The 72,089-nt window shown below is 36.1% G+C and overlaps 2 protein-coding genes across 6 annotated transcripts in view; one reads left to right on the forward strand and one right to left on the reverse strand.

The window, feature by feature from the left end:
• Pask (PAS kinase) overlaps window positions 1–11,164 on the reverse strand; it is a 61,490-nt gene extending 50,326 nt beyond the window's left edge. For 2 of the 5 annotated variants that reach the window (XM_067101407.1, XM_067101406.1), the window contains exon 1: window positions 11,018–11,164. In XM_067101407.1, coding sequence (XP_066957508.1) covers window positions 11,018–11,031 — 14 coding nt within the window. In that variant the 5' untranslated portion in view covers window positions 11,032–11,164. Of the gene's footprint in view, window positions 634–11,017 lie in introns of those variants that run through there. The other 3 variants (XM_067101408.1, XM_067101410.1, XM_067101409.1) reach the window with 3 other exon arrangements.
• A 6,009-nt stretch (window positions 11,165–17,173) lies between these two features.
• On the forward strand, window positions 17,174–55,430 carry LOC136837124 (solute carrier family 25 member 32). Its single transcript, XM_067101734.1, has 8 exons — window positions 17,174–17,473; window positions 24,341–24,494; window positions 33,501–33,638; window positions 33,789–33,909; window positions 34,089–34,202; window positions 35,701–35,846; window positions 47,662–47,888; window positions 52,922–55,430. Exons 1-7 carry the CDS (start codon window positions 17,341–17,343, stop codon window positions 47,822–47,824), a joined length of 969 nt encoding a protein of 322 aa, XP_066957835.1. The 5' UTR covers window positions 17,174–17,340; the 3' UTR covers window positions 47,825–47,888; window positions 52,922–55,430.
• The last annotated feature ends 16,659 nt before the right edge of the window (window positions 55,431–72,089 follow it).

Here is a 72,089-nt window from a genome sequence, read left to right on the forward strand (position 1 = left end):
TTTTTTAAGATGATTAAAATTTCCGTAGAGAAAAAATAAAGCTAAAACGCACATCGAAATGCTTTATCAAAACGTCAGTGTTATCTCGCGTGATCTGCATCGATGACCATCTTACATCTAATTTTCCCTGTAACTGTGAAGATCAACTGTACCCTTCCACAAACGAGACAGCAACAGGAATAGCGAGAGATGGGACAAATCTCAACTTACCAAGACGTCTGTGATTTGTCCGTCCACCGGGAGAGACAGAAGCACTGTTAATGAGTCATTTAACTTGAGTAATCTGATTCGGTTATTTCCCCTCGTCGATAACGGCCTAAGCCGAATCAGCGAGAGATCACGTTTAATGGAAGTCCAGTTCCCTTTTTTTTCCCCTCCTCCGGTCGGGAAAACGTGAATACACAGCCCCGGTCACGGTAAGCCAGACAACCGTGGACACGATTAAGACAATGAGCGTCTGGCAGAGCTTTGTTTCAAAGCACAGCAATATGATACACCGCGAGGAAAGGAGATATTATCGTGAAAACCTACGGGCCAGACCCGCCCTAACTCGGCGCGCTCTCTCGCACACACACTGTCTGGAGCAGACACATAGGCGCCCCCGAGGCAACGGTTGCTAACTGGTCATTTCCCGAGATAAACCGCTGCTTTTGCATCAGACTAAAGATCTGAATCGCATCCTGTAGCGACTACAGACTTGCGTAAGGGTCACTTTCGACATTAAATCTCATGCTGCTCGAAATTAAATTGGGTCTTACAAATTCCCGACGTGGCAACGCTCAAAACGGACGGGACATGCCTGCAGTTCGATAACTTTGGAACAGCTGACTTCTTGCTGCCTGTGCTAACCATCAGAAGCTGGTGATAAATAAACACCATAATAAGCAACTAAAATGGACTCTAGGAAAGCAAGTACACGCATACACGCGAAAAGAGGACAATTAATAACGATATACGGTACAAAATAAATGCTGAAATGACCCTCTTAGAGATCTTTTACTTTGGCATATATGAATAAATAAAATGAGAACTGTGCCTGACCGTGGCTTTGTACAAGAAGCCAAAACCAGTGTCAAGATACTGAAAAAAAAGATAGTGGAGTATTCGATAAATGTAACGAGTTGTATAAAATCATGAATTCCACAACACTAACAATTCTCATAATAAAAACCTCTAGGTTTCTATTGATAATTTAATAAGTTTTACCGCTACTTGACTTTGCCGTTAAATAATGAGAGAGAAATTTCTACGATATTGAAAATTCATTTTAATAAGGGCAAGGCCCAAAAGGACGTGCGTCCATGCCCGAAAATGGAAAATGGGGAAGTTTTGACCATAAACACGACAGACCCACCTCTTTAACGAAGCAGGATTATACGAATGGGGGGAAAAATCCAAAGCTCAATAGTAGAGGGAAAGAACTAATCACAAAATCATACAATCAGACTTGCTATTATCAATGGAAACGTTGGAGTAGGTGGCCTGACAGGTGTTACGAAGCAGTTTGAGAAGAGTGCTTTCTTCAGCTTCACAAATGGGACCAAAACAATACCCATGAGAGAGAGAGAGAGAGAGAGAGAGAGAGAGAGAGAGAGAGAGAGAGAGAGAGAATCATAGCCAAGATACGAGCAAATAACTGACGTGGATTCAGTCCTCGTAAGGAGGGACAGCATAATAATATCCCTAACTGATATGAGATAAGGATTAAGTCTACAAAGTCGTTCGATAGGAATGTAATAAAAACAGCAGCGAAAGATCTTGCACTTCGTCGTTTAACTTTCCTCGCGACCATACACAGTACTCCGTTTAAATTTATATCATCAGGTTACATACCTTCAAATGTGATTAATCATCATAGATAGCAGGATTAAAACACTGAAAATCAAGATTTCAATCTAAATATTATAACAAATGAATGATGGAAATTCAAAGATAAATGCGAATAAATATAGTGATATGTAGAAGCCTGTCAGCGAGAACGTTCGTCTAGGAGAAATTCATTGCACTACAGAACTAACAGTAGATATAAATAATTCAAAAGGAAATAGCAATTTCCATGAAGGCTAATCATGCACTCATATCGAACAAGTCAAGAAAGGTTACTATAAAAAATTACAGAATGCCCATAGGCCTATCTAAAGCCGAGAGAAAAACAATTGGAAAGTACAATCAATACGATACCGTTGTAAACAACTCCTCCAGGAACAAATAATAATGATTCAAGTTAACAAAGAACGGCTGAAATTAGACCTAAGGCCTAGGCTGGGACCATGACGTCATTCAGAGCTGAATGGGAAATTGAGAGTAACAAGGTTTGAAAGGCGTAACAGGAGGAAAACTTCGCGGTTGTACTATGAAGCAACTATGGAAAGTAAGATGGAACAAAGAAAATATGAACGAAGGTTCAATAAAAGGAACTGAAAATAAAGTAATGCCTACAGTAAACTGCGAGAGGTGAACTGACGGCACTAACACCCTACGGGCAAGATGATGGTGCGAAATGCGTTTAGTTCAAAATAAAGCAAAATGTTAATGAAAAAGCTGAGGCAAGTTTCGTGAAAGTTATCATAAACTGATGACACACAGGTTGAATAGGTTCAACAACCAAAGATGTGAACCGCATATGAAAAAAAATAAAAGGGAAATACATTTACAAGAGACTCCCGGGTATTTTTCTTGTACTTATAATCATTATAAAAACGGTATTACATGTCATTTGGAAATAACCCCTAATATTAACAATGATTTTAAGTCCGTTATCAGTCATATACAGTATAACAAGCAGGTTGGCCTTGATACAATATAAAAAAGGTGCAAAAATACTAAATGATGAAATTAGAGTAATTTAACCTGAGACGATTTTTTACAAAATGCACAATACCCACTGCGCACAACTAGGCCTATACCAGTAAACAACGATTCACACCAGAGGGTGCTGGATTAAGCGAGTTATCTTTGCGAACTTTGTAACGATAAATGCGTAAATAAAATCCTTACCCATGATACTGAGTCAAACCGTTTTCAAGGCGTAGATTGCAACGATGAGGCCAAGTAGGTCAACGGAGTAATAATGTGAAAAAAAAAGAATGAAAATAATGAATAACAAAGAAACTGGTAAACGACCTGGCGTGTATAAACAACTGCGATATCATAAATGATAATACGATACAATACCTGTATATCGATAACGCTATTCAAAAAGACGAATTTATTACTCTGGATTACGGATAATGAACAGTATGACGCAAACGGCAGTCGAGTTACAAAGGGTATCATGAAAACACGTTCACCAAAAAAAAAAAAAAAAAAGGAAAAAATGTAACCCACTAGAGCAAGAATCCTGTTTGAACGAGATAAATATGACGTAGTACGCGGAGAGAGACATTCTTGGGGCATATGTGATGAGATAGAGAGAGCAGAGGATGTTCAATAGAAGCTAGTTTTAAATAAACATCCGCTCTCTCTCTCTCTCTCTCTCTCTCTCTCTCTCTCTCTCTCTCTCTCTCTCTCCAGCGAGCAAGCAATTTATCATTTGTAATAAAATTTAAATGTTTTAAACTATATTGACGCTTTTTTTCCTATTTTGGTCTAAGATGCCAAGTTACCTTTATTTCTCTCACGTGTGTATATATATATATATATATATATATATATATATATATATATATATATATATATATATATACATATGTATATATATAATTATATATATATACACAATATATATACATACATACAAATACATATACACATAATTATTTACGCGACAGAAATAGTTAACTTGGCATCTTAGACCAAAATAGGAAAAGGCATTATGGTTAAAGCATTAATATCGTTTAAAATCGGTTTGAATTTTATTACAAAAATATTATAAAAATATATATATATATATATATATATATATATATATATATATATATATATATATATATGCACTTCGGGAACTGATCATCTACTTTCATTCACTTATGCGAACCAACAATTATTCAGTTATACTGCATATGCTGAAAGTAATTGCAGTTCTAAACACTGAGTTTCTTTTTTTCTTTGCCTTATAATTTGCTTTTTAAACTGGGACAAATTTTGTTTTTTCCTTATAATTTTCTTTTTATACTGGGACAAATGTTTATATCTTTGCCTTATAATTTTCTTTTCATACGGTACAAATCAAAATTGCCCAGAAAGGGTATACGCCTATGCTAATATCCTGCCAGCATGCTGTAACAAAAAACATGAATCCTTCCTGTCTTTTACCTCACGAGCTGCTCTGTGAGCAAAAACCTGTGTTGGCATAAAAGGTCAACTTAATCTAAAACAACAACCTTTGTAAATTACTGTGAGCTGAAGATAGGAAAAGGCAAAACCTACTGGAAACATTTTTGTAAATTAAACAAATCTTTAAACAGTCGATTTATTATTTGATCCAACATGAAAGGAAAATCATAAATAGAAAAAAACAAATAAAGTCTGGACAATTAAAACAGCAGCTACTTCAGGAAAGAGGCAGAATGGAAAGATGGTGTGTGTGTGTGTGAGTAAATGGAAGAATATTGTATAAGAAAACAACTAGGTATTTAATGGCGGAGAGGTACAGGGGAAAACGATGATAAGTGTGGCAAGCAGTGACTGACTGCCACAAATGTAATATCTTCATAAATATTACACAGTACTGTAGACATATATAAGCATTGCTAAGGGGAACTTAGGAATATTAAGTGCTTGCATTGCTTAGAGTCTTCAGGTCAAGAATTTATCAGTATTTGTTAAAGAGCCCTCAGCATAGGTACATGTACCACCTGATGTTGTGGAAGTACTGTAGTAATACTTTGACTTAGCAATTAGAGAGTGAACGAACAGTGGTGATTGTTTCTTTGTATTTCTTATGGAAACTCTCTCTCTCTCTCTCTCTCTATATGTATATATATATATATATATATATATATATATATATATATATATATATATATAGAGAGAGAGAGAGAGAGAGAGAGAGAGAGAGAGAGAGAGAGATACACAAGGGAAAAGTCACAGGTACTGGTCTCAATACCGAGTAGGGGTGACCAGTCACAATAGTGAGGGTTCACAAGCACATTCCTGCACCTCTACATCAAACTCTCTCCCAGACCCCATTCTCACAAACATAAATGGTGTCTACCACCCCTTTCTGTTGGTTAGTGAGGCTTCATACAAACAAGACAGAATTCTGCCTTGAATAACTTGAAACACTGTTAGGGCATTCAAATCCACAAACTTGTTGGGAGACATAAAGGTACAGGAGTTACCTGAGAGGGAATAAGCAGTTTTACATTAAAAAAACCGTACATACAGGTACTCATATCAGTTTGGAGCAATGCTTTATGCTCCATACAAATGTTGCCTAAAGATTGCATGAAGCCCTACGGGACTTCTTCCAACTATCTGGAAACTTGGAAGGAAAGGTAGGTGTAATAAGAAGAGATGATCGAAGCCCATCGAAGTTTCTTTACCTTATTCCTACTGCACCTCTCACTTACATCCCAAACCCCAGAGAACAAAGGCAGGAGCTTTCTTTTACTTGTGTAGATTTTCGGTTCCCTCCACTCCCATTCTACTTCTCCACCTTTTAAACATTTCAAAAGAGCACCTGTAGTGCATGATACAAGAGCCACTACAAGGGTATCTCCCACAGGAACAGTGTCATCAGCAAGGAGGTCAATCATAGTATACACTCTGGCAAGATCATCATCTACCAAGCCCTCTGCCAATGCTAAGTGCTCAAACACGGCAGAGAAGGGTGGATCCCAGGCTAAGTAACATAGTCTTCACATACTCCATGGACTCTGATGAGAACCCTGGAGTTGCCAGCATTGGCGAAGCAGGGGTGGATGACACAGATGCACAATTAAAAGACCACAAAGTAGGAGGTCACTAGACAAGAATGCATTCCACCATGAGCGGTGTTTGTTGAGACTCCTCCATCACAAGCATTCACCCTCATGTGGACCAGGAAGCCTGGGGAGAAATGACCAAATGGAAGCAGAGGTCCTCTGTACAAAAGTGCAAAAAGACAGAGCAGTAAAGAGAGGCAAGTTACATCCCTCTGATGCAGGTAAACGCTTTCTGGCCTTTAATTCAGTCCCATACTTAACCACTGTGTAGGAGACCAACCTGCAACTCCTCTCAATGAAGATCTTTATTGCATGCATGGCTGAGTAAAAAGAGCAGGAAGAATGAGGATCAACAGACAGATAACACAGAGCATCCACAGCTTTTTTTGCAGTGTACAGAAAATCACTCTTACCAGTTTCAGAACAGCCATACATCAGTCAGAAGAGCATCCAAGTCCGAATGAAAGGAAGCAATCAAGCATCCAAGTCCGGAAAAATCAAGCATCCAAGTTCGGAAAAAAAGAAGCAATCATTCAGGAGGAAAATACTTTGGAAAAACCTTCAAATAGCTGGAAGTTAGAGTTCCATCACAACAGAGACGTCTGCACTTGAGAGGGTATACAGGCAGGTTCCCAGCTACTTATCTACCTGCCACCATCCAATTACCTTGTCAACAAGCTTCACCAGTATAAAAGATGAAGGTATGTATTCCATCAAAGAAAAAGTGTTCCATGTCCTATCTGGCCGGGAGGTTAACACAACATAACCCTTAAAATAAAAGGAAAAAAGTGGTGTGGAATTTACAGGGATGCCCCCAACCTTGGGAAACATGTCTTATGTAAATGTCTCAACATATTTTCTTACAACCAGAGGAGGTTGAATCTATTTCAACTAATATGTGTAGCCTACTGTATTAGCAAATGTATATACTCTGTAATCACAGTTCAGTGATGAAATTACGCAAGTCTGATTATAATATTTCAAAATTTGTGTTTCCATTCATTATGCTGCAATCCCATGTCTTACTGAGCACCAGAAAGGGAGGAAAAGTGGTAATCTGAAAACACATGTAGACGGGAGAACAGGTAAAATGCATATATTTTGATTAGGCTAAAAGACAAGGAATTATGAACTGTCTGGAAAACACAGTAATGGAAAGAGCTATACTGTAAATGCACTGTTTTCACCAGTAAGTTCCAACATGAGATGTGTGAACAACAAACTAAAAGATATTGTTGAGAAAACAGCCCAATTAGAAAACCGTGATTGTGTGTGGGGGGGGGGGTGTTCTCCCGCTGCCTGGACCTCTGTTGCCAAAACCTTTGCTTAACCGAGGTGGCAGCACAAATTGTCTGAACCATTTTGTAAATTAGACTTAAAAAAAAAAAAAAAAAAAAAAAAAGTGGCTTGTAAAATTTGCAAACCCCTTCTAAACTAATATAAATTACTTGCCCATACATTTCCATGAGGAAATACAGCACTCACCATCATACAACCACTGACATCATGAAATCTGATGCAGGTGAAAAATCAACATAACATGGAATCATCAGTTTCTGTATTACTGTATACCAATAACATTAAATAAATCTATCAGTCACATCCACGGGCTCTATATATTACTTAAACTGAGCCAACAGAGATCTCTTCATTTCTCAATTTCATCGCATTTTCAGTTACATTTACTCCTGTAAAGACTGAATGCAAATCATTAAGTATATGAACTACAGCATAAACCATCACAAAGGAAGTGTGGTTTGTGGCAAACTTACTTTTAATGCATATGCATGGGTTCAAATCCCAATGGAAAGGTTAGCTATCTCATATGCTTCCCTCTTCTGATTCAGTGTTTAGAGGAACAAGTGTATCTTAAGGCAAGAGAACAGTTAAAAAGTTAGAGAGGTCGAAACTGACTTAATGTGAGAAGTTATTACAGATATTATTATTACAATATTTCCTATTCTGATTGAATGTTTAGAGGCACAAGCACATCCAAAGGTGAGAGAAAATCAGGTTATGAGGATTTTTGTTGGTTTAAAATGAACAAAAAATATTATCATCATCAATATTAATGGCCAAACTGCAACCCTAGCTGGAAAAACAAAATGTTACAAGCCCAAAGACTCCAACAGGGAAAACAGACCAGAATGACAAAAGAACAAAAACCAAACAAACAAAGACAATGAAATCAAACTCAATACTGTACAGTAAAAGACATTTGCATGCAGTTTGAACTTCTCAAGTTCCAACAGTTCACCCACTGTGTATGCCTAGGAAGATCATTCCATAATCTGGAAACAAGAAGAGGTAAACTTCCAGAATTCTGTGTGGTACTGAACCTCACAAATGAAAAGGAGAGACTGTTTTATAATTAACTATACTGTACATCAAGTACAAGAAGGATAGTATGTTCTTGGAAAAATTATGAATCATGCACAATGAGCTACTCTAATGATGGTACCAGAAGCTGATACAGTGCTAAGATCCAGAATAAAAATTTAATTGAGCAAGTTTCTGTACAACAATTTATGATGCAAGTCAGCTGCTGAAGACCAATCAGTGGAACAATATTCAAAACATAGCAGAAAAAACTAAAAATATTTCCGCATGACTGACAAGTATCCAAAAATCTTAAAAGAATTTCTCGGTATACAGTATTAATTTTTGCTCAGATCAAGAAGGTAGTACAAAAAATAGTCACCTAAATTTTAAGTGAGTTGCATCTAGTTACAAACAAACCGTGAAAGAAAAGATCTGGGTGTGGAGATTCTGTTGTAAACCTACTAACAATCGTACTTTCTGGCATTTGTCAGGATTCAACTTCATTCCCCCAAAATTTGTACCATACACTGAGTTCATTCAAATATGCAAGAAAACAGTTGTTGCAATTGATGACAGTTGAAAAACAATACAGCAATATGTCAATAACTGTGGACAACTTGTGAAAATTATACAGTGACAAAAAATTCTGGTCTAAAAAAGTATATTCTAATACCAAGTCAGTAGGCTTAATAAGTCATTTACAACATCTCTGACTATTTGGCATGTGGTATCCCACACTGCAAACTTAAGAAAATTTGGATCAATAGCAAAATGGCCAAAAATAAAAATTATTTGTGTACATCATGTAGAATATAAATTCATTAACAGAGTACATCCTAACCTAAAATAACTAGGGAGCATCATCCTCTAGACCCTCCAACTCGACCCATCCCTGAGCACAGTAAATCATACAACATTTCTTCTTCGTTAACCCATTACACCATTACATCCAATGTAGAGAGGGAACCCCACTACAAACGCATAACTCAAGGGTAAGGTTAAGGTAGGTCTCAGCACTCTAACTTAAGATTAGATTAGGAAGATTAGATTATTATATGCAATACATTCTTGCTTCTTCACTCTTTTTCATTCATTCCCTAACCCAAAAATGCTGGTTCCCACTGGGGGTCACCAACATCATTACATTAGATAAAGAGTGCTTAGGTTAACCAGGTATTTATGATAGAGCACAATTAACTTGAACCTAACATCAAAACCATCAAGTTCAAATCAAAACTAGGCAAACAGAAAAATCATATTTCACTGTTTCAAGAATAAAAAGTTCAACTAAAATATTTACCATTTCTCTCATAAAGGCTGTACTTATATTTTGCAGACCTAGTATTTAGCCTATATCATGTTACCATCACCATTTTTGGCAATGGAATGTATCTGATAGATTTTCCTAGGGTATTTAATACATTTTTTTTCAATGCATAAGTGTTTAGATATTAACAATAGCCTTCTTAATTTGTTTAGAATGTAAGGAAATTTTCATGACAGCTCTTTTTCTCGTCTGTACCAATTGCTGTTCCCATCCATACTGTTTGCTGCAACTCATAACTTAAAACTTAAATTCTTCCTTTTTTTTGGCTTAATGCACAAAATGCTTGTTCATGTTATGTAGTGGCAACATGGCAGTTGCATTTCATTTAAATATGCAGTTACTCTTTAGTCAAGGTTATGAATAGTTGTTACTTGGTTATTTCTTCATCTCCAAACCTAAGAAACCAGCCTAAGGGCCACAGTCTAGCCTCACCATTGTCATGGAGTGAGTTCCCTTAATAGATTTCAACAACAACTGTAATTCTAAAACTGGTGAAATACAGTTTTAGAATTAAACTTGTAAAACTGAAGACTACTAGAAAACCTATCTGGTTCAGTAACTATCAGTTGACGTGCAAAATGGGCACCGTGTTTAGTACCAGCCCCTTGGGGATGAACGTAAAAGCATAAAAACAAAAGACTAGCCTATAAATATCATAACCACACACAAAAGGCATAAATATAAAAACACGCAAAAGGCGGTAGCCTAAATAGGCTATTATGGTCACTGACTGGCGGGAGCCGGGGAGTGGTAGTAGCTTCAGATTTACCATAATATCTTTGAGAATCAAATTTATTTTATATTAGGCTAATTTCCCTCAACTGCATGGTGGACCCATTGTGGGCTGGGCTAACCTACCATGTCTAACAAAGTGGGGAATCATTATGAGAAGCCACATCTTAAGGCATGGACTGATTAACGAAATTTAGGCCATTTTTTCCCATCCAAAAACCCCAGTTTCTTATGGGGGGGGTCACATTACCGTCAGAGATTGGAGTAGCCTTGGGAGGGAAAGTGGAGTTTGTGAGGGTCAACCAAGCATCAGTTCGTCAAAATCACATTAACAAATATCAGAAAACCATATTTAACCAGATTTTGAACGAAAGACATGTGCAAATATTACAGCAATTTCAAAAATGAAGTAACGTTGTCCAAGTCAGGCTGGAAATGTCTGCTAAACTGGCCTACCTAAGCGCTTTGCTTCGAAATCCCTAAAAGCACAAATAAGTACCGTAAAAATCATCAATGAACGGCTACGGCAAGGACAAAGAAACTTAGAGTAAGCCATGTAAATACTGTTTTGCATACAACATTTAAAATATCGTATTTAACAGATGCAAAATCTGCCAGGCATAACGTGATGGCAGGTATCACACAGGTGCAAAATAACTCGGTACTCTTCCTGCCAATTAAAGGATCTATTCCTTAATATTTGGTGAAGATCCTTCGTGCAATTCAATCTACGTTAAACTGAACAGGATATACAGATCCAAATACTCACGGTATGCGTAACATCGTCCCCTTTGTTAGAAATCGGTTTTAAATTACTGCAGTTTTCGCACTTCGTCTTCTGACCACTGTTGCCAAAATACCAAGAATTGTGTTGTTTCTCCTCACGAGTTTTCCTCTCCACTGCGCCGTCTCAGTTCGGATTTTGGGCTTCATAATGGGGTTTTCCATATATACTTGGGGGGATTTTAACCGTTTAGAGTTTTTTGTGTATCGTTCGTAAATCAATTATCGTTTTTTTTCTAATGCCTGGTCTTGTTCCAGTCAAAATAACAAGATTGTGGTACTGTTTTAGATTAGAATTCACACCAAATGTGCCAGTCTCTATTTCCACGCATATCGAGCAAAAAATATGAATTTAACGATTGAGTTTTTTCTTATTTCATTTTACGTCATTCATTTTCGTTCTATAGTCTAGATGCACAATGAGCGAATAGTCAGTTCACGTAGATAAAATGTTTAGAACATAAGGCTCGAAGTCGAACGTAGATGCAGTAATCATCATCATCATCATTCAGGTAGATTTGTGGGATTTCCTCCTATCGATTATCAAAAATGGTAGTATTTTCTCTTTCCTTCGATGTAACTTTTCAGTGAACTGAACAATTCATTCTTGGAAATATACAATATTTAAATAATCATTTCCCTTCATTCATAACTCTCTTCATCGCTACAATGCGTTATGCTGCAATTTCCGTGCAATCACATGGGTGAAAATTAACATTATCGTCTACCCGTATACCGTATTTAATATAAAAATGAAAACGTATTTTCAGTTCTCAAATACATATATGCATATGAGCCAATCACCCATCAGATGAAACGATCATTGAGTTAATCGTCAGTGGACAAATAATATCAAACCTAACGAGACGTGACATTACTGATTAACAATTTTGCTACAATCCATAGCTATTGACATTGTGCGCAGTATTTCGTCTTATCACATCTAGACAAAGTGTTCCACATTCTTGCATCATACAAGAATTACTGGGACTTGATACAGATGTCGACATAATTTCATGAATCACCGGTGCAGACTTTCGCCCCATCACGAATTCTACTTTAAAATTTAACGTTTTCAATGTCATGTTTTTTTTTTTTTTTAATGGACAGTTTTGTCCAAAGGAAAAACAGGACACTTACGTCTTAAAACCTGTGGTTTTCTTAATGAAAATTGAAAACTTAACTCTTCATACAACATAACTGGTCTAGAGATAGAACAAAATAGTCTATATTTTCTGTAGAATATAAACATTTCAAAATCTTTATGTATGCCTATATGTCAAGCTTAGTGTCTTATTGTCAAGCTTAGTTTCTTACTGTATATCCAGGTATTAACTTATCTTTATTTTAATAAAATCATTGGTATACCCGTGTACCCAAGGGAATGGTAAAAAGAAAAAGTTTCAATGATTATATCAGCGTAGCAATACAGAAGGAAAGGATGGCCACATCCACGAATGCATGTGTGTTGAGTCTGAAATAACATGCATGCATTTCAAAGAGAGCAATAGCACATTTGTACTGAAACATGAATAGGACAGTATCCCTCAGTAAATCGCGAATAAACGTGGAAAATGAAAAATAATAGATTTCTTTTTAGCAAATTATCCCTATACAAATGGCTGCATTGGAAGGTAATAATGTAGGACAGGAATTTTCTAAGCTGACATTTAACATCCTTTCAAAATACAGTACACCAAGCTTTACTGTCCTCATCGTCAGAATGAGAGCAGCACTGCAGCCCTACATCTCGGCCCAAAATCTCAACTCGGGCAGTTCCTTTATATCAGGTTTCTGCTTGATCTTCTGACAAACCTGACCATTCCGGTTTGCAGCGGGTTTGCTGCTCATTTGAGGAAGCTATAAGAAGCTTATCCTGGGCGTGGGGCAAGATGGTCAAGTATTTTTGCCTCTGTCCAGGGAATAAATTAAGGTTACCGCCTTACCCTAACGGATCTGGGGAGCCTGTTTTCTTCGCGGACATGGCAGGGGTTCGTCTTGTCGAAAACGTTCTACGATTTGGTTCCAGCCTCATGAAACAGTTTACATTCACTTTTCATTATTGATTTTTAAATAATTTATCCTCATTATTATTATTATTGCTGTTGAGAGACAAATGAATAGCAAGAGGAAGGCTAGAAAATAGAGATACCGGGAGAGGGCTTATTAAAACAGCGACGCCAAATAGGGATTAAGCTAAGAAGACGAAGAAGAAAAATATTAATAGGGACTATAGGTAATAAAATTCGAAGAACATTCACAGTCATATTGTCAACTGGATATTATGAACGTTCAAGATATTTTCAAAGGACATAATAGGTTGTTTACTAACTTTTCTCCGCTGTTATATCTTTGCATACGACTAATGTCATCCTACCGGGTATGCCAGTATATTATGCAACTTTCGCTTCACCTAAATAGCTTGTGGACGGTGGGCGTTTACATGGAAAAACTTCGGACTAAACATTACTTGGTTCAAAACTGATTGCCTGCCATTCGCATGCGCATGCGCTGCGATAAACAAAGCCCAGTCCTTTCCTCCTCGTTTAAATCCTGCTCTTGTCCAAACAAGCCATTTTCCTTTGGGAATATGGAAATCCGTTCTTAAACTGGCCTTGTAAATATGGGGTCTTGGTTTTAACCGTGGCCACCGAGAAAGCGTGGCTTCACGTTTTCATATTATGATTTATGACTCACTGTGCACGTGTATTTTTTTTATCTTTTATTAGAGTGCACGTGTATTAGAGATCGCTCGTGATGTATTTTTTCTTTTGTATGACTCTGGACTTTCATATAAAATTCAAAATGTGTAAAGCACTTAGATAATCGTGAAAACTGTTAGACCTACAATATTTAGGTTAGACTTTCCTGCTATCTTTTCTATATAAACGTGTTTTGTTAAGTCCTGCATATACACTTTTCTTATTACTTTTCTATTTGCTAATTATTAATATTAAATCATTGCAATTAAATCTATTCAGGTGTGGGAATTTGCTTTCTAATGTAGGAATTAAGTGGTGTTTTATAAAGAACATTTATATAGGTAGTCTAAATGTGTCACAGGTCTTCTCACATTTTTTTTCCTCGGCAGATGCAATAAATCCGCCTTCTTCCTCCAATTGCAGTAGAATTCGTTTTGCATGGCTGACTGCACGACCACAAAACTGAGAGCCCACAATGATTGTATTTCTCCTGTATATTCTTCTGAGTATAGTAGAATACACGGATCTTTCCTAGATAGTGACAACCACTGGTTTTAACCTGATATGCAACCACCTTTGCGGCGTGCTTAGTACAAGCTCGTTGGGGATGGCAGTAAAAATCTATACAAAAGACTGTATCAATATCATAAAGATAATAACCACCAAGAAATATTAATCCTAGATAACGACTCCCGAACTTTGCGGGGGGTCACTATCAAGGAAAGATGCGAATATACAAAGCACAAGGTAAATCAAGCAATAAATGCGCCGACGTTTCTTCGGCGCACCCGAGTTTTCTGTACAGCCACTACAGCGCATAATCAAGGTCACCGAAAACAGATCTATATTTCGTTGGACTCGGTATAATGCTGTATGAGCCGCGGCCCATGAAACTTTAGCCACGGGCCAGTGGTGGCCTATTGTATACCGTTGCCAGAAGCACGATTATGGTTAAATTTAACGTTAAATAAGGTAAAAACTACCGAGACTAGAGGGCTGCAATTTGGTATGTTTGATGACTGGAGGGCGAATGATCGACATACCATTTTGCAGCCCTCTAGCCTCAGTAGCTTTTAAGATCTGAGGGCGGACAGAAAAATGCAAACAGAATAAAGTGCGGACGGACAGACAAAGCCGGTACATTAGTTTTCTTTTACAGAAAACTAAAATGGGAAAACTCTTCCGTGGCTTAAACAGCTCAGCCGTCCCAATAATTACTTAAATTGAAATGAAAATTAGCAGTTGTTCGTCACAACGTATGCCACGTCTCCAGGAATCTCCAGATGTAGGAATTTTCTTCCTAATGTTGAAATTCAATGATATTTTTAAAAAGGAAATTCACATTTTTCTTCTTGAACAGGTGCAATAAAGCGGTCATTGACCTTCTGTCGTGGTCCCAAAAATAGTGGCGGGGAAAAAAGTCACAAAAGAAAGTCACAATTTGGCTAGGAAAAAACTCACAGGAAAAAGTCTCATTAATTTATGGTGGCCGGTAAATAAAAAGTCACAGGAAAAAGTTACAATTTTGGCTAGGAAAAAAAAGTCAGGTAATCAAACAAAAATATTCAAGCCACTCACAATTTATTTAAGTACCATAAACAATAAAATTAATAAAACAGAAAAATATTTTAAATCAGTTATGTGGCAATGCATCAGCATTAAAACATTGAATATAAATGTAATTCCACGATATTATGTAAGCCGTTTTCAGTCTGTACTGTACAGTCAGTAAATGACTGACTTAAATATTTTGTTTTGATTACCCAACTGTTTTAGATATTGAACAAATAGCGATTTCTTCACATACATGCAATTGCAAAATAATCACTTTTTTCTGTGACTTTTCCCTAGACAAAATTGGGATTTTTTCTGACTTTTTTCCTAAACAAAATTGCGACTTTTTCTATTACTTGTGGTTAACAACAAAAAGCCATAAATATAATGGAATGACGCTTGTTGACGTGTCGAATGTGCGTATATGTAGTGGAGATAAGAAGAATTGCGCTGTAGCTGGTGCGTTTACGTGATAGGAAGACCGACTTACCTAAGAACGCCTTTATTTCCCTTTGAATCCATCAACCCGATGTTGAAAATGTTCATTGTATCCGTAATATTTTCATATATCAGCACTGTAAAAACATGCTTATATGATATGAAAAAACTACATTGAGATCCTACTAATAAACAATATAACAGCTTGCTAAAATCTTTATTGGGACCCAACTACGAATTCAAGCAATGAAGTCGCACAATAAGAATTAAAAAAGACAGACCTATAGACGCCTTGCCATATTTTTTCATGGTAAACTGAATACTATTGAAATTTCTACTTTACATTATTTTTATTATATTGCTAACTATCGTGAATAGCGTAAAACGTTTGAAAAGGAATGTTTTTAGTAATTCGTCTCTCATGAAGTAATTACAGCATGTTGTAATAAACTACAATACAAGCGAGTGTACAAAATAATGAGCTCATCATGTCACTGTTTAAGCGCTCAGACAAAATGAATTTCAGTATAATTAATTTCATGTAACGTCTTGATTATATATCTTCACATCTATAATAATTCCACAGAATGATTGTAGCAGAAACCTAGTCCTCTGAATATAAGGTGTCTGCTTTATACACAAATTCAGATATTAAATCGAAAGTTATGAAACGTAACTCATGCAGCTATATGTTTTCATTATGAGGAATTTAAAAAAGCAGTGGAGGATTCGTTTATTTTTTGTAGTAAATTTTCACGTGACAGGTATGCTGGCCAAAAAGACGACGTTAAAAAATGTGTTTCATAACGAAGGTGACCTGAGCGGCTTACCTAAACGTCTTATTCTATTGATCAGCCCAAGTAAAAGACCACATTGCAGATATTTAAGAATAAATGAAAGTCATGCGTATTTGAAACAAAGTATGGCATAGAATAAAAGTGGTCGTTCTGACTGACCAAAGGAGGGCCAATAGGTGGCCCCCCAAAAATAAACTAGCAGGATGACGAAATATACTGCATTGTTATGGAAGCTAATAGTGTCTGCTAAGATAAAATTTATATCTTTAGGGAACTGAGCAGTACCATATATTTATAAAATCGTTTTATCTAATCCTTGAGCCTTTCGTTTTTGGCACATTGTTCAGGTATATTTCAACATTTTATAAAGCGTGATTAAGGTCTAAATTCGTTTTGAAACTGACATTCATCAAGAGAGAAGATCTGGCTACACTGCACGAGTATTTGTTTTGAAGTGGGACGATGGTTCTTTTAGAATTTGACAATAGAAATGTAAAATACGAAATATATCTACTTAATATCTACAAAGTTTAGTCATAAAATGAAAATATGTAATTTTATAGTATTTATTTTATAATTGTTGTCCTGTCTATCTCATTTCCATGACAATTTCTATTGCATCATCAAATAGGGAAGCAGGAAATGAGAGCCAGCAGTCGATTTCCAAGACTCATAGTAAGTAGAGGTAATGTCTCCTTGTCGCGTGGTTGTCCGTGTCGCTCAAATGTTCTCATGAAAAACGATGAGATATTGTGCCAAAAGTGTCTCTAGTGCTTTTTCTTGATAGCAAGGACCCTATATTTTCGACTGACCTCGCCATGAGTCGTTCGAAGAACTTCAGGAACCCCTTTGCGGGCGTGAGATACGAACATCTCGTTGCTGGGGTCTCTGGCGGAGTCGCGTCCACTCTCATTCTCCATCCTCTCGATCTCCTGAAGATTAGGTTCGCTGGTGAGTACCCTTTATTATTATTATTATTATTATTATTATTATTATTATTATTATTATTATTATTATTATTATTATTCAGACCACTGTTTCTTGAGAACTTTACAGAAATCGATGTTTGGTGTGCATCCAGGGTCTTAGACCCTTTGCTTTCGAGATTAGCTTAGCCTTGGCTTAGTCTGGGTTTACCATAGGCTGGGTGACCTTTCCATAGGTTATAATTTCAACCATATTTTCTAGAACAGGTTCTAAGGTTGTAATTTCTGGAGCAGATTGTAGTTCATTTATTTCGTTTGAGGAAAAATCTGGAAGGGGTGCAGGATACCCCTGAGCTCTTATTATATTTTTACTGAGTTTAGGCCTGGGCCATTACACTCGTCCCCCTTTGGAGGTGAAATTAATGTTTTCCCCCCATCCACGTATCAGTCATGTCACATATGGATATGTTAGATTTCATATGAAATACGACATATGTATAGGCCCAGGAAAAATTGTTGTAGAATATCAAGACCTACTTATTAAGAGCATGAAATGATATTATAGTCAGGGATTAGACGAGTGTAATGGTGAAAGTTCACCGAATATTTTCTTTGACATGACTGTAGGCTAGTTAGCCAGTATATACCCTACTTACTGTTCATTCTAAACCTGGTGAAAGGTGGTTTGTTTGATAGTTATGCTTAATGTGAATTTGGGTAGACTTGATAGTCCAGAATGGTTGCTGGCACTGCCTTCTGCTCTGCAAAATGTCCCCTTGATGGCTGGTCTTAGGCTGGCAGACCCCTGGCCAGGTCAGTGCAATGCCCTTTAGGATAGGATAGGTTACATTAAGGAAAGGTTAGGTTAGTTTGCATCCCTGTTGAAATATGTCCTTGATCTGCTATTCAGGCAGCTGCGATGTATGGAAGAAATGTGGGCAATTTTTATGCACTCTTACTTTTTGATGTGTGCGATATTCATTTCCATTGGAAATGCTTGATCAATCCGTTACCCCCCCCCTTACTTGAAGAGTGGTGCAGTTGGAAAATTTCCTTCTTACAAAACTGAAACAGCCCCATTTGTAATTGTATTGTAGTTTATAGTTTTAGGTATATATACAGACCAAAACCTTTAGACATTCTCCCCACCCCTTCCACTCACATTTAGTACAAGCAGTCCCTGATGCTGAAGGAGGAAGTACTTGATAATGGCAGTTGAGTTGGAGTTCCCCAATCTGTTACCTACCCCAATTAACTGCCATGTTACCAAATTTTAATGACCAATTCCACCTCTCACTGAGGATTAAACCTACATAAAAGACTGGTTTGTACACTTATAAAACATACAAATGACTTGAAGTAAAAAGCTGTGACCTTGCCATCTCAGTTTAAACTTGAACCTGATAATGTTTTGTAACATTAGCCTATTTCAAGGAGTCACATGATGCTGTTGTTTTTGCTGGAGTGATTTTAAATATCTGCATAACCATTGCTTTCAGGCTGAGGGCTGTGCAAACATTTGCGACGTTTGTGCATTCTGAGTGAAACCATTCATTGCACGTATCACACTACACTGCCTATTGTTGCCTACCAACTTCCCTTCTACACTGAACACATTTATTGGAATCTGGTTTGGCCTGCCACGGCTATCAACTCCACCTACATTGTCCTGGTTAGAAATGAAAGTCAGTGCTGCAATACTTGCATTATTTGTTGAACCCTAGAGACATACCACCTTTTACTTAATACAAGCAACACGAAGGGAGAAATAGTTGGCACACGTCCTCTCGCTTCAGCACTCTGTTACTGGTCCTCTTCCTGCTATTCAGGGGACATGAAGAATGAACTATTTTATCTGCTGTTACTGGTCCCTTCCTGCTATTCAAGGGACATGAAGAATGAACTATTTTATCTGAAGCATATACTTGAAACTGGCGTAAATTGCCTCCTGTATGAGATAACCACAGACCAAAAGGAAAGTAAGAAAACATCTTGGATTCTGCAAATCAAAGAGTAACTGAAAGCGTTAAACATGCACTTGAGTAAAATTGAATCAGTTAAGGGTAAGCAGTTGAAAGTAATGGTAAATGATTGGGACAAAAAAAAAAAGCATGGCCTAGAGAAATGAATGACAAGACAACCTTGAAAATCTATTGAAAATTTAAGGAAAACAGGAGAAGAAACCTGTTATGATAACACAAAAACCAATGCTGATCAGTAGGGCTGTGAAGAAAGAACTGAAAACAGAACATTTCTTACTTTGCTGTCCAGTTTATAGTGACAGATATAGACAGATATGTGCAGCAGCCTTTCAAGAAAGTAAAGAGGAATTGATAGCTAACATCCTTCTGTTTGCAGATTCTGTTGAAAATGAAAAGGAATTTATAAAAGATATAAGGTATTACAGAGAAAATAAAACTTGAATAAACACAAGCAGAAGAGGAATAGAATGAGCAAGGGGGCCATTTTAAAGGAAAACCCTGTCTCCTACTACAAGTACTGTGGTACAGCCATTGTGCCTTGGTTTACAAAATGTTTGGTGGTTTCTCTTGATTGAGGATAATCCTTGAGAGGTTTTTAATATTTAATATTTTTAATATTAAGCCAATTTACATATTTTATTCTTCAGATTGTATGCATTATTCTGCATATTTTTTCTCACTGTCATTTTGTTGGAACTTTGGTGGGCAAGTTCATGGCCTTGTCATGTGTTCTATTAGAATGTATGTTCATTGTGATGTACAGATGTACACTGTATTTGCAGAAAGGTAAAGTTAAGAAAGTTGGTGCATAAGTTTTCCTTATATTAGTATCTTTTGTAATTTTCAAATTACAAAGGCTGTATAAAACTTGGCATGTGAAGGTAAATGTACCCTGTAGCATAATATGGATAAGAAATGGTTTTAGGAATTCAGGATGTACAGTACTTGTATGTGGGGTAATTCAGGATGTACAATACTTATATATGTTGGGGGGATTAAAAGAGCAGCAAGTAACTTATTGCTGAGTTATGAATGAGGACAAAAATAGACAGTTGGAATGTGTCCAAAAAGACACGTGAGCAAGGGAAAGCTGTAATACAGAGGGTGCTTTACAGTCTAAACCTAAGACTATTTATTACAAAGTTGCTACCCAGGTTAGGGCATTGGAGACTTTACGTTGTCCTTCTTGCTGTAGCTGGTCAGGTTTTAGGTTTTTGGTTTGCATGGTTGAAGGCCATATGAGCTGTTGCTGTCAGTGTCTGTCGTGTAACGTCTTACTTTGATCTAGAGAGTCAAGGATATGTGTTCTGTTGCCAAGAGCTGACACTTGTTATCTGTTTCTATTTAAATTTTTTCTTTATCATGAGAACATCAAAACCAAACTCAGCAGAGATTATTTTTTTCAAGATCTTCACTTGCACATTAATGTTCAGACATGGTTCCTGTAGTCTGTTATTCCCTTTCATGAAGTTGGCATGCAAAAAACTTTTACTCTAGAATGTATAACCAAATATCAGAATTTTGGAAAAATGTTCCCTGTGGTTGGCCCTAGTTTTCACTAAATGGTCTTTTTAGTCAGAGTGATTTGTATGTTTAATGAGTTTGCTTTATAGGAATGGTAACCTATTGTCTTTTCTGTTTTAAAAGCCACTGGTAAGAACTGCAAAAGATAGATGATAAGTAAGTATCACCCAGTCAGGAAGGAAACTAGATTCAAGAGAGGTTGACAAGTTTTCTCACCTTTTTTTTTTTTTTCTTTGTAGTGTCCAAAACAGAGTACCTGTCAATTGTGGCAGTTTGCAAAACATTTCAGAGCATTAATTGGATTTGTATACATTTTTGTGAAGTTTGTTATTGGTTTAGCATGAAAGAGCTTTGTTTTCATAAAAGACCATAAAACTATTTTACAGTACTTGGAAATGTCTTGCAGAAAAGGTTGTTGGCCTATTGGCAATAGTTTTTCCTCACCCTGTAAAACTGGGTTCTCTCCAATAGGTTACAGTATTTTCGTTCAGGTTACTACCCTAATGAGCTGCCAAGTATTTGCACAGTTTTAATGGTATAGGTTGGGGTTTTGTTCACTCAAGCTTTTTTGTTCTTGTGACAAAATAAGAAAAGTCCTTAAACATTCTTGGACCCTCTGAATTAAATGCCTTTCTTTCCGTCTATGGCCAGGCCTTGAGAGTTTGTATCTTGCATCTGTTTTTCTGGATGAAACAGTTGCCTTTTAAATTGGTCTACTGTTTATCTTATGTTCACCTCTTTTCCTAGTTTTCTTACTTTACAGCCCCATCAGCCTCATTTAAAAGGTAGTGTATGACTGAAATCTCATGCGACTCTTGTTAATAGGTTTTGATTACATTGGCTCTGTTTATAAGAATACCTCTTTTGCTATCTTGTATAGTATGTGACTAGGTTGACCGTAAGCAGGTTGCAATTGATGCAAATAGGGGTACTTTTTCTAAAAAACGTTTTATATAGGAGTGGGTGGGTTGTAATGTTTCTCACAACCCCAGCAAACACACTCGCCATATTTCACCTTATTCCTGAATTTCATGTGTATAAATATATATTGGGTCATTTGTATTTATTTTCTTTATATAAGTATGGTAGATTTGTGATTTTCTTCACATGCTTAGTTCATTGCACAATGAAATTGTGGCTTATTTTGTTTGTCCAATTTTTCTCTTTGGTTCATGTTTATTTGTTGGGCAGAGGGTGGTCTGTACCATGCTGAGTGTATGGCAGTGTTTTATTATACTAAGTGTTACTCTTAATGTAAGACTCAGTATTGTCTACGCTTACTGGTCAGTATCAAGGCTAACCTGTAACTTGTTCGTGCCATCAGTGCACTATGCCCCTAGAGGGGCAGTGCCATCAGTACACCTCACGTGGTGCACTGTCGGCATTACTCTAGGTTCTTTGCAGCTCCTTTAAGCCCCTAGCTGCCGCCCCTTTCATTGCTTTCCTCTGTTCCCCCCATATGGGGGCAGTGCCGTCATTGCACCTCACGTGGTGCGCTGTAGGCATTGCCTAAGGTTCTTTGCAGTGTCTCCTCAGTCCCTAGCTGCAAAGCCTTTTGTTCCTTTTACTGTACCTCCTTTCATATTCTGTTCTCTCTTTTCCATCTTACATGCCACCCTCTCCTAATAATTGATTCATGGTGAAACTTTGAGGTTTTCCTCCAGTTACACCTTTAAAACCTCCTTTACTCTGTTTCCCCTTCAGCGCTGAATGACCTCATAGGCCCTAGGGCTTGGCCTTTTGCCTAAATTTGGGTTCAGTTCCATTCTGTGCACCTCCTTTCACATTCTCTTTCATCCAGCTTACTTTCCACCCTCTCCTAACAATTGTTTCTTAGTGCAAGTGTGAGGTTTTCTTCTTGTTATGCCTTTAAATACTTTTTACTCTGTTTCCCTTTCAGTGCTGAATGACCTCACATGGCCCACCGTGTGGCTTTTGGCCTAAATTTTAAATTCCTTTCCACTTCAGTCCTCTTCTCTCCTTTGGTGGTCACCGAAATCGCGCTTGAACCACTGGTGTTCTTGCATGCCTTTCCCCAAAACTTAGTGTTGATTAATGTTAGTGTTTGTAAACACACTTGTAGAACCACAAGGTTATATATAGTTGAAGAGTATCAAAGTTATACTGTATAAAGGTTGGAGTATGGGCTAGTGTACTGGTCTGAAGACTTAGGGAACAGTGTAGGAATTTTGATGAATTGTGAGCTTGTAGGGAGTGGATGGAACGTAACATCTGTTGTGAATAAAGACACTAACACATTTTTCTTAATTTTGTCTTTATTTGTAATAAGCTAGAAAGTCCATTTTAAGGAAGTTCCACAAAGAATGCCAATATGGAGAGGGAAAGGAAGGTGGACAATGTTTGCATAATGACAGACGTGGAGAAATGAGTCAAAATGATTAAGGCTCTGAGAAATTAGTAGAAATATTTAATGTGGTATGACATTAACTACAATTATTATTTTAGTTTTTTGTTTTTAAATGTTGGAGCATCAACGTCCATAACACTACCTGATTTTTCAAAACATACAGCAAGGTCTTTGACTGGACAGAGTGATACCATGGAATGTAATTCAGATTGAGTCCTGGTGCTTCATGAAACTTTCAGAACTAAAGATGAACTACCTTAACCCTGTGCAAAATTGAGGGGTCTCTTATCAAACTCACCTAGATTAGGTCCTTAAACAGGACTATGTCTAGTGTGCAATTTTTTGTTTTGATAACAATAATTTTGCATTGTCTGTTCAACAATAATTTTTGCGTTGTCGGTTTCCATTTCTAGGGTTTTTTTGTACAGATCATTTTTATGTCCATGAGGCAGGTAGCCAAACACTGATAATATGTGCATCAGTCACAGATAGATAAGGAAATGGGGAAGCGTTTAGGCCTAACCGGGAGGGAAGCAATATACAGTTTATTGTATTCATGTCTAGTTTTTCATGTTAATATGTACAGTATCTGGATGCCCATTGTGTACAGTAATGTACTGTGTATAACTCATCCCTTTAGTCACCTGGTTGCAGTGTCTTCAAAATGCTCAGTCCTTACTTGAGAGAAGTAATTATGTATAGTGTTTATATTTGTATAGTATTTGTATTTCTATTTTTTCTAACATGCAAACCTGAAGTTCTTTACATAGGGATCCAGCTGGATCCTTGTGTCAAGAACTTCAGGTTTGCATGTTAGAAAAAATACAAATTTCTTTTAAAATTTTGCGCTGTTATCTAGGCACTCATTATAAAAGTTAAAGTTCCTTTAAGAAAAATAGATACTGTAATCGTATTTAACATACTGTATTTATTATGACTGATATTAGTTTTCATGTGAATTCCTGAATCTCTTTTCCAGATATTTGTTTTCATGTGAATTCCTGAATCTCTCTTTCAGTCAGTGATGGTTCAGCATCTTCCAAGCCCCATTATACTGGGTTAACTCAAGCCATCGCACAGATTTTCCGCCACGAGGGCATCCGAGGACTCTACAGAGGGGTTACTCCCAACGTGTGGGGCGCTGGATCAGCCTGGGGCCTGTATTTTTTATTGTAAGTAAATAAAAGATTTTCTCTCTCTCTCTCTCTCTCTCTCTCTCTCTCTCTCTCTCTCTCTCTCTCTCTCTCTCTCTCTCTCTCTCTCTCTCTCCGTAGGTCAGTGAAGTCAATAATGTATTGATTTCTCTTGCTGCGTGTCGTTGGAGTTTAATGGCAAGGACATAATAATGAAAGTATATTGAAGAATATGGATTAGTAGGAGGACATGACGTAGTAGATGACATAAAGGTCTTGTAGCCTAGTTATATTAAATGCCTCAAATTAGGCAGTTGACTGAACAGTAATGAACAATTGCTTTTATCTAAGAAAGGAAGCAGACTAATAAACAATTAAAACATTATTGAACTAAATGGTTAGTCATTTAGAAATGGCATTTAAGGGAGCTCAATATTTTCAGAAAACATCAACAGGGGCATGGTACTAAGGATGTTCATTTTTATTGATGTCATGCAGGTTATCCTATTAACATTAAGTATGTGCATAGCCATAACCTTGTACTTGTTCTCGTGTACCCTAAGCCTTCTCTTGCAAGCACTTTCAGCTCTTTCACCAGTTTCTGCAGTTACCCTAAACTTTCTCTTGCAAGCACTTCCGGCCCTTTCACTAGTTTCTGCAGTTACCCTGAACTTTCTCTTGTAAGCACTTTCAGTAGTTTCTGCAGTTATCATTAAATTTTTCTTGCAAGCACTTTCAGCTCTTTCATTATTTTCCACTGTTCCATTTCACTGCTTCCAGCCAGTTCTGAACTACTGTGTATACAAACATGAACCGTTTCTTAATATTCACAATTCGTTTGTTTATCTCACAGCTTTGCATCTATGCTTATTTCTTCTCAATGAATCCTTGCATCTATGTCTAAAGTATTTTCTCTGAATTCTTGTATCTGTGTCTTTCTTTCCTTGAATTCTTGCACCATAAGATATTAGGGTATTAAGCAGCCTTGGATACAAAACACTTCCTTGTCTCAGGTGTACCTGTTGCCCCATACTATTAAATTTTTTTTTTTAGATAAAATTTATTATGGGTCTCATCTTTCTAGACATGTAATGCATTTTATTAATCATGCTTTGTAAATCTTGTGGTGTTTTGTTGATTAAAACAGGAACTTTATATTCTAAGTGTCAACTTTCTACTGTTAAACTAAATCGTTTCAATCTCCAGACTTTTCCCATCTCCCAAGACAAATGATACATTTTATTAATCAAGCCTTGTAAATGCTGTAGTGATTAGAACTGCATCACCTGAATATTCTCAGTCAACTTTCAGTCGTTGAGCTAAATCATCTTTCCCGTCTTTTTTTTTATTACAAAATCTTTCGAGAAGTGCCAAGAGAATAGGTGACAACGTTTCCCCTGTAGCACAGAACAGCTTAAATGAGATTCACTTACCAAGGTCCCACGAACATTAATTTTCCACCCACGTCGTTCTTGGACAATTTCCGCCAGTTTTACCTTTTTAACGGGAATGGCAGTTGCTAGGATCCTTTCATAATTATAGTCTGGAGACACCGTCAAATGCCTTTTTTGTAACTACCAGAAGGGGATTTTTAAATTCTGTATAGGCTACACTGCTGCTAAATCTATCCAAACACAAATACGTGATCTGTGCAACTCCTTGCCTCTGAAGCCAGGTGATTCACCTCCAGGCCTTGTATCAATATATCACTTAAGTTTATAGAGCATGAGCATACCGAACATTTTTGTAACAACAACCGGCCGGTGAAATCAATAACGGAGTAACACCAGGTTGTGATGGAAGAATCACTGCAGAGGTGGTTTTAGCTGAAAATGAAATAATATCACATATATTCAGTGCAGACTATTTTGCTAAAGATGAATGAAGTAACAAAGCTGATGATTGGGAATTAGAAGTCATAATTGATGTGTCAAAGTAACAGTTGTGTCGCTATGGGGGCCGGGTCCACCCGTCAGATGCTTCCCCCCCCATCGAAATTCCTGTGTAGCTAAAATTTAACCCTTACGGTATTTGATACATTTACACTTTTATATAGTAAGAGTCAAAAATTAATTGAAAATTGAGCTCTATAATTACAAATACGGGGTCACTAATTATTAATACTATTATTTTCCTTCATTCACATGGATATATATATTCGAGAATAGTTTATTTTATTAATTACAGAATTGGTACATTAGTTTTGTGTATTTTTCTTTGGCCCCCAAAAAATCTTAGGCCCAACATACCCCCCCCCCACTGATGGAATGCCAGCTACGCCACTGGAATGTAAAGTGCCATGACGTATGGTAACTATAGAGGCGTTGAGCGCATGCGCGCGCACACACGTGATGTATATACATACAGATATATATATATTTTCTGTGAAACACGTTTCCATGTGTTCATTTCCATCATATCTCGAAGTGAAATGGTAAAGTCGAATGAAATGCTAGCAATCCGAACTCTAATAGGTCAGGGAGTTGGATAAAATTAGCTGGTATGCTAGGCCTTATTAGTCGCCTGTCCGGTAAAATGCCGAAATATATACAGCAATTGGCAGCTGTAACTCCGGTAAACTGTTATAGCACATCCAGCCATGCTCTCATTAATATTTTATATCATACATACGTACCCGCACGTGTGTACAGTCAGTTAAGCATTAATAATTCATGCGAGGTATAGCTACCAATAGAATAGAGGGAGGAGGAGGAAAGTTCCAATAGTAAATACCAATTCACGTCATACACAGCTCAGCGGTAGTTGGCGGGTACAGTTGCGCAGCCACCCTTTCGTTGTCACGTGATTAATACTTCGAGTCCTGTTCAGCTTGATTATGTAATGTTTACATAATGTATCGGTACTTTGTAAAGTATAACGTAAGCGCAATTATAAATTTTAATATGAAGCACGAAAGAAATGGTCGAAGGAATAGCGGGAGTTAACGCGTCTTATTTGTTCGTATTCGCAGAATTTATGCAGTAAATGTAACTGCTTACCCAACAGAGCCCCATACGGTAAGGTGCCAGACTGGTCTAGTAGGGGCCGTCTTGATAATTCTACGCCGTCTCTGTTCCGTTGATGTCACCTCAACAGCTGAGGCCATTATATATATATATATATATATATATATATATATATATATATATATATATATATATATATATATATATATATATATATATATATATGAGCGTGCAGACCATGCACTAGTACCACGTTTTCGGACAACGCAATTGGTTTTAAAACCTCGTGGTAACTACCGTTTTTTTTTTTAATACATTCGAAGTACACAAAAAATGGCCAGTGGTATTCTTTTTTTATTACCAAATGCCACGGGTTTTCAGTCGCCAACAGACCTGGCGGCGATCTGTTATCATATTGTTTTCTTGTTTGCGTAATGTGTATAGATAACGAGATTTGACGTAATTGTAAAAAACAGGAAAAATGTTGAAGGTTGCGTGCTGGTCAACTTCACTACGCGTTTGATAATAAGATTGAAATTTTGCCCTTCTTATTTGAAGGTCTTTCTGGTGTGGGGACTCCCTTGGTGGACTCCCTGAGTATTTTCCACAAGTTTATGAGCTGCCCACAAAACCTGTACATCGATATCTTTAAACATTCCGATAGTATAGTAGTCATGACGTCGGCTGAGTGTGTACGTGATAAAGTGGAGTGCGAGATCTCTCAAAGATGTTTAGCTTTATCGCAACTGACTTGTTTCTCTCTCTCTATTTGTAACGGACGAACTTTGCTCCCAATGTTTTGGTTACGAAGGGAAATTACATATGTCTTCTTTATCTTAATCGAATGAATACCTTAGCTTTTGTTATGGTTACGAAGGGAATTTACATATAATACCTTCTTTATCTTAATCGAATGAATACCTTGGCTTTTGTTAGACCAATCAGGTTCGAGAAACTGGGGGCCTAGCCCGAGCTGCGCCACGGCAACAGCCAATCAGGCTGTGAGTGCCCTTGAAGCTTGATCAGGCTTGCCAACCGAAATTCACCTTTGCAATGGCTCTGCAATTACGATAATATATTTTGTTGACGTATATACTAGATGGTGTGAATGAGCTAATGTTTTTTTTTTATTTAATTTCTTGTCTCTTAAAAGAGGTGCCAGCTTTCTGACACGCTACAATTGATTCACATGACCAGATATTTCTCGGCGTTCCTAGATTTTTGCCAAGTCTAAAATAGTACAACAGCCTTGCATCCACACGTGTGTTACGTAGTTTTTATTTTTTTATTTTTACAGTGGTCACGTTGGTAGCTTTAGACTTGAAACTCTTAAGTTATTTTTTAAACTGCATTGTGCCAAGTCTGTTGACGCTCTCTCTCTCTCTCTCTCTCTCTCTCTCTCTCTCTCTCTCTCTCTCTCTCTCTCTCTGTGATGTAACTGAAAGATTGTGTTTGGACTGAGTACTGATAATGAAAGAGGTTTGCAAAGAGCTCTGTTACCAGGTGCGATGTGGGTTTTGTAAGCTTTGAACTTTTTTCCACGTAACATTATGGGTATTTGAATAAAACAGAAATTTTTGTGTTAATGAAATTAACGTGTTTTGTATACATTAAACCATTCTGTCTGCCATTAAATTTCGCCTGGGCCAACTTTCTACCCTCCTGTAAGATGTAATTGCATAATATTTGGTGCTTGTAACTCTCTCTCTCTCTCTCTCTCTCTCTCTCTCTCTCTCTCTCTCTCTCTCTCTCTCTCTCTCTCTCTCTCTCTGTATTTTCTGCTCAACTGTTGCCAAGTCGTTCGTCTTCGAATGTGATGCAGTGATACATTTCATTTTTCCCTAACTGTTGCCAATGAGTTCGTCTTTGTATGTAATACAGTTTCTCTCTCTCTCTCTCTCTCTCTCTCTCTCTCTCTCTCTCTCTCTCTCTCTCTCTCTGCAGTCATGCATTTTATTTTCTGCTTAACTGTTTCCAAATAATTCGTCTTAGTGTGTGATAGTCTCTCTCTCTCTCTCTCTCTCTCTCTCTCTCTCTCTCTCTCTCTCTCTCTCTCTCTCTCTCTTCAGTCATGTTTTGTTACTTTTGTAACTGTTGACACACTGTTCGTCTTCATGTAAAATAAGTCTAATCCTTCGGGCCAGCCCCAGGAGAGCTGTTAATCAGTTCAGTGGTCTGGTCAAACTAAGGTATACTTAACTTTTTCATGTACGATGCAGTGTCGCTTGTGCTTGTAACTGATAATCAGACGTCACGGCATCATGTGCGTAATCTATGTCTGCCTGTCTCTGTGTCTTGCAGTCGGTGAAAACATGACGCGCGTCTCAAGATTTTTTGTTTCTTTATTAGTGTTTTTCTCTGGCCGTTATCGCGGAGTTGCGCCTTTTACGCAGATGAGGTGCTACGTGACACTCCGTAGGGATAAAGGTGCGCATGAGCTAAGCTTCTTTTTGCGTGTTCGGTGTTTTGAGGGGTGGGGGGTGAGGTATGCAGTCACTTTTCTGAAAGCACTATGGCGACGCGCTCAATTTGGCACGTATTATTATTATTATTATTATTATTATTATTATTATTATTATTATTATTATTCGGACGAAGACCCTCTCTCTTAACAAACTTCATTGAAACGTCGAGGAATAAGTGAACTTTGGACAGCTGGTGTGATTTACCTGCTGCCACAAAGAATATCGAACGCCACAAAGAAACTCGTTCGATAGATTGAACAACTACAATAATGTATAATCTCAACGGCATCCAAGTCTGCCATACTTTTCTGTGAGGTTTATTATTATTATTATTATTATTATTATTATTATTATTATTATTATTATTATTATTAAAATAAGAGAGTCTGGCCCATATAATGTATGTAGCAGACGTGTTATTTTTGAAAACTGATGCTGAACTTACGTAATTTTGGAATGTGTTGAAAGGGCCAAGAAATGTTTAGTGTTTAAATGACTCGTAAATCGCCATTAACTGTCCAGTTTTTAAAGGTTCAAGATTACTAATATTAAATGTAATCTCTCTCATTGTATCGTCGTAGGCGATTTGACTATTAATACTTTTTTGGTGTTACATTGAATAAACATCTTGTCATGTGATGGGAGCTAGATATTTTGATCACTTTGTCCATTTGATACGTGGAAGATATTTTAATCATTTGTGGATGAACCGGGTCAACGAATTTGAATTTATTTGTTACACGGTCATTGGGTATGTAAATGCATACCCTTGTTCATGTAAATGTAATATTATATTACATTTGGTACATTTTGTTGGTCGGGTGTGGTTTGGTACCTAGGCGCATTGGTACACGAAGCATCTTTTGTTCATTGAGTACATTTTTTGCTACGGGTCCAGCACCCTGTGCGTTCGGCACAACAAAGTGATGGCTACTGCTTGTTGCTCGTCCTGCCAATCCAGTGATGTACATAAAATGTTCATGATAATAATCCACTTGTAGTCAAGTCAGTGTTTTAGACGTTATATTGGAAAATAGGTATTTTTATTGTGTATCTTATAGGGGCCAGTGGTTAGAGGGGTTTACCTCCCTCCCCATCTGTTCTGGCTGAGTTTCCAGTTCACATGGCCACAGGCTTGTTGGTTGGTGAAAATCTAATATGGCCTCTCATAAAAATATTTGGTTTTTGTTATTTATTTGAAGCATTCGCATCTTCATTTGTGATAGGCTAAGCCCAGTGTAAAATTTAAAATAAAAGTCACCCGCATGACCAGATAAACAGTTGAAAGTATCGGAAAATTTTAAGTTAAAATTCAGTGTGCAATGTTTCCCCCAGTTATCCTTGTATATCCTTAAGTCCAGTTACCCCATTTCTCCATATCTGTCCCATGGTCAGCATGGTCTGTTCGGGCAGGGAGGGAATGTTCACTGACCTTCCTCTGCGTTTTCTTATGATTGGGATATCCTTGCTTTTGTATGAGACTTGTGCATTGTCTCATGTGCTGGGAATAGCTTGCTGCATGTTAGGTGATGACTATGAACCCAGTGCCCTCAAAGATCTGTGCTTGGGATAGTTTGCTGCATGTTCGGTAATGACCATGAACCCAGTGCCCTCAAACCATGATCTGTCTTAACCTCAGTATCATGACTTCATTTTAGGATTTCAAGTCCTGACTATCTTGATTTCACTGTAGGCGTTTGAGTTCCCTTACGTGAAGGGATACTCAGGTTCACGCTCCTCAACTCTCAAGTAAATAGTTAACGCAGTAATACCTCAACTTGGTAAAACCAGTTACCACATTATGATTATTTTTCCCTATGTTACTATTTTAGATGCGATACATTTTTAGATATACCTGTGTCTCTTATATGGAATGTTAAGTGCACAGAACAGGGTAGTTTAGGTCGGGAACTACATGGAATTACTGTTAGCTATAAGATATCTGGAAAATATTCAAGAGTCTTTTTTAATTATTAGAGAGAACAGACCCCCAAAGTGTCTGTTAAGTGGAGGTGACACTCCATTAATTTCCTTTAAAATTCCTGTATGCATTAATCTTCTCTTCTGTGCCCTTGATAATGCTCTTCGTTGGGCGAGTCGGTGGAGCTGTGGCCTAGCGCTCGGAAGGCCCGAGTTCGAGTCTCCGGCCGGCTGATGAAGATAGAAATTCATTTCTCGCTATAATGTGGTTTGGATTCTACAATAAGCTGTAGGTCCCGTTGCTAAGTAACCACTTGGTTCTTAGCCACGTAAAATAAGTCTAATCCTTCGGGCCAGCCCTAGGAGAGCTCTTAATCAGTTCAGTGGTCTGGTAAAACTAAGGTATACCATCTTGTATTATGTGCATATGGGCATTACATTCAGCAGAACCTTGCCAGTGCAAGTTATTCTTCCTTAAGAATATATATGCTTGTGTGAATAATAATTCAAAAGTCCTGTATGCACCAGTTTCTTGAGAGTGGGGTCATCCCCAGTTCTGCTTCGGACAGGCTTGTCTTTTGATGGACTGGATTTGAATATCAGTGGAATATGCCAGAATCTGCTGGTTTTGCCACTCAGTATTATTATTGTTGTTATTATTTTTATAATACATTAACATTGTTATTTTTATAATACATTAATTTACTTTCATGTGCTTGGTAAGCATACTTTCTTAGACTGATGAGAAACCAGAATGAGCATGGTAATGGTGAAACAGAAATTGAGCAGAGGAAATTATGAGCCGGAAAACTTTTCACTTTTTATACGCTGTGTTATTGACTCTATTTTCACATGTATGTTATTTGATTATTTATTTGTTGTATGTGTATATGAACATGAGATATTGGTCAGAAAATGCATGTGACATTATAGCTAGTTAGAGGAGTGTGACGTTTTCATGTTCCAAACAACAAAACATCTGAGGAGAAATGATTATGAATTACAAATTTGCTGCAGAGTCTGTCCATAATATTGGCCATATCTACAGATGGTTGTGCAGTCTTTCATGCATAAAGTATTTTTGTGATGGTTATTTTGTGCATCATTTACCAATAAATATAGATGAATATTCTCTCTCTCTCTCTCTCTCTCTCTCTCTCTCTCTCTCTCTCTCTCTCTCTCTCTCTCTCTCTCTCTCAGTGATCTTCATACTATGAGTGACATTCTTGTGTGTCATAATGAAATTTAGTTTTGTTGCTACTTTTCAGTGAATTTATTTCATTATAAAATAGGGCTTTCCCTGAGAGGATGCCTAATATGTATACAGACACCACCTTACTTACAAACGAGTTATGTTCCGGATGACTGTTTATATGTGAATTGTTTGTAAATTGGTTACTGTACTTTTCATGCCTATTTGAGTTCAGTATGATCTAAAACCAATACAGTAATGTACATTTTATCATTCTAAAGCTTAATACACTGTACATACATTATTGTATGCACAGAATAGGAGCGCAAAACAAAATTTGAACGGGTGTCAAAGGGGAGTGCTTTGAACACAATATTAATTTGCGATCTCGCTTGTTTCTATATGAATGTTTGTTGTAAATTGAATGTTCGTAAGGAGGGCGGTGTCTGTATGTATTCAAGTTTGGCAACTATAATCTTATTTTTTTTTATTGTTTCCCCAGTTACAATGCCATAAAGACGTGGTTCCAGAGTGGCAATAGTAAAGTAGATATTGGCCCAGGCCTCCACATGGTAGCAGCAGCAGAGGCGGGCGTTCTCACACTAGTCATGACAAATCCCATTTGGGTTGTTAAAACTAGGTACGTAATAGTGAAGGTATTTTCCTACAGTGTAATAAATGAAGAGGTAATTTCTAGCTTGAATTTTGGTAAGACATGGATTTGGTTGCTTTTGGAAAATCAGTTTGAATATGCAAAGCTCATATATATGACTCAATTTTTTTTCTTCAGAATGTGCTTACAGTATGCAGAAGGTCCTGGCAAAGTGCTGGAAGGGTCAGTCAGATATAATGGGATGATGGACGCCTTTGTTAAAACCTACAAATACGAAGGCGTCCGTGGTCTTTATAAGGCAAGTAAAATGGTGTTTTATGTTGTTAATATTGTGGGCCACTGCATGTTGCCTTTCTTGTTATATGTCACAAATTTATATCTCAGTGGCTTGCAGAATGATGGTGCTTATGGAATAAATATGTTGGTATGCAGCATTAATGTTTGGTGTTTATTTCTTTATACATTTTATATTTGCAGGGTTTTGTTCCTGGCATCTTTGGAGTGTCGCACGGAGCGCTTCAGTTCATGGCTTATGAAGAGCTGAAGTCTGCATACAACAGATATCATAATATGCCAATTGACACTAAGCTGGTAAGTGTGGTTGGCGTACTGTTCTGGTGATATGCTTTATCTTATCTTCTATCAGGTCATCTCTTCTCACAGACTTTGAGATTCCTTTCACAATGCAACGGTTCAAGAGACCAGTACAAGTCCATTTCATTCGTCTCGTATCACGAGGGCAAAAAACATTGATGGCAGCTTTTGATTTTATTTGTGGCAAATTGGAAACGTTAAACCTGAAAACTATTTTATTCCACATGTTAAATGTTAGTCAAGATTAATTTTGTATAATTTTCATTGTTTTTGGTTGGGTTAGGATTTTTTTAAATGGGAGCTGGGTTTAACTTGATGAAAAGTATCTAGTGTCTAACTTTAATATTTTGTTATCTCAGAAGGTAAATGCATTATAGCTGGTTCTCTCTTTAATGTGTTTAAATTTGAAGTTAATAGTTTAGCAGTTAACTTTATTTTTAATTATATCAAGTTGGCAGAAGGACTTTATTTTCAGTATTCAGTTTGTACACTTGTATTTCAGAGTTGTTTGTTAGGCCAGATGGTGGTTTTAAATGTAGAATTAATAACAAAAAGCTAAAAAGGGGATATTTATGCAAATTCAGGGAAGAAAATTAGGCATTTGTACTTGATATACAGTTAATTCTAAGACTTTTTATGTGAGATTCATCACCACATAGTTTTATAGAATCTTTATTCCTGCTGTGGCCAAGTTTTGGCATGGTCCTACCAGTCATATAGTTAAATTGCTAGAATTCAGAAAGTTCAAAATTTTTTGCAAGTGCTAACTTGTACTGTTCTCCTTGCATCTCATTACTGTACATTTTTTATATATTAATTAATTTATTCATTTATTTGTTCTTTTTTAATAAGCGAGATCTCTTCTTTCTGTATTTCCCTTTACCTCCTCTTATTTCTTCCTAATGAACACAATATACTTTGGAAGCTTGAATTTCAAGTCAATGACCCCTGTGAATGGGATTCGTCTTCTTAAGAATAAAATACAGTAATAAGAAACTGAGATAGGGCTATTCCTCTGGTTTAGGTAAGCTGTGATCTTGCTACCAAATTATTAGAAATATGCTTTTTGCCGTAACTCGGTTTTGAATGATAAGGTAGGATTAATGAGGATACAGAGCTAGACTTTCCATTTTATTCATAGGAATCTACTGTCCTACAGCATGATGAGTTTTATGGTCAGCTGCCAGAAATCTCGCACAGTTCATGCTTTTAGTTCAGTGAATGGTTTGATTATTTCCAAATGATGTCACAGCTGCCTTTTTCATTAATATTTTTTCTAGCTTATATGACTACATTTGATTGGGAAAGTTCATTAAGCATTTTTTTTTTTCTTCAATAATGCTTGTTTTATCCTCATGCATTACTTGTATGTTTAATTTTCACAGTATATGGAAGCAAGGCCTTCTTGGAAGAACACTTAAGAACTTTCCTGCAATGAAATGAGAAAGGAATTATTAACTAATGTGACTTTTTTTTTTTTTTTTTTTTTATGCAGACCACAGTTGAATACCTGGGATTTGCCTCCTTGTCAAAACTATTCGCAGCTGTGACAACTTACCCTTATCAAGTGCTGCGCGCCCGGATGCAGGACCAGCACGCACATTACGATAATCTGCGTCACTGTATTAGAGAAACTTGGAGGTATGAAGGTCTTCAGGGATTCTACAAAGGGATGTCCCCTTACCTTGTTCATGTTATGCCAAATATTTGTCTAGTGTTCATAATCTATGAGAAGGTAGCAGGGTCGTCATGATAGAAATTTGGCTTTCTAGTTTTTCTTTGGGTCTGTGATCACTTTGTAAACAAATTAATGGAAATACGGCACTCCAGTTACAGTTTCAGTTATATGTTAAGATGGCATTTCTAATTTTCTCTCTACTCTTTAGACGACAAGAATTGCGGTTAGGTTGATGTTCAAAATATTTTTACTTGGTAACTTTGTTCCAAATTACATTTTAGCTGGAAGAGTCAGTAGTGATCTGCATTGTGTGAAATTGGATGTTTTATTGATCAGTTTATATACATTTCACATGAACATGAAAGTGTTAAACTAGTTGTTTGTTTTTATTAATTTTTCGTGTAGGTTACTTAAGATAATTTTTATTTGGATGGCAGGATACTTAGTAATGGTTAGCAAAATGTATGTTGTAAACATTATATGCTAATGTTTGGGGGAAGAAATGGTCAGAAATGACACTTGAGAGTATTCTGCTACCAAGATTTTTGTTCTTGGTTGATATTTATATATTGGCTATGATATTTCCAGTTCTTTTATGCAGTGGAGTCATAGTCACTCTTGTATTATGTTGAGTGTCACCTGCAAGGGAATGAGAAGTGAGTGAGTGGTTTGTATGTGTGTATGCATACTTGTGGTGCTGGTTCTCCTAGGATACAATGGGGACTGCTTGGTCTCAGCATCCTGTTGTTTACAGCGTTTGCCAAAAGGAATTGCGGACAGCCAATCTAAATTTTAATCGATTTTAACTTGTGAAAGATTGAGTGATCCCTCAACTTGTGAAAGAGTGAGTGATCCTCTGAAATTTTATAAACTTTGAAAGAAGTAACTAGCAGTAAATGTCAAAATGTGCTAGTGAAATGGTTTTTAATATTTGTTCAGAGTAGACATATTAATAAATACATATTTTCATTAGGAAAATGATCATTTTAATTTTTTGTCTTTCTGTTGCTGAGAGTTCCATTCAGTTTTTAAAGAGTGCCCTGTAAGAGGTAAGAATGTTAACTCCGTGGTCTAGTTAATAATAATAATAATGGTAATACTGTAATAATAATAATAATAGTCATAATCATAATCACAATACTTCTAGAGAATATCAGTGGTGATTTTCTGTAAATTTGTTTGCTCTTGTTAACATGTCTGTATTCTCAAACCATTATGATTCTTCAGTTATCAAGACCTCAGTAATGTTGAATCATATTGGAACATTTAGCAAGGCATACACCTGTTGATACTGAAGTAAACCTAAATTATACACAGATGTACCGTGAGATATATTTAGAGTCTACTGGTCACTTTTTACCAGATATGTATGTAATTTTAATAACCACAATGCCCTCTTAACTTCTGGATTTCTTCACAGTTTGGAAACGCTTGTCACAGCTAAGCCTAGTTCCAAATGAAGAAAGAAATGCAGTTATTCCAAGAAATATAAATATAATATAAAACATAATTTCATCTTCCAATGATAGTTACAGAATGTTCTTGCAAAATCCACAATCAGTCACTTTTATTGTTGGCGTTGTTGTTTTTTATCCTGAAAAAGGATTTGAACCAATAATCATTAGGTATGATACCCTCACTTTCATACAACATTAACAGGGCTGGTGAGGACTCAGACTTTTAACTAAATATCATCCTATCTATACTGTTTGTAGTTATTAATTCTGAGAAACCTGCTGTCAGTGTGCGATCCAAAATGTGTAACCCTCTGGACCAGTTAAACCTTCGTTTCCTTAAGAGGCATGTGGAGGTAAGAGACTCAGGAATAAGTGGAACACTCTTACTCCTGTTCCCTGTTTTGTTTTACCATTTATAGTGTGCTGTGCATAGTATACTGTAGATGGCGTTAAATGTTCATTTTAGTGTCCATTTGGCCGTAGCTGCATTACTATGTGCCTTTTAGTTGTTGTCCATTCCTTATGTCCCTTCCCACCTAGCGGTCCAGCTACTTTTAACTTTTCAGCTCAAATTTCAGAATAATTCCTTCAGGTGATCACTGTGGGACTTTGGAAATGTGACGCTTGGTCTTATTAAACCAGTTTTTATTAGCGACCTCTGCCTCAATACAAGAGGCATATATGCACAACATTCCACAACATAAGTGCTTGTAACTCTAGATCAGTAGGGCCTCCAATCCATTTGCTGAATGTGTGGTCTTTTTCTTTTCGTCATTGTTTTCAAGTCTGAAGTCTTCTAAGTTGAATCTGAAAGGGAACTTGATTGTGTTAGGTTAAAGTAACGCAAAGTAAATGGTAAGCAAAACCATAGTTTATGTGAGAATCATTTGCATATCAATATCAGTCTGTGGTAGTGTAAAGTGAAAGAAAAAACCTTTTTGTATGCAGCACCACTGGCCTTTTGTTTAGGAAAGTCAAGGAGAATTGGTTGTGGTTAGTTCTTTGATGGGTGACCGCTGTTGAATGCCAGTTGACGGCACTACAGAATTTTCTATGATCGTTACTAATCTTTAGGAGCTTGGAATTTTAGAGGAAATGTCATTGAGTCACAATGATGTCTGAAAGTTAACCAATTAGTTGGTGTTATCCATCTTTATCATTCATTTAGAATAAATCTTGAGGCCAGACTTGTGAGATGCGGATTTTAAGACTAAGTAGCCAGGTTTTCAAAGTCCAGTCAGTCCATATAAACATAAGGTGTTGGGACATGTCCTGCTGAGAAATGTATACAGTACTGTGCTGCGGGATTTTAGGTGAAGGGTGGTGAGGTTGAACATATGTAATGTTTTGTTTGGTTTACAGATCATTTCAAAGCTTCAGGTTGCTGTAGAAGGTTAAAAGTGCAACTGCGAGGTTTTCCTCCTGTTACACCTCTCAGACCTTTTATTGTCAATTTCCGTTTCAGCGCTGAATGACCTCATAGGTCCCAGTGCTTGGCCTTTGGCCTAAATTCTATATTCAGTTCAGCTCAGAAGGTTAAGATTCTTGAAAGAATGTGTGTTTTTTTTAGCTTGCCAGTAGCATGGAAATTGTAATAGGAATTTGTTCTAGGATTCCTTATTACAGTACTGTACTTTTATTATTCTAGTATTTTTATTTGTGCAGTACTCTTCCAATTTAGCATTCATTGTATTGGAATGCTTCGTGATCATTGTGTACTTGGATGTATAGACTAAATCCAGGCTAAGGGCAATTCATAAATTTTGAAAAATGTTCCTTCCAAAATATGGTAAGATGAATATTTTTCACATTTTTATGTTGTTTGTATACAATTGCCTCATAGCCCCTTTAGTGATGGGGAGAAGAGTCTACAGTAGATCTTGCGTATAACACTTTTAGTGGGTTACGTTTCCTATATTTTTGTTAGTGGTCTTTGTGTAGTTTATATTGTGCCTGAGAAAAAAATACTGTTATAGGTAATGTTAGCCCTTTACCTTGTGATACAGTATTTATTGTAGCCAATGCAAAGAAAATATGTAGCAATGTAGTCTGTAAAGCTCTACCCCAGTCTTTTTTTCCTTTCTAAAGAAAGAAAAATTAAGAGGTTGATTTTTCTTGACATGTAGACAAAGGCATGGATTATTATTTATCTCTATATGCCTTTTATTTTTGGCTGTTAGTGAGGAAAAGATTGGATTAATGTAGAACTTAAAATGATTGTTTCATCAGGGGGAAAGTGATATGTACACAGGTAGGAACAGTAGTAATAGGTCCATACCTAAATAACAAAATGCACCAAAACTTTAAGAGCAAGTGAGAATTAAAACTGCACAAAAGCTACATTTATGAAAGGAAATGTTGGGGTAAATTGATGAGCTATAGAGAGGAAAAAGGAAGGTAAATTTTAAGATTATTGATCAGCAGAAATAGACACCCGTGAACTTGAAACAAGGTGCTCCTAGTTTTTATGATGTAATGAATAACATTCTTTGTAGAATTCTGGCACCCTGGCTCGTTGTTTTTGAATAGCCATCTTGATATCAGAAAATACAAGGATTGTTATTAAAAGTAAACCCAAGTCATTTCAGTTAGTACTTGTGGTTGCTGCCCTCCTAAATTCATCACACACCCACTCAGTGTGTCTTCTCTTTTCAAGGATGAATGAATTTTTTCTTCACAGGCAAAACCCACCATAAAGTGTATTGTTTTCCTGTGATGCACAACTTCTTTTTCTGACAGCATTGTTTACAGCTATTTTGTATGTGGTGCCAGTTAAAGGCTGGTTGCATGGCTTTCAAATGTATAAAACCGCATTTGGTGTGTTCATAGAGAAACAGTATTTAGATGAAATATGGTAGAAATCAGTATACCTATATTTACTTGATTATGTAGGATAAAAAGTATTTCTGGTTGCATTATTACGTAAAATGACTGGACTTTTCATCATTGTTTAGTTTGGCTGTTCTACAATTTCTTTTGTTATTTAAATATTAATTTCTTTATAACCTTATGCTTGTGTGAATCAGAGAGAGAGAATGTGGAGTTGATAGTTTGATATATTTGTGTATCGTCTTTTGCAAGTTGAAAAGGGGACAAAAATAGGCGACTAACCTGCGTTTGCTTTCTTTTAAGAAGTAAAGGTGGTGCCATTGTACTTGTCCTAATAAGAATTAGTATTGTAGTAGTAGTAATGTGTGTTTTGGGAGCAGAGGTAAGGAAATCTTGTGATTTCATGAATTTGACACCTTGAAAGTGAAACTTGAGTGTGTTTTGGAGAAGCAGCCATTTACAACTTGACACCTTAGGCCAGCGCTCACATGTGATTATTATTTAAATATCTTACTTTTTATGGCAGGACATTTATTCAAATGAGGTTCTGGACTATTTAGAAGTTGCAGTGTTGAAATGATTTTACAGGGGAGTACTGAGGAAAGTGTTGCATTACTTTTCATGCTTTCATTCGTTTTGTTTAAATCTCAGTTGGCATTTTTATGAAGACACCTTCTTACAGTGGGTTTTCACAAACAGGCACATAAAACATTTTTATTAGGAATAGATTAGCTCTTCTGTGCCTGGCAAGTTTCTCAGTTATCTCCCAGTCAGGTATTTTTTATGGATTTGGTAGCAGATTTTGTTAACTTGAGAATATGCTGACAGTATTCTGTTTTATGTGCAAGAGATGGATTTTCCAACTATCCTTAGGCTTCTGTTACAGAAACCCCTCTTTGAGTTTAACCCTTGTATTTTATTTTTGTGATTGTTTTAACAAGTTTTCCATGCAAACTATTAGTTATACATTCCTGAAACATTTAGGTTTCCAGTTTATATAGTTTGTTGGAATAACTTCGCTCATATACTTGGGTATACGATTTCTAACATTAATAAGTACTGTATGTCATTCCAACGGGAAAATGGAGCAAAATACTTGTTGTAGAGTGTTTTGTTTATTCATTATGACCCAGACTTAAATGTTGTTATTGTGTTACAGTTTAGTTATGAGGTCTGATGGTAGCAGAAGCCTAATCGGTAGGTTGTCAGTGGTTAATGTACTTATGAAAGGTCTATTTTCATAATTTTTCGTGGGTTGAAAAATTAACAACTGCAGCACTGTGTACTGAGAATTATGCAAAGCAACTTTGAGAGTTTGATCTTGGTGCTAAGCATTTTTGTATTTTGCAGAAAAGTTGTTTGCAGGTAAACAATATTTTTTATCCCAGTATTTTGTCTTGATAATTTCTAGTTTTTCATCTTTGTGTTTTTATTCCTAAAGTGGGATCTGTTGGTACATCTTTACTTTTGTATGTTTATGATTTTTGTCATCTTATATCTTTGCCTTGTAGATCAGGAGACTTCCATCGTGTTCTGATTGGAGATTAGTGTTAAGAAAAATGGATAAGTGCATTGACACCATCTTTTTATATTCTGTCTCAAATAAGAACATTTTTCTTGTATCTTTCCTGTCATGGTATTAGTTTTTGGAACATATCTTTTTTCATATTGAGGGAACCACTTTTTGGATGAAGTTCAACCCACAAGAAGTTCCAAAAATCTAACTTTTGAGTTAAGTGTCACACACAACTTTGTTGCTTCACACTGGCCATTTTTTAATTTCATTACAAAACAACTCAGCAGTACTTGGGGATGTTTTGTAATTGTCATGTTTGTGCAAGTTTCAGATTTTTGTGACCATACACATGTTCAGGTTTCAGAATTCATTATGTAATTTGTTCTGTCTCAATTTTCTTGAAAGAGACTTTGGAGATGGAAGGAACACAAGGCTGGAGAATTATGCAGGTCTATTTTGTGTTGATTGTAATATTCATCTTTTCTCCATCTTTGTTAAGTACTTGGTATTTTTATTTGTTTTTATTCTAGTCACACACATTTGACAGATGAGAGCATTCATTCTTGAGAGGATGATGTGATTGTTAAATGAATTCAGAAGTATGATATGCTAGTTTAGGAAAATAGTGACAAGATAAATTTTTTCAAGTAGGTAGTGTCAAATTCTGTTGAAGATGTTCTTAGCTATTACAAGATTTTTAGGGCAATCTTAGTGAATGGAAGTTATCAGGATACACTAAATAACTGGTTCTGAAAATTGAAAAACCAATATCTTTTTTTTTTTCTAGATGCTAAGACTTGTCAGGGACAAAGTGTATTCTTGTTTTGCAGTAGCAATTTTTTTTTATTATGTATGGCATAATTGAGAATATGTTGTAACCCTTGGGAAATGTGACATTAGCAGCCTCCTGACTTTTTCTTGTTTTTTGGTAGACAGTACTTGTGTTTGTCAGGTGAATGAGGTCCTTGTGAAAAGGAGACAGCTGTGATATTTTAGAGGTTTATTTGAAGTGAAATGACCCTGTCCAAAAATGGCTGATGGAAGATACTAAATTAACTTTTGTCTATCTGTGACAGGGGACGTTGTGGAAATTAAAGAGTATTCTAAGTGTTTATTACTAAATTTCATAGTTGGTATTTCTGTTTAGATGCACCACTGTTTTTTTTTTTTCTGACATTTATGAAGTTGCTGTATGATTTTGTAAAGTACACATGTATAGTTCATTGTATACATGATCACCAGCCCATGTTTTTTATTTTTAATGAAGTTGCACAATAAAGTGTCAGCTATCACCTGTTGATGGACATGGTTGTGGATATATATAATGCGAACACTTATATTTAAATATAAAAGATGAGTCACTTGTTTTTTCTTAACCTCTCTGAATTTCTTTGTTTGCGAAACGGTGTTGATAAAAGGGAAAATTGTAAAAATGATTCGTCAGTCTCCTCTTCACAAATCCTCAAGGAAGGTAAGGGTATGATGTAGAATATGCGCCTCACAGCTTAAATTTAGGTGTTAATGCTGCTCAGCGTACGCTGTAGTTTCACGTTAACAGAATTTTATTTTATGCCAATTTACTTGCTTTTTTTCATTCACTTGCTTCTGTTCATTCACTTTCTTTTTCTTATTGAAGATTCTGACAACACTAACACTCAAGTTGATTGTTTGAAAATGTTAAAACCAACTTTTTTTTAATACAACTATTGCATGATATCCTGTGGTTCTTCTGATTTTGTAATTGCAGATTTTTGCTCACTTGTCTGTCATTTGTGCATGAATTTCTTTTAGGTCCAGTATGTAAGCATATCATTGTGCAGATGTACTTTCTTGGTGGAAAGAGGAACATGGAAATAGTTGGAGAGATATATACTGTAATAGCCGAGTAGATAGAGCTCATTAATATGGCATTTCATTGTGATATATAGTAAAATAGAAAAGTCAGCAAGTACAGTTAAAGACTATGGTCCCACAACCATTTTTTGTGCATGACACGCACACACACACACACCAGGTCAAGTCTAAGGCCCTGTCCACACTAGCGGGCACTGCCCGACGGGCAAACACTGTTCCCATAGCCGTTCCACTATACTGACCGACTGAGTATGGACCCAGCACGATGCGATTGTCTGGTAACACTGTTTCAGAAGCGAGAGAAAATATAAACAGCTGGAAGTGCCCGATAGTGTGGACAGGGCCTAATATTATGCCTTGCTCATAATCTTGGGTCCAATCACAATGAACCATGCCACTGGGAGCATTGTGTGTATACTGTACAGACACCACCTTACTTATGAATGAGTTACATTCCAGGTGGCTGTTTGCTTGTTGAATTGCTTGTAAATTGGTTACTGTGCGCATTATGCCTATTTAAGTACACTATGATATAAAGTCAATACAGTACTGTATGTTTAATCCTAAAGCACAATGCACTGTACATACAGTACTGTATATACAGAATAGACGCATAAAACAAAATTTTTAAAGTTATGGGTGGCAAAGGGAAGCACCCTGAACACAATTTGTGATCCCATTTGTTTGTATGTGAATGTAAGTTGAATGTTCCTCATGTAAGGTGGTGTCTGTATGTGAATACATAAACCCTAGGGCATCCCATATGAGAGTGGCTTAATCACCCTTCACTTGTAGTTCGATGGTAGGCTGTGGAAAATATGGGAGAGTAATAAAATCCATCTAATTGCAAATACTGTGCGATAAAGCCCCTGAGTGTTGATCACCTTTGTGCAGAAATAGATGTTCCCTCAGTTCTCCCCAAAGTTTGTGAATCGGAAAAATTCATTAGAAACCCAACCACATTACATTTTCATTCTATTTTTGGGAGTGAAAAATTGGTCTAGGTTCCTATTCTGTATTAGGAATGGAATGTCAGCATCAAAATGGAAAATTTATCAGATATCCTATAAAATGAAAAAAAAAAAAAAAATGGTAGGTTGAAAGCACATTTAAAAGTAAGTCTGACAGCTATATAGTGATTCAAACGTAACAGTGTTAAAATAATCAAATAATATGAATATTGTGCATGGAACAGTAATATTACTTAACAATAATGATAAGGTAACTGGTAAACAATTTTAGATTTGCTTCAACCAAGGTATGACAACTTGGAAGATTGTTTAATCTACCTTTCCAATACTGTAGTAAGAGTAAGAAAGTGTTGTTAAATTTGGTGAAAAATGAAGATCTGTTGACAAGAGTTCTAATGGAAAAGATCAGAATTCTAAGGTATGACCCCTCCACTGAAAACTGCAACGAGATATGGCCACTCCAACAATAACTCGAAAAGCAATCTGTGATGAACATTGCCATGTAAATGATGGTCATAACTACCAAACTAGAACCCAAAGAGTACTTATTCTTTATGTACTGTATAATACTGAGATGAAGGTTTTACATAAAAGAACAGGTATGACAATAAGAAGGAAAATTAGAATTGAAAAAATGGTTTAAGTGCCCTGAAAAAAAAAAACGTTCAAAATGAATGTTAACCAAAACGGCAGAGACAATCTAGAAAATAATAATAAAGCAATACAATCAACTAATTGTTCAAAAAACTTCAAAATCAAGGATATATCAGATATCTTAACCCAAACATACATGAAGTCTTCAATCTTGTTGATATGAGGTATCTGCCAACCATGAAGAAACTGAAGTGAATATGAAACTTCCAACAAAAGGTCATGTGGGTAGTACTTCACCTCCAGCAAAACGAAAAGCTAATCTTGATAAGTGAAACAAGTATACTAAAAAAAAATTAAATTTCTGACAAAAAATTTTGTATTCAGGCCCCAGAATGTGCCCCCCCCCTCCCTGGTGGTGGAACATTTCATTTTCAGTGCAGTTTGAACCAGCTGCTGTCAGTCAGCTGGTAGGCAGGAAGGGAATTTTCCATAAAGTATTGGTTATGTATGTGAACAAAAATCTGTTACTAAAGAATTACATTTGTTTCAACACAAACACACACCTTGACATGGTAATGTACATAATGTAGGTATTATTAAAGGGTGTTTGCAGTACCCCTTGGCACACCCACTTCTTGGATTTTTACTTTTCCAGCATTCCTACTTCCTCCGTTCTTCCATTTTGCAGTCCAGCCTCTCTAAACTGCCTTTCAGTAAAATTGTGGGGTTTTAACTCATTTCACGTACGGTCGATCCTTGTACTTCATCTCATTTACTTTCTGGAGCTCTATCTTGCTGTCAAACCACTGCACAGTAATGCCCTTCTTTCACTGTTCTTAATGTTTTGCTTTATAGCCTAAATTTCATCATTTATTCATTCACAACAAACCCATTACTTTACGACATTCTACTTAGGGTGAGATAGATTTGGTGTGCAGAAGTCCATAGAAGCTAGAAAATATATATTATTGATATATGTATTTAGGTTTGTTGGGCTGATCACCCTTTGGGTTTGTGACAGCGTATTCAACTGGAGTCTTGAGACCTGTTAGCGGCCAAGACTTAGAGATTTGTTTGAGCACTCATTTCTTAAGGGTCAGATGAAAAGTGATTGGTTCCTCCCCTTCAAACTGTCTTTCCAGGCCAATACCCCACTTAATCAGCAGCCATTATAGGGGCATATGAATATAAATCCAAAGATATTCCTCAGGGGATATGATACAAATACCAATATGACAAAGATGTGTCACATCCTTTAGGGGATATGAAATGCAAACACAAATGTGAGAAATGTTGCCGTGTTCAAAATCATGTTAATCCCAGCGTTTGTTTTCAACGCCATAGAAGTGAAAACAGCCTACTGTAGCCCTAGATTTTGTAATCCTTGACTTTAAGCTAGGATGCTTCAAATTGTGAAGTGTAGAAGTTAGTATCCTCATCCTCATCACTGCCTCCAACGCTGCATAACTCAAAGGCGTTCTGTGAAATTCTGCCATTCGTCTTTCATGTTCATATTTCACAAATCTCCACTCATCTCCTGTCTCCTTTCTTATATTCTCATCTAAGTAGGTCTGGGTCTTATGTTCCACTTCCCTTAACAAGTGAAAGGTTAGGGAGCACAACTCACTTCTGATGGGTAACACATAACAGCTCAACTGATAATGAATTTGATGAAAATATTTGTAAAATATAAAATCTCTGACAAAAATGAAGCAATGCTGTGAAATGCTGATTATCATGCTGATGAAAATAAAAGTTCTGTACTTACAAATAACTATATAATGGGAAAGCCAGCGATCTAAAGGATGACACCATGATGTGGTAAGTACTTGATAATTGCGGAGTTCCCTTTTTTTTTTTTTTTTTATCCCTGAAGGTTCTGGAGGGGAAAAATGCAAAAGGGAATGATGATTAGTATGCAATAATGAGAAAGTTGCTTATTATCGCCGGATCAATGGTCTCCATCAAAGCACTCCCATGGAGAACAAGCTTAAGGACCGTTTACACTGCAGGTCCACGGGAAGTGAGGTTATTGGCCGAGACAGAATTGAGGTTCCACAGGAAACTTGTGCAATGAGACTTCCTTCATTTTTGTGTTGGACAAAAGACGGCTGAACATGGGAACATTATGGGGCTGCAATATAGATATATGAATGATTATTGATGTTATTTTAGCAAAATGTTTTAGTCTGACAAAGGAATTAGAATACCTGTTGTATATTAATTAACAAATTAAAGTCAAGCCCATCAATAAATAAGCTTAAACTACAAAATTTTGAAAAATTTTAGTTTCAAAATATTGTTAGTAACTGAAGCAGAACACAGTGCCTCTAAAATTTCTATGTTAGTAAAGATTTGTTCTGTATACCAGTTACTTTACTCTTCATTTCATTAATAAAGTTCTGTGAAGACCATGTTACTCTTGTCTTTCATTTTTCATGAATTGCTGCTCAGTTTTTGAAGTTTTCTTCCACCCAAAGCCTGTATGATACCATTAGATTTATAACCATTTGAGCCTTAATTATCACAGATTTTTAATGGTTTTCATGTATTCCAGGCTTAATGGTGTATTAGGATATTATAAAGGACTCCTTCCAAATCTTCTGCGAGTGGTACCGGCAACTGCCATTACGTTTGTTGTATATGAAAACACCTCTCACTTTTTGCTGTCACCTAGGAAACCAGAGGAACCATCACAAGAGGAATCAAAAGAGAGCTAACATTAAGAAGGTTTAGCTCTATGTTTTCATGTTCATGATGTAGTTCTGGGTGATTTTACATCAGGTAAGAAAGAAGGATACAGTACTTATATTTTATAAGATACCATTCTTATAGTTTTCATAATTTATGATACATTTAAAATATCAAAGATCTCTTGTTTCCATGGGTAGGAACTAAAACTACTCATCGTTTCACAACAGACCATTTACTTGTAGTCCCATTTCATTTGCAACAAGATGTCCCATACCTAAGTTCTCCACAGGAAGAATCACAGACATTGTGCATACTGTGCATTTGGAGGCAGAGCCATAGATCCTGGCCCCAGTTTTCAGTCTGGCATACACTATGCTTGCCTTTGTTCTCAAGAACACCATTTACCAGGCAACTGTATTGAGTTTTGTGTAAAGGATTGTCTTTTCACTCATTATTTTCCCCTTTTCATGCCTTCATCATGGTGTGTCCTGATTTTCCATCATTATTCTAGTGATTACTGTATTTCTTTTACTGAGTGTTTCTGGATCGGGGTGTCAATAGTCCATGGGCACTGTCATTACTCTATTAGGCAGGAAGTATTTTCTTAATACAAGCCTTCAGGTGTAACTCATTTAATACATTATTTTCATTTACATGAATAACCACAAGATTAGTGATGTTTTTTTTACTATTTCAGTGACACAGGAAAGAACCCTGTTTTTCATTCTCTCCCTCCCTTGATAAACTTCATTCTAGTGCAACTTAATTAGCTCTGTAGTTCACCTTTTAAGTGGAGCTCGCTCTGGGGTAGTAACTCCTTAGTTTTTAGTTTTGCTGAATGGTTTCACCGGGTGGCAGAAATAGATTTTTCCTTTGTCCTATGTTATTTCAATGGCAGACTATCTCCCTTGGTAACATTTAATATATAACCACAAGATTAGTGTTTTTCTTTGCCAGAAAAGAACAGCAAACTTAATTAGCTCTGTAAGGCTTAGTTTTCATAGTTTTATGGGTTTAGGCACCTATGTTTGATGTTCAGGATAGTTAGCGCAAAGTTGCTGAGCTAGGGAACATGATATAATATAATTTTTCTTGTACAGTAACACAGATGAGCACTGTTCTTTTCTGTTCGCATTTTACCCTAGATATTTAATTTATTCTTGTTATTTCTTTTGTATTGTCATACATTATACAATTTTTTATGGTTTCTTGTCCAGTATCAGTTTTTCTAAAGCTTAAATGTTAGTTGTTTCATCACACTCATTCGCTTACAGCAGCCTTATCTGTTTGTTAATACTGCACAGACACTCAAAGGAAAAATGATGACATTGAGGATTTGAGAGAAAGTTAAGTTACTGATAGCAGATTAATGGAGATGAAAATATTTCTGAATTTTTAAACTGGTGGGGAGAGAGATAAGGTTGGTAAATGTTAACAATGTAACTATAAAAATTCGGAGAAATATTTTTCTGAAATCACATGTCATGTATTAACTAAAGAATCAAAGGAAGATCTCATAAGCAACCTGATTACAAGACATTAATATTTGCAGAATGTTGAGAATATCAAGAGAAAGACTTCAAGTATTTTTGATAAGCCATCTGCTGGGAATACTAGCATTGCATACTGAAATGCAGTCCATGTGTGAGAGACTTAATTCATAAGAATCATGATAAGATAAACTTGAGTGGACATATCAAAGAGATAGCAAAGGAACAGTCTGATGGAATGGACATGCCTTCCTCAAGAGGTAGAAAAAATGTGCAATAAATCATAGAACAAGGGACTGTGATTCTATAGTCAGTAAATGGATAAAGTCTTTGAAACTCATAAGTTTGCTGTGAGTCATGAGGGAATTAGATGTAGAACATCAGAGAGAGTGAGAATTAGAAACAGAACTGACTAAATACATTAGAGAGAGTGAGAAATAGAAACAGAACTGACTATAGATATTAATTTTGATAGTGTAACCGCTGTTTGTCCTCAAAGGAGTCACACTCATGGTCCCTCCAGAGCTTATGAGTAGTTACCAATGAAATGTGATTTAACAAACATTAAATGGTTGAAAAAGTAATAGTAAAAAATAAATAATAATAAGGCTGAATGGGACTGAATATTTGAGCCGCTGTGTCTGAGATTTCATGATTAAGGTGTTCAGTTAAGTAAAAGAATTTGGAGCGATACTGTTGAGTGCTTGAAAAATCTGCCATAAGATAGTTTGAAAAGATATGAAATGCATTCATATTCAGTTACTGCCACACCACCATTCAAAAACAAGATTAGTAATGCAAATTACATTCATTACAAAGATATTCCAGTTATGCCACACCAGCAAATTCATATTCGGTTACTATACAGATTCATATAAAACACATACTGTACAGATCATATAAAACACATAAATGTCGTAAACTTTTATAAACAGGCTTATATTAAGAGAACAGCAGGAGAGATGATTAATTTTAACAACACCTAACAGTGGAAATGATAGAAATAACTTGGCAATGTTATACTGTACAAGGTTACAAACTTCACACAGTACATCTACCCATTGACATGGGCAGAAATAAAGAGTATTAACTTTTAACATAACACTAGCCTTAATACCAAAAGGGATATATATATAAGCTAAAACTATAAAAAAATTAATTGTAATTCATCAGAACATCAAGCCAGCACCTGCTTATGCTGAAGTAGTTGGTAATGATGAAAAGCTCTAGTTGAAACTTACAATAGCTGGTGAGAAAAAACATTCACAAATTACTTAAGGAACTTTGAGAAATACACAAACCACATTGGTGCAATATTGAGGAAGGTTGGTTGGGTTAAAATAAAGTATGAAATGTTGCAATAATGAATAAATGAGAGTATGAGGATGAAAAAAATCATAGGATTAGGGAACGTTACTAACTTGCTGCGGTTGTTTTAAAACAAAGTATTATTAAAGCACATTCACCAAATTTCATGTTAGAAGACTTTCTGCTTGTTTTCACTGTTGTGTACAAAGAAAAATACCCCCAAAGAGGTTCTTTGAGGAAGGCATTCACATACTGCTGTACTTTTGAAGAAGACACTCACATACTGTAGTACTTTATAAAAGTACTTTTGGAATACAGTAATGTATTGGTAAAGTAGTAGTATGTTGCATTCCTAAAATAAACGTATATGGCAAGATACTATGCAGAGGACACTGGTACAGTGAAGTTATAACACTGTAAAAGGAATGTACTTAGGAGAAGCAGAGCAAACTAGAACATAATACAGTAAACCCCCCATATTCGCGTTCTCATGGTTCGCGGACTCACGCATTCGCGGGTTTCTCTGTGGAACATATCTAGCCATCATTCGCGGAAAATTTGCCCATTCGCGGTATTTTTCACTGAGAAATATTCACTAATTACTGTATTTTCATATATTTTTCATGAATAAATGCACTTTTTGTGATAAAACTATTAAAACACTCAGGTATAAGCATTTTTACAGGGTTTTTCTTGGTTTAAGCTATCAAAATGGGCAGTTCTAAGTGTTTTTAGATGGGTTTTAAGCATTCGCGGATTTGACCTATTCACGGGGGGTGTGGGACGCATCCCCCGCGAATATTGGGGGTTCACTGTACGTAATAAAATTCTTATCACCCAAAGTAAGCGAAAGGTTTGGTACTTCTTCAATGCATGAAAGCATAGTATGAAATTAAAACAAACCAATACAGTATACAATACATAAAAAGTTTGCAAACATGACTTACTAGTTATCCCGATGTTAGCAAATGGTTAATAAAAATATATTTTAACCGAAGTGGGAAAAGCAAAAGGACTGTGAGGAAGACAGTTGATCTAAGTTAAGTTTAACTTTAACAGATAGGAGAGAACTGCCAAAGGCAAGTGCATACTGTACTAAATCCAGGACCAATGAAGAAACCTAATTGACAGGGAAAGTAAAGGCACAATACACTAGTTTGAGACCAAATGTTGAGAAATTGGTTAAATACTTGGTAGTACTGCATTATGATATTTCTAATTCATAGTCAAATACATAAACCGTATATTTTTCCAGCTGGTTACCTTGTTTTATGGGTTTGTAACCATTACATTATTGTTATTGCAAGCCACTCATTATTGTGTTTACCTCTCCTCCTTGTATCCAATAATTATGATGGACCCCAGTGGAAAATTGGGGTGTTTAGCTACTGGAAAGCTAATAACTAACTGCCATAATTGGTAAAAAGTGTTAGTGGTAGCCCATGTCTGCTATGAGGTGGCCCTGTCTCTGCAACTGAAATGTCATCCAATACTTTTACAATGCTGGAAGTACACCATTTCGTTTATAGGTCTCTGCTGGAGTTTTTCTTCTTGTTTTGTGTTGTGTGAGAGTTTGTGGTAATGCTCATGTATACAGTTGTAAAATAATGGGTCTTTAATAAAAAAAAAAAGGTTTGTATCTATCAAAAATTAAATTTTCAAAAGTTTTAAATTTTTAGGAGACTTTGTATCACCTTTATAAAGATCTACTTTGAATTACAGTAAAGCAGTCCATTATACTGTACAATATTTCTTGTTTAAATAAAAATAGGGAAAACATGTACTGTACTGTAAGTACCAATAATTTTTTTTATTTAAGACCTTATTTTATACTTGAAGTCTTTTGATTTCATGTACAATATGCATCATCATAAGGGAACTTTTGCAAATGTTACTTTTAAATAACAGGCCCCTGTTTCTTAAACACTTATGTAAATAGATGTCTTTGACCTCAAAGTTCCCTAAAAAATTTAGTTCCTATATACTTCGTATGTGTATGAAATGGGACAGTGTAGAGACCAAGCGTGTGTGAAAGACAGACATTTGATAAAATTTTTTGTGACATTACAGTATATTTAATATTCATTTGAGTTTCCAAGAATCTCCTTTTTCTTGTAGTTGTCATTGGGATCTTTATATGAACACAGATATGAAAAATTGTGCACTTTAGTGTCTAAGCATTTATTGTAATGATGTAGGATACATTTAAATAATAAGGATAAGTGTGTGCATATTGATCTGAATGTCAGATTGTGTTATTGTGTGAATATGATGCAGTTTTAAGTCCCTTTTTTATGCCAAAAATAATTTGAAATTTTCTTTCAGGAACTGTTGCAATAGCCATCTCAAGTGAATGAAATCTAGTGGTAATGATGATGGCTGAGAGGCTGTAGTTTTTTCCGGAGAGGAAATACGTATTCACATCTAAGTAGTTGCTTCATGTCTAAACCATTAAATGTGATTACAGCTGGACTCTACTTGTATGCATGCAAATAGAAACCCATGTTTTGCAGTAAATCTCTTGACAGACCTTAAGAATTGTATAGGCCACTTGAATATTGAGCTGGCTGAGTGGTGTTATGCACTTGGTAACAGATGTCATCAGGTTGTAAGGATGGTTGACAGGTGTAGAGCTTACACTACTTTTTCTTACTTAATGCGGGTTAACCTTAGGATAACATCCATGTTATTTTTCTTTACTTTTTCTTTTTTCATGGTAAATACACATCATGTTCTTTTGATTATCATTGAAAAGGAGTTTGTACACTGCTTGTTGTTTCCCCCCCTAGATAAATACAGTATTTCAAAAACTCTCATATGAGTCCTTCACTTTCATCTTATAACATTCCTCTTTTGTAGCATAGGATTTGTATTCAGTTTGCCATCCTAAGTTCTTTATGCTATGAAGGTTGTGGAGCAAAAAATTTCCCCTTGGTTTTGGACAATGAAAACTTTTATGTTGTGTTAGCGTTTCATTTTTGACCATGATAGAGAACACCTGGCTTCTAACTTTTGTTTTTGCTTTACTGATGATATGTTCTCAGGTTTAGTTCATCTCTTTCATGCTGCACTTAAGTGCAAAATTGTAAACTAATAATGACTGAATCAACACTTCACAAAAGCTAAAATGTCCTACTTTATTATATTGTACTGTAATTGTATTTAGGCTGTCAAAGTGGGGGACAAAACTACAGTATATATCAAATTTAGCAGGAGTTGTAGTGCTGGCTTGATTAATACATTCACTGATAGAGGGCACAGCCTCTGTCACTTATTAAAATAGCTCACTCTTTCACTTGGTCTAATGGGGTTTAGCATCAGCAGTATCATTTATGGCAGCTAATCACTATTAACCTTTCTTTTCACTAAATTGTCTTCATCTGCTTATTGCCCATATTCCCTCCTTCCATTTTATACATCTCATCATTGTGAAGTCTGTGTTTTAAGTTAATATTTATGCTGCTAGTATTAACTGAGACGTATGATATATCTAAGAAAAGCAGAAACAACAGTGACTGAGTATGCACGAAGGGATAAAATAATACTAGACGGAAAAGGGCATAATGAGTTCCTCTCTAATGTTCAGGGATAATATTATCAAATGCAGGTTCTCTTCAGCTGTAACTTAGTGAAAGACTGAAAAGGCAAATGAAACAATTGGCAGGCTGAATAATAATTGGAAACCAAATTGACTGGAACTGTATACAAAAGTAAGAGAATACACTAATTGAGTATAATCAGTATCGCTAAATGAACTAAAAGATTTTGTTGATTTGAGAATAAAGCTTTCAAAATAATAATAGGAGCAGATGGTGGAATAAAGTGAGAAACAGCACCATACAGGAAGTTACATTACTTCCTTATGTAGATGAGATAATAATAACAATATACTAATAATAATAATAATAATTTGGAAGGAGCCCCCTCTTTTAGGGCAGCGTTATTAAAAACGATTGCTGTTTCAATGGCATTTAGCTAGTAGAGTCTTTTCTCTTCATATTATATTCTTCTCATCTGCAGGTAGATGGTATTATGAATTTCTCAAGAACCTGGAACGATATTTTGCTTTTGTTTATTTTACTTTAATGTTTCAGCATTCACACAGGTGGTCATTATGAAAGAGAGTGAATGAAGCGCAAAGGTGGGCAGTTATTTATAACAGGAAGAATGGATTAATGTCTTAGTATGCTTTTGATAATAATTATAATAATGATAATATGTGGCCTGCAAGAAACAAGTAATTGTGAAGCCACATGTTTTACAACGTATAAAAGCAACCGAGAAAATACAAGTTGTTTCAGCAGTCAAAAGGACGAGTAAAACAATGGGTACTCTTGATATGTGGTAGTTCATTTAACCTCATTCAGTTTGCCAGTCTGCATGAGTTGAGCTAGGCTTTGTACTTGAACTTTCATAAATATGTTTCAGGGTTTGGGACTAAATGGGTATGACAGTACTGTACTAGATTATTTAAACCAGAATTAACACATCCTGTATTCAGTCAAAATATTCTTTGAAAAACTGCAAATCACTTATCTACACTGCTGATTCTACTGTTAAAATTAAATTACTATACTGACTTTATTTACTGATGAGGAGGGAATACAGAAATTAAGTATGTGAGTTAATGCCTCATCTGCTTAGTAAGCATATCAGAAAATGCCACTTCAGACAGGTAGTATGAAGGACTTGAGAGAGTGAGTAAGGATGTCTTTTGTCCATTTTAGTCACTCATCACTAAAACTTTTTTATGTACGAGTAGGAATGGAATAAGAGGCTTGAACATTTTATGGACTGGTCATTACCACCTTTTACCCCTCACCTCAGACAGAAATTACGGTAAAGTATTGAAGCTCTGTGCCTGCCTTATGTATCTACTGTAGTCACTCATAACTACTGCATTGGCATTATGGAACACCATTAATCAGCCACTCCAGATTGGGATCTAAGCCTTACAGCTGGTATTGGAGGTTGATCCAAGTTAATGATATGAAGTTATGAAAAATGGAAGCTTTTTTTTTATGAAATTTTAGTTTTTTATCATGTACTTAGCTGACTTTAAGCTTCAACAGTTACCTCATATTTATTATGTGAATGATGCAAATGCAAAACTATTTTCCATATGCCTAATTATTTTGCTATAAGTTGGAGAGGTAGTTTTAGTGCTGACGTTGCTCAATTGGTGAAGTTGCTCAATAGGTGATAGAACTGTTCGGTGCCAGATGATTTTGTTTGCCCGCTTGCATCCAGGTCAGCTGTCATTGTACCTTTAGATTTTCAACTTTATAATATGTTACTGTCTATTGGTGGAATTTTATTTGTAGCAACTTCCCTGTTATTGGCAGCTCATTATTTTCTTCCTTCCAGTTCGTCTTTTCAAAGTAAATGAATTCACTTTTCATTTTAGAGTAATTATTCCTCATGAAGCTTTTAATGATATATTTTTTTCTTTTAGTCCTTGCTAATCCTTTAATTTAACAGTGGTCCCCAAAGAGAATCAGTGTACTTAGTAACAGCCTTCAGGATATATTCCTTTTCAAACAATTCATCAGAAAAAATGGAGAGCAGTTGAGCAAAACGGCAGAATAATCATAATTTAGGTTTTTTGATGTAAAACTCCAATAATAAAAAGTTTATTTTGGCATAGCAAAAGCATTAAACCACTTCCCTATATAGCAGCTGATGAAGGAATATAGACCTGTGTATATCTTTATGTAGAGAAAAGTCCTTTCAAACTTGAAAATGTCTGTATTTTATGCTGTCTGTATATATGTCACTTATCTATTCCATTGTAAAAACTGCAACAATATTAACATTAAGTTTGAATCTTTAATATGACATTTGTAAACAAGCAGTTCCAATGAAGTTATGCTTTGTGCATCATGTCTATCTTTTAACAGGCCTGTCCTGAGGGGGGGCTGTCGGGGGAGTCGAACGATCCCCCCCAAAATTTCTGGAAGTCCATATTTTCTGTGACTATCCTTTTCATTGAACTGTACTTATAAAGTAATAAATAACAATCTTTTGTTTTTTTGGCAAGTCTTCTTTTATAAATTTTGTTATTAAACATTAACATTATTCTTTAATAGTAGGAAATACAAGAGTGATAATAGGAATATGATATAGGCCACCAAATTTGAAGATTTTAGTAGAGAAACAATAATTTTAAAGCTGTGGTACGATAATCTGGTCAGAGAAATTTGATGACACTGCAGCAAGGTTAATCTGCTCCACATCTTGATCATTTTCAAGTATTTCATCTATATATATACCTATATATGCAATGATATATATAGAAGAAAAGGTCCAGTTTTGGGAAAAACGACCACAATAAAAAACTCTGGGTATGGGCCTGTGTAGAGGACATGCATGTTTGTCAGAATCATATAAACATTTCCATCCAACACTGATTTTCACTTTCAGTTTTCTGTGTCCTATGCTCTTTTGAGTAAGATCACAGTTATGATATATAGTTGTATCTGATATGTCTCTGGCTATCCAACTTGATTAGAATAATGACTATCCTTATTATGCTTTCAGTGTCTGTATCTTGATAATAGGGAAGCATAACTGAAAGCAGTAGGATAGGTCATTCTTGGATGACCTGTGACTCACTGTATTTGAGATTGATAGAAATTACATGTACTCCAGGATGATTGTTTGTATTTTGATATAAAAGTTTGTTGGTTTATCTGAAGTTTATATTGCCAGTTAATGTTAACTGGTACGAAGGTTTTTTGGTGGCACTGTTCACTGCAATAATAAGAAGAGAATAGTTAACCAGTTTTTCAGTTTTCTTCCAGAAACCCTTAGACAACAGTAAACAAAAAAGACATGTAACTTGCAAAAGGAGTCCTAGTATAAACACTTTTCATTTACAAAGACTATTTGTATTTGCATGAATCCTAGGCATCCGATCCAGGTAGAAAGAAGACTTGTTACTTACAGTAGGTTGGCATATAAGTCTTAGATGCAGGTGGGATAGAAATCTATACTTAGCAAGATGTCAGGATGGGATAATTAGAAAGATGATGAAGATAAGATTCATGGTCAAGGCTTGTTTTGATAGGATTACTAGGCTAAGGAAGTAGGCATAAATAATTTGAGTAAACTCAAAAAGTGGCAAATATAGACTGGTATATGTAAGTATTTCACCTCAATGGTTTGGTTAAAGCTCTTAATGAAAACAACTTCTAAGTTGCAGGTCTTGTCGTATTCCTTTATCAGGCATGGACTTGAGGCAGGAGTGCAAGAATTGCTGGCATTCTTACATTCCTTGGTGTCTTCCGAATCCATCCACAGACAAGAAAGTCAATCACAAGTGTGCTTGGAAGAGAAGTTTGCTTTACAGAAATTCTAAGTTGTGGACCAGAAGGCTTTTTCATAATGAGTATCTTTCACCTGCATAAAGGCTACCTTTTCACCTTGATAACATGTTCTTGAAGGAAGGAAACCTCCTTGCTGGCATCAGCAGAAGTTTTGGATCTTTACATGATGGAACCTTTGATTGCCTGCTTTTTGCCTTGTCTAAAGTATATTAATCTCCAGACCTATTGCCTAAAGAAGTTATTTGGAGGTTGTTTCTTGCATTCCTCTTTCCCTTCCTTCCACGAACTCAAGATAATGAATGAACCAGTGGGCCTTCCTGTAAGAAATGCCTTGTCTTACCTTCATGGATGATTTCACTTAGCTTGCCATTATTGAAAAGTCAAAACCAAAATAGCTTTCTTTCTTCCTTGAGCACTTGTAAAAGATTCATTTTCTTGTTCTCTTGGTCCAATAATTCACAAAAATTAATTTAATTTCAAGATGTTAATGTGCATCTTGTTTAGGCTCTTACACATTCTTACATTCCTCCTCCAGTTTTCGGAAAGGGTTTCAGTCCTATTCTTCACTCCCTGTTTTTCTTGGAGTCGTAAATTTCTTGATGCATCTGTGCCCTTAAGCTCCTGTGTTCTTTCAGGTCCTCATTATATCAGAATGTTGGCAACTCCTTGCACCTCACACTCATGTAGCTATTGAAGCTGTGGTAAACTAATTAGGTTTATGATGAGACAAGAAAATAATTATCTACAATACTTTAGCAAAACTACTCTTCTCCTGATCCTATGCCTCTGTTACTGCTGGACCAGACTGTACAATAAATGATTTGTTAACTACCTGAGATTTTGAAAGGACCATAAGCATATGCTTCATTATACCTGAGCCATCTGATTTTTCCTTCGGCAAATGAATTAATGCGTGTGGGATCTGCATAATGTGTATGAATAACTTTTTCTTTAAAGTAATGAGGTTACATTGAGATAAAAATCATTTTGATTTTTAAAAATTATGTGCATATTGATGTATTGATCATAGGAAAATGCAGCTAACTTTGACTAACCTATTACATTTGCTAATTTAACGTTACACTTATGCCAAAGGCAATAGGCTTTGAGTTTTACTATCAGTTGAAATGAATGTAAATAGTTGGAAGGCTGGTGAAATCCCCTGTCTTATGTGTGAAAATAGGTTACTTATCAGTCTGGTGATTAGCAGATTAGTGAGATAATATTCTTTACTCATCTTTAGTTTTCATCTAATTTTACTACTGTTAAAATATGTTGTAATAAGTTCATTAGTTTTATGACACAGTTACTTTTTTGTCAAGAACCAATGTGTGTGTGTTGGAGTGTGGAATTTTATATCTGTTGGTGAATTGTTTGTGCACTAGTAATTACTATGCACAAATAGCAATTTATTGTACAGTTCAGATGCAAAAAGAAAAAGTGGGAAAACTTTGTTATCCAAAAAATGATGGTCAGCGATTCATCAAGCTTACTCTTGGTGGGGAACATGTAAATAATATTTGCATATTTTTATTATGAGTTGCATTTATTTTATGCTCATATTTGTATAGGTATTTATAAATGTATCTAGAAGTTTGTTGAAGTACCTGTTTTCTCTTTTTGTATTATTTGTACTTTGTTTTGTTTGGTTTCTTTATTGCCAAAGCAAGAAAGACAGCAAGGTGTAATTAAAGACCGTAAGACCGTTTAATGTAAGTAAAGACAACTCCCATGGCTTATGCTCTGGGAGAGTCCAGGCTCAATAGGTCAGTAAGTGATACCCAGATGTGTATACTAGATTACTGTATTACAGGTATTATTATTATTATTATTATTATTATTATTATTATTATTATTATTATTATTATTATTATTATTATTATTATTATTATTCAGAAGATGAACCCTATTCATTGGGAGCAAACCCACAGGGGCCATTGACCTGAAATTCGGGTTTCCAAAGAATACGGTGTTCATTTGAAAGATGAGTGATAACCAGTCTTTCAATGAGTTAGCAGGATCTATAACATGGGGATAGACAGTTCATGAAGACACGTAAGTGTGTCTTCATGTTTTTAAGGTTTTAATGTATTTTTAATCAATATTTAGTGCTGTGATTATCTTCTCTTAACTTTTCTGTTTGCTTGTATAAAGGAACCATGCTTTCATAAGGCCCATCATTGATATTTTCGTATGAATTGACCAAGATAAAGGTTGTCTGAACTGAGCTCAGTCACCAAAAGAAAGTAATGTGAAGGAGGCCAGTCCTGTGATTCAAGAAACATAAAGGAAGGCAGGGAATTCAGCAGCCTGGAAGTAAAAGATAAAAAAGAATCACTGGAATAGTTAACCTCAAAGTCTGTTGATTACCACGCAGTACTTGAAGGATAGCAAGGCCTAAAATATTCAATGAGGCTGACACGGTGGAAGTGACACAGTCATGAAGTTCTCCAGAGCCATGCCTGAACTAGTAATGTGTATATAGAGTAATTTTTGTCACTTATGAAGTGTCAGTATGATCTGTTAGGTCATGAGGTAATATTCTTCCGAGGGTTTGCAATACTTCAAGTATTTGGATGGTCTGGTTAATCTACCTAATACAGTAATAAACTACTTAATAATAATAATAGAGTTGAATTTAGGTGATGGTCAAGTGTGGGTATAAATTTTTGAGGTTTTTACACAATATTTATGCTTAGATAAACATTTGAATTTGAACCTTGCAATGACTTACTTGTAAATCTTCCAGCTGTCCACTCAGTGATTTAAAGAAGCTGAATTAGAGCAGGTAACAGGCTGCTAAGCAGCATCACCATTGAGCAGTACGAGTTACTAAAAGTAACCTTGTCAACCTATGACCAGAAATTTGGGAATGATTGAGCTGAAGATTTGCTTCTTACAGAATAATGCAATTAAATAATTCAGTTATTTATTTAAAGTATTTTAAGTGATCTTGTCTTCAGCTAGTCAGTGTTTTGATTGCGTATACTGTTGTACATTTCTCTTTGTACAGTATATACTGTATAATAAATGTGTTCATTGTTTTCATGTGTATTTTTAATCCCTGATAAATTTGTTTTGATTACCGTACCCCTTCTTGACTGCAAGGATGTAACACAAAATCATGTTGATGCTAAAAAATTGTACCGAGAAAACTAAGCTGGATTTTTTTTTTATAATTGAAATGTTTTCTCATAATGTTCAGATGAGCACTTGTTTTGCTTTAAATAAGAAAATTACTCATGAAAGGCATTGTTAGAGTAAAAATGTGTTGATACTGGCCTACCAACTGGGGTATGTTCAAGTTTTCTCATAAAACATAAAATTCTAAATTCTCACTTAGGCAAAACTAATTCAAGCCAGTCCTTTCCACGTGAAACAACTGGACTATGTGCTGTGTAAAAGCTCAGTATAGCACAAGGCTAGTAGCTGCATACCATGTAGCAAAGTGGAAGGGGGCCTCATTATCTGCCAATAACGGACGTTTTTGCAGGCTTCCAACAAAAGGAAGCTGCATACTTTCCAGTGACAACTGATTAAAAGCTTGGATAAACTGCTTCAAAACCCCACTCATACACCAAGAAGGTAATATTGGAAAGATTGATCTTAGGCCATTTATTCATGTCTGCAAACATCTCTCATCAACTACTTGTAAGACTGACAGCGTAGTATGGTTATCACAATGGTCCAGAGACATTAATTTTATATTTTATATCAGCCTTCCTTAAAACTAATGAATGAAGGGACACTGCAATGAAAGAACCTTAAGTAATTCCTACAGTGCACAACGTGAGGTGCACTGACTATGCTACCCCCCAACGGGGATATCTTAATCCCAGTGGTTCATATCTTTCACTTTCAGGCACTCGTCTGAATTGGTGAGTCAGTAATAATGTTCTTTTCAAGACTTGATACGCTTATCAACAAAAGCAATTAAGAAGACATGCATGGTAACAGGAACTCAACAGTTGAATACTCCAAGAAAGTGATGGTAAAAACCCCAGTTACGCAAATGCCACTGAAGGATGTCAAATTACATCATATCATCAGGCAAGAAAACTGAAAATTCTCCCTCCTAGTTCCCTTGTTGATCATGTAATTTATTGATTCTATTTCTTTAGTGTAGGAGATTTAAGAGCTTCGCTTTCTTCTTTTGTTCGTTATAACAAAGATTCAAAGCATTTAAAGGATGTAACACTAGTAATTTATATCGTGTACTTTTTGCTGGATCGTCAACTCTTCAAAACAACCATCATGTTCACATCGAGTAACAACTAGGCCTACGTATTTTTTTAAGCAAAGAAAGCATTCGAAAGAAGTTGTATGTTCACATTGTAAACTGTGTGACTGCGAGAATGAAGGGGCCATATAAGAATTTAACTCTAACAAAATATATTTGAAACTACATCAGTTGCAAACAAGTCTTTTTGGATTAACAACTTAATACGATAGTTCTCACATTCGTTTGCTATAGTGTAATTCGTATATATATATATATATATATATATATATATATATATATATATATATATATATATATATATATATATATATATATATATATATATATATATATATATACATACATACATACATTGTTACTTACTCGTTACTTCTTGACGGCTTATACAGGTCTCGCACCACTTCCAAAACGCTCTCAGGACCTCCATTATCAAGTTAATAGTTTATCTATTCATCAGATGTAATTGCTCACACTACACATTCCACGTTCGCTGTTTGCAACTTTGCACCAGCGGATCCAGGGTGGGGGTGTCGGCACCTGGGCACGTGCCCCCATGAAAAATAATGACAAAACAATAATATTGAAGATTTAGATAAAAATAACATAAATGAGAAATATAAAAATGTGAAAAAATAAAAAATCTATTAACGAAATAAAAAAAATTTGAAAAAATAATAATAACAATAATGGATTCAATATTTCCGAACAGGCGATTGCTGTCCATTTCATAATTTCTACTTAAATACTGATTGATATGCTGAAGAAAATATACTAAGATACGACTGAAATACTTCATGTATATATATATATATATATATATATATATATATATATATATATATATATATATATATATATATATATATTATCAGAAAGTGGACCATGGAAACGTATTCATCTCTACATAATTCTTTATTTCCAACGTTTCGTAATAAAAAGCTTTATTACATCATCAGGAATCTGTTAAATAATGAATAAAATTACTTTAAAAATTGCTCTTAAAATCAATAAAATCCATAAAATACTTCACAGTTAAAATACAAGATAAAAAAAAAAAAAAAAAAAAAACATAAAAGCAAAATCAAGACCGCTAACCAACCTTATACAAGAAGGCAGAAGACAGAATGCATAAAAAAGTTTAACTCAAGTACAGCTGAGTGGAGGAGGTCTGGGTATTTAACTGGGGAACCAGTTGTTTAATAAATAATGATTCCAGGATAAGTTCGTATGCATTAGTTGTTTGGCCTATGATACAGAAATCGTTACTATCAATATATGTTTTACAAATTTTCGAATGGTTTCATGAATGCTCGGGATTGGAGAGCCTACAGCCAGTCCGAAAACTTAATCCCCGATGAGAGTCGATTCTGACCCTCAGTAACCTCCTCGTGGATCCGACATATGTCCCAGAGGGTCAGAATCGACTCTCATCGGGGATTAAGTTTTCGGACTGGCTGAAGCATTAATAAGAAACCATTCGAAAATTTGTAAAACATATATTGATAGAAACGATTTCTGTATCATAGGCCAAACAACTAATGCATACGAACTGCCTATCCTGGAATCATTATTTATTAAACAACTGGTTCTGAGTTAAATACCCAGACCTCCTCCACTCAGCTGTACCTGAGTTAAACTTTTTTTTATGCATTCTGTCTTCTGCCTTCTTGGTATACAGGTTAGCGGTCTTGATTTTGCTTTATGTTTTTTTTTTTTTTTTTTTTTGTTTTTCGTTTTTTTTATCTTGTATTTTAACTGTAAAGTATTTTATGGATTTTATTGATTTTAGAGCAATTTTTAAAGTAATTTTATTCATTATTTAACAGATTCCCTGATGATGTAATAAAGCTTTTTATTGAAACGTTGGAAATAAAGAATTATGTAGAGATGAATACGTTTCATGGTCCACCTTCGCGCTAATATACCACTGGCCGTATACTTCTGTTCTTTGATATATATATATATATATATATATATATATATATATATATATATATATATATATATATATATATATATATATATATATATATATATATATATATATATATATATATATATTATATATTATGAGAAGTGGTGGCCCTCCATGAAACTTTTCTGGATCCACTAGTGACTGTTTGATATTCCATATCATAGCACTGATTGCAAGGAAACGCTGGTATATTATCCGTCATAATAAGTTAACCTACAACTTGACCCCGCATGTAACAGCGGTAAATTTCCTCGACCACGTGACCACTTATTACAGTTGCCCAACCAGGTGCGCATGCGCAGTCCAACGTCTGAGCACGAACGAGTTGTCTTGGGCTGAAAGCTCGTTAAGCAGGCAGTCTGTTGTTGTGCGCTGAACACCTGAGGCGTGTTATAACCCCCTTGCGGAACTCCATACCAACTTGCGGATTTTGAATGAAGTGGAGGGTGTTGCACTTAAACGCATAAAGTGATTTGTGAATTTCAAGTGTTCATATTGTGTGAAGGATTATTTTACATTCACATTTCAGTCTGCAACTGGATGGCTGACTAGTTGGGCGTTCTGTAAGTGAACTTTTTTCTCCCACAGTATTTAGGCTAATGTAAGGTAGGTGTGATTAATTAATTGATTTAATTTTGGCCTGATGTGTATTAATTATGTATGTTTTTTTAATACATACGCCAGGGTAGGCTACACCATTGTGTTTTTGCGTTTTATGGAACAAGGTTGCTAACCTTATAGGCCTAGACTACTTTTTTTTTTTCCATGCAGGTTACAAATCACTTATCAAGTACACAGTTTACTGCGTAGGTAAACGGAAGCACTGTAGGTTTTAACGAATCGACCCGTAATTTATAATTACTACTGTAGTTCAGGAACTGAACTCTACCCATTTGCTTCTTGGGGCAACTGTCATGAACACTAGGCCTAAATGAAAATATCGTGCATGATTAATTTATCACTAGGAGTTTTTAGACAGATTTTTAAGAAAGCAAAAACTGATTATTCGTGTACTTGTAATAATGGTCTTATAAATTTTATAGTCAGTAGTCTGTCAGAAAATTTAGTAATGTACTTCACGCTAGGCAAGTATGCCGGTTTAGACAATTCTTTTATGGTCTATCTTTAGTGTTATTTCACATATTTTGGTCTTTAGATGTAATATATATATATATATATATATATATATATATAGTATATATTATAAATATATATATAAATATATATATAAATATATATATATATATATATATATATATATATTTATATATATATATATATATATAATTTTTTTTTATTATTATTTTATATAACAAAAAACTTCATACAGAGTTTGCAGTAGGATAGAACATTTAAACTTTACTCATTTGTAGATTCATTTCGTAACAGAGCTCCAATGTGTAGACCTATAAATAACTTCTTGCTCGGTTGGTTTAGCAAATAATAAGGGACGGCCCACATCAGTCTGTGTATTCCCTATAACACCTTATCCAACCTAATGGTTAGTGAGCTTAATGAAAACTATTATCAGCCTAACTTTGTAAGGACCTCTGCATAGGACTAGACCCTATTACACTCTCTGTAGTGCTACAGGTAGCTTCTAGGGGCAATCTTCCGATCAAGATTGAATCTTTATCTTCATGGCTACATTATTCTGTAACGCGAAATTTATCATCATTCTTATTCATTTAAGGTTTTCTGTTTTTTCATCGTATTTACTCTCTGTATATATTCTTACAAGTAGTTTTATCACTTCCCTATTAACGACTTCAAGAGCGGTTTCTTGGGTTTTTAAATATCGTCATCATCATCTTGATTGATTTTCGGAGGCCATTCTTAGTAACGGTTTATAAACTCATTTACTTGAATAAATTCCTTTTCGTATCACATAAGTTTTGTACCGAGATGTTTTGCAGTTTCGTCATGAATGCCTCTTTGAGTTTTCATATCTTTTAAGTTCTCCGGGAAACATTATGATAGTCTAATTTATTGGTTCAGTAGTCGTGAGCTTTAAAGTACTTGCCAAACTAGGCCGAGTCAAAATATACATTGTTAACGAGCTTGTTGGAGTGTTCTGGAACGCCGGGGCTACTGTCTCCCCTACCCTCCCGATATACCTACCCCACCCGTCCGGGGCGGACAAACAGATTTGCAGGAAGAGGTGGTTGTCTCCCTTACCTACCCCGCTCCACCTGGGGTGGGCAGACAGGTTTGTAGGGGGTGGTTGAAGATAATGATTTGGAAATAATTGTAATTGATAATAATAAACCAGCCACCCGTCGGGGGCAGGAAAGTTGGAAGGGTAGGAGAGTACAAGAAAAAAAGAAAACTTTCGGATGGCGCCTACCCCAGAAGGGAGCTATACGGTACACCTACCCCTACCTTTAATAGAATATGCCAGTGACACCTGTACATGTCTAATTTTAATCAGCCGGAGACCGGAGATCGACCTCAGCTGGGTCTCTAGGGGAAGTGGGCCGGGGAGAATGTACTGGAACGGATGCTTTAAAACAATCATTGTTTCCATACTGGATTATGAACTCGGTTGTTTTCGACTGTAGTGGGTCACATCTCGGCCTGTGAAAAGCATGAAGTAGTCACATCATCCCAGAAGACACGGAGAGAACCTGAAATGAGGGTATGAGGAAAAAATAATGGTCACGAAAGAAATGCAGTTGAATAAGAGATCTGATATTCAAGAGACCGTTTTCTTAATAGAAATAATGCTGTACAGTATCTTTGAATTTTCTTTTCTCCATGAAAATTCGAAGTGATAAAACATCTAAAATATTATGTAGTGCAAAAACTGAATGAATTGGATACTTCTTATAATTCTCTGAGGAGTCTCTCTCTCTCTCTCTCTCTCTCTCTCTCTCTCTCTCTCTCTCTCTCTCTCTCTCTCTCTCTCTCTCTCTCTCTCTCCCCGGTGATAGCTATGACTCAGAAAAGTGTAACGTAACGTCACGGAACAGCAAAACATCAGAAATAAACATGCATACATGAGCTACAATTGGGAAATGGTAATTTTTGGCATTTAATTATACTGGGAACACCACTGACTCATATATTAACAAAATAAAACGTTTCATTAGTACTCTGCTATACAATTCTTGAGAGCAGTTGTTGACCACACAAAATGCGTCGCCAGGCACGGACCAGATGATATACAGGAAAGCATTATTTAAGAGCCGGAAGTGCCAATTGTATCTCTTAGCACATTTAACAAAGAGAACAGTAATTACATTTTCTGGTTTTAAGAAAATATAGCGAGGTCTTTTTTAAGAGGAAATGTATTTTGCTTAGTGATGTTTAGTTTGTTCTTTAGTAGAATTTAGGAGATTTGATGTAATTTTTCTGTATTATTGAATAAATTTATATTTCGGAGGATTAGTTCACGAAATAACTATCGCTTAGGCTTATAATTAAGATTAAAAATCAGCCTAAATAAATATATAAAGACTTGGTATAGGTCTACGAAGAAGTCAAACATAAAAATCAGCCTACATAAATACATAAAGACTTGGTATAGGTCTACGAAGAAGTCAGGTGTCTGATTAAAGAAAAGGTCTGGTATAGGTCTACGAAGAAGTCAAGTGTCTGAATAAAGAAAAGGTCTGGTATAGGTCTACGAAGAAGTCAAGTGTCTGATTAAAGAAAAGGTCTGGTATAGGTCTACGAAGGAGTCAAGCGTCTGATTAAAGAAAAGGTCTGGATTCAACAGTTAAACAGCTTCCCACGAGCTACGTCATCTTCCCAACAGATGGCAGGAGCACTTCCCCGACCGCAACCTCTAAATATGTAGCTCGGGAAAACCTACTTCCATAATTACATTTGCCGCTGTCTCAACAATTTCAGTTTACAATTAGTGTCCCTCTTTTGTTTCTTTTCCTCTTTTTTGTTTTGCTCCGTCCCATTTTTGTTGCTTGATTCTGAGAATTCATGGAAGACGTGGCATCTGGTTTTTAAAAAAATTCACGTGTCATTAGCTGCTCTTATGGTAATGTTAAACGGTAGAACATATTGTCTCATTTTGTAAAGCAATTATTGACCGCGTTTTGGTTTTCTTTTAACGGGCCGCCTTTTGAGTATTAAGTCTCATGGCACATATCGGGGTCTCTCTCTCTCTCTCTCTCTCTCTCTCTCTCTCTCTCTCTCTCTCTCTCTCTCTCTCTCTCTGAAGGTCAGAGAATTCGATTACCCCACCTGGGAGCCACTGACCCCGTGGCATGGTGATAAGCATGCGGCTTGCAGTCTGAGTGACCAACGTTTGAATCTCGAAGCAGGCGCCTTCCCTGATATCTACAGGCCGTATGTTGGCTCAAGCGTTGAGTTGGGTACCTGGTTGTTAGTTAACTGTTGTTGTTCATAGGTAAGAATAAAAGAAAATGAAAAAAAAAAACAAAGCAGACGTGTGCTTCAGTTGCTCCGTCAATATATATACCATGAAATCGTGTGTCTCGATTAGGAAATCCTCATGCAACCATTCTCTCTCTCTCTCTCTCTCTCTCTCTCTCTCTCTCTCTCTCTCTCTCTCTCTCTCTCTCTATATATATATATATATATATATATATATATATATATATATATATATATATATATATATATTATGTAATAAATGTAATGACAAGTAATAGTGGTATTATTGTGGAGGGTCTTTCAAATGAGAGGCCAGGGTATTACCAATTGAGCCCATCCTCATTATTTCAATGTACTGTATACTTATAGGGCCTATATGTTACAGTAACATTGTGAAACCAGGGATTTCACGAAGTTCTTGAAATTTTCAGGGAATTCGTGAAATCACCAATTCACTTAGGGACATTTGATCCCCGAGGGGCTAGTACTAAACATGGCGAAACAGTGATTCATCTACACTTTCGCCGTGTTTAGTACTAGTCCTTTGGGATCAAATTTGTTTCGCCATGTTTAGTACTAGCCCCTCGGGGATCAAATGTCCTTAAATGCATTTGATCCCCCGAGGGGCTAGTACTAAACATGGCGAAGCACATTTGGTCCCCGAGGGGCTAGTACTAAACATGGCGAAGCACATTTGATTCCCGAGGGGCTAGTACTAAACATGGCAAAGCACATTTGATCCCCGAGGTGCTATAGTACTAAACATGGCGATGCACATTTGATCCCCGAGGTGCTAGTACTAAACATGGCGAAACAGTGTAGAGGAATTACTGTTTTGCCGTGTTTGGTAATAGTCCCTTGGGGATGAAGTGTCCCTTAATGAATTGTTGATTTCACAAATTCCCGGAAAACTAAAGAGATCTCGTGAAAATTCCTGGTTTCACAGTCTTCTGTTAACATATGCACGCAACCATTGTATTTATAAATGAGCCCAGAACAAAGGATCCAAGTCGATAACCACTTGGGAAACATGAAACAAAGAACACTTTAGAGTTTACTGAACGTGATTATAACGGGGTAATTTTGTGTGAAGCAAAATAAGTTGTGTAGCGAGGCTGAAGTTATCTATGGTTATGATAATTCAAGAGGTCAAGATAGTCTCATAATTATGCTTTGTGTCGGTGAGGGATCGATATTAGGGATATATGTTAGGTATGAGGGTATAGCACTACGGCCTCTTGTGGTTGTTAGGGTCATGTTATTATTTGTACGCCAACGGTTTCAAGTTTTTAGGCAATTTTGTTCCGAGTGAGGTTGTCAGCCTAATGTATGTAGCCAATCATTCCCGATGCCAAAAGTGACTTGTCCGTAGAAAGGAAGATTCTCAGGCGACTGTTCCAGCTGCGCAAGATGGTTATTCCATGTAAATATTCTTGTTAATAAATAATACAAATGTATCTATGTAGATTCTACAAAAATAAGCCTAAAATAGCAATAAAGGAATGAATACTTGGCTGTTCCAGCTCTAATAAAATGTGTATCTGAATTCAACAGATACAAGTTCGTATGAGTGGGAATAGAATTATATTTTCTTCGTGGCCAAGTAATTGGCATGATCTCGTTCCCATAACCCGAACTTGATATCGAATACTCGGCCGGGCATCTGGAAAACTTCATTTTCTTAATTTGGTTTCGGGCTTCATAGTGATAAGCGTTTCTAAAATGTAAGGAAATCGAGACGTTAAAGAATGCATTGTGGCTTATGAATAATACATATGTATCTGGTAAACCGTGACCAATAGATTCTACATACACACACACTATATTGTGTGTGTATATATATATATATATGTTTATATATATATATATATATATATATATATATATATATATATATATATATATATATATATATGTGTATATATATTATATGTGTGCGCGTGTATGTATGTATGTATGTATGTATGTATGTATGTATGTATAATCTCACACACACACTCACAGTACTTCGCTGTTGGAATTCTCCTCTTCTGACGGGATCGCCGAAGTAGAGGCCCTACGGGCAGATCTTTCTTTGAGCCGCAAACATGTGTCACTTACCTGCCTCACTCACCGCCGACGTAATTCCCCAAAGACAAAAGGCTTGCGAGCGCATTTCCAGCCCACTCGCCACTGGCGGATCAGTTGTTCAAGATTTTTTGGTTATTTCGACAACCGAGCGTCTTGACAAAATATTATTATTATTATTATTATTATTATTATTATTATTATTATTATTATTAGTGTTTAGTAGTAGTAGTAGTAGTAGTAGTAGTGTTGAAATCGTCCTCTGGAGAAACAAATCCACAGTTAAGTCCACATATCCACCTGAGCATTTTCATCTCTATTGCATCCAGTTTCTTCTCTTTTTTGCACTTTAGTAGTTCTCTTTACATTTTTATCCCATTTTGTTTCTGCTCCATGAGCACATCATGCAAGGTGGTCTCACTACTGTCTTATACACTCTTCCTTTAACCTTTATATTGATTCTGCGGTCGCACAAGACACCTGACATCTTTCTCCAATTTTTCCATCCAGCCTGTACTGTGTGTGTTATTTCTACATCCAAATTTCCATCATCAGCCACTGTTGAACCAAGATACTTAAATATTTCTACTCGGTTCAACCTTGTTCCTTCCATACTAATCTCGGAGTCTTGATCTTCATTAAAACTTAGGTATTCAGCCTTTTTCCTACTGATCTTTAAACCTCTGTCTTCCAGTACCTTCCTCCGTTGCTCTAATTTTGACTCCACTACCCCGCTGTTGGTGCTGCACAACACAGTGTCATCAGCAAACAACATGCACCAGGGGGAATTGATCTCTTATTCCTTGAGGTAGCACATCCATTATCAGGTCAAAAAGGTATGGACTTAAATCAGATCCCTGATGTAAACCAACTCATACTGGTGTCCATTCAATTAACCAAACATTGCTTCTAATATGCGTTTTTGATCCTTCATACATATCTTGGACTAACCTCACAGAACTTCCCGGTGTTCCCTTTGCTCGCATGCGCCTCCAAACCTGTTGGCGTGGTACTCTATCGTATACCTTTTCCAGATCTATGAATACTATGTGCAGTCTTTTTGCTTTTCCCAATGTTTTTCCATCATCTGTCGGAGGGCAAACACTGCATCTGTCGTTCCTCTTCCTGGCATGAAACCAAACTGTTCTTCACCTACAGATGTTTCTACTCTAATTCTTTGATCCATAATTCTTTCCCAGATTTTCATGGTGTGAGACATTAACCTTATTCCACTGTAGTTTGCACAAACCTGGATGTCACCCTTCTCTTTATAGATAGGCACAATAATGTTTTCTCTCCATTCTTATGGTATCTTTTCCTGACTGCATATTTTCTTTGCAAGGCCCCACAGCATGTCTATTCCTTCTTCTCCCAGGCTCATCCACACCTCTGCAGGAATTCCATCTGGTCCTATTGCTTTACTATTTTTCATCTTCTTTAATGTCTTCTTTACTTCCTTCCTGCTAATAGTATATGTCATACCAAGGTTTTGGAATCTATCTTCAAAGAATTTTCTGGGGTTTT

This window comes from Macrobrachium rosenbergii, chromosome 57 (assembly GCF_040412425.1).
Source record: "Macrobrachium rosenbergii isolate ZJJX-2024 chromosome 57, ASM4041242v1, whole genome shotgun sequence".
Classification (NCBI taxonomy): domain Eukaryota; kingdom Metazoa; phylum Arthropoda; class Malacostraca; order Decapoda; family Palaemonidae; genus Macrobrachium; species Macrobrachium rosenbergii.

Coding starts and splice junctions, on each gene's coding strand:
- LOC136837124 (XM_067101734.1), top strand. CDS start 17,341: ATGAGTCGTTCGAAGAACTTCAGGAACCCCTTTGCGGGCGTGAGATAC. Junction 24,495..33,500: donor TGGGGCCTGTATTTTTTATT/GTAAGTAAATAA, acceptor TTGTTTCCCCAG/TTACAATGCCATAAAGACGT. Junction 33,910..34,088: donor GCGTCCGTGGTCTTTATAAG/GCAAGTAAAATG, acceptor TTATATTTGCAG/GGTTTTGTTCCTGGCATCTT.